Genomic DNA, 71,536 nt, shown 5'->3' on the forward strand with positions numbered 1-71,536 from the left:
ACCTTTATCGTTAACTCTCCCTTTTCAGATCCATCCTCTTCCTGGGACTGCTGTCTCCATCGTGTGTCCACCTCCTCCCCTGGTCAGGGTGCCCAGTGATGAAGAATCCATCTCGAATGAGGCCCTTCCTCCTTCCCTCTGACCTTGTTCTCCTTTCTCCTTTGCAGAACATCAGGAAATTAGGTATAAATTTTTGAAAATGATGTCGGGGAGGTGGTGTATCAAAATATACCCCAAAAGGTAAGCCCTTCCTCCTTCTTTTCTGGTTGTTTTTCCCCCCCTTCTAAATAGCTTCACAGGGTTCTGATACTAATGTTCGGCTGATTTCTCTCCTTCTCTAGTCCTCCAACGCAAGATCTGGAGGCCTCTTCCTCCGAGGCGATCACGGAAATGGAGACCTGGGTAAGGAGGGAAGGCAGGAGGATTGTACTTCTGTGAAGAGGAGGGGACCAGGATTTCAACTAAGTCTCTTCTCTTTCTTCCACAGCACCAATGGATGGCATCTGCTGGCCGGGATGCGAGGAGGAAGGGCCCCATTCCACCCGATGAGTCCTGGGTAAGGAGCGAAATGGAGATGAGCACTAACCCACAGATTCGGACATGACTAGACTTAATGTCAGGGGAAACCTTTATCGTTAACTCTCCTTTTCAGATCCATCCTCTTCCTGGGACTGCTGTCTCCATCATGTGTCCACCTCCTCCCCTGGTCAAGGTGCCCCGTGATGAAGAATCCATCTCGAATGAGGCCCTTCCTCCTTCCCTCTGACCTTGTTCTCCTTTCTCCTTTGAAGAACATCAGGAAATTAGGTATAAATTTTTGGAAATGATGTCGGGGAGGAGGTGTATCAAAATATACCCCATAAGGTAAGCCCTTCCTCCTTCTTTTCTGGTTGTTTTTTCCCCCTTCTAAATAGCTTCACAGGGTTCTGATACTAATGTTCGGCTGATTTCTCTCCTTCTTCTCTAGTCCTGCAACGCAAGATCTGGAGGCCTCCTCCTCCGAGGCGATCACAGAAATGGAGACCTGGGTAAGGAGGGAAGGCAGGATTGTACTTCTGTGAAGAGGAGGGGACCAGGATTTCAACTAAGTCTCTTCTCTTTCTTCCACAGCACCAATGGATGGCATCTGCTGGCCGGGATGCGAGGAGGAAGGGCCCCATTCCACCCGATGAGTCCTGGGTAAGGAGAGAAATGCAGGCGCCCTGTCTTCCTGCAAAGGGGAAGGGGAGGTCAGGATTTCACTTTGCTCTTCTCTTTCCTTGACAGAGCACTCTGGCCAGTGGAAGTGATGAGGACGCACTTTGGGGACAGCAGTCCCAGGAATCGAGGGAACTTCTTCTCACTTTTTGGGTGTGGGTTGGGCCTTTTTTTGGGCTAGGGGGGTCTTTGGGTGTTATGTACTAACATATTTTTTTTGTTTCTTTTAGTGAAGAACAAAGTCTAGTTATTGAAGATCTGGAAGACTAAGGTGAGTTGGGAAAATAGAGGGAGGGGTGCACCTGGTGGCACAGCGGATCAAACCACTGAGCTGCTGAACGTACCGACCAGAAGGTCAGTGGTTTGAATCCAGGCAGTGGGGTGAGCTCCCGCTGTTAGCCCCAGCTTCTGCCAACCTATCAATTCAAAAAATGCAAATGTGAGTAGATCAATATGTACCGCTCTGGCAGGAAGGTAACAGCGCTCCATGGAGTCATGCCGGCCACATGGCCTAGTAGGTATCTACGGACAATGCCAGCTCTGAGGCTTAGAAATGGAGATGAGCTCTAACCCACAGATTCGGACATGACTAGACTTAATGTCAGGGGAAACCTTTATCTTTAACTCTCCCTTTTCAGATCCATCCTCTTCCTGGGACTGCTGTCTCCATCGTGTGTCCACCTCCTCCCCTGATTAGGGTGCCCAGTGATGAAGAATCCATCTCGAATGAGGCCCTTCCTCCTTCCCTCTGACCTTGTTCTCCTTTCTCCTTTGCAGAACATCAGGAAATTAGGTATAAATTTTTGGAAATGTTGTCGGGGAGGAGGTGTATCAAAATATACCCCGTAAGGTAAGCCCTTCCTCCTTCTCTTCTGGATAGTTTTTCCCCTTCTAAATAGCTTCACAGGGTTCTGATACTAATGTTTGGCTTTTTTCTCTCCTTCTTCTCTAGTCCTCAAACGGAAGCTTTAGAAGCCTCCTCCTCCGATGAGATCACGGAAATGGAGACCTGGGTAAGGAGGGAAGGCAGGAGGATTGTACTTCTGTGAAGAGGAGGGGACCAGGATTTCAACTAAGTCTCTTCTCTTTCTTCCACAGCACCAATGGATGGCATCTGCTGGCCGGGATGCGAGGAGGAAGGGCCCAATTCCACCCGATGAGTCCTCGGTAAGGAGCGAAATGGAGATGAGCACTAACCCACAGATTCGGACATGACTAGACTTAATGTCAGGGGAAACCTTTATCTTTAACTCTCCCTTTTCAGATCCATCCTCTTCCTGGGACTGCAGTCTCCATCGTGTGTCCACCTCCTCCCCTGGTCAGGGTGCCCAGTGATGAAGAATCCATCTCGAATGAGGCCCTTCCTCCTTCCCACTGACCTTGTTCTCCTTTCTCCTTTGCAGAACATCAGGAAATTATGTATAAATTGTTGGAAATGTTGTCGGGGAGGAGGTGTATCAAAATATACCCCGTAAGGTAAGCCCTTCCTCCTTCTCTTCTGGATGGTTTTTCCCCCTTCTAAATAGCTGCACAGGGTTCTGATACTAATGTTTGGCTTTTTTCTCTCCTTCGTCTCTAGTCCTCAAACGGAAGCTCTAGAAGCCTCCTCCTCCGATGAGATCACAGAAATGGAGACCTGGGTAAGGAGGGAAGGCAGGAGGATTGTACTTCTGTGAAGAGGAGGGGACCAGGATTTCAACTAAGTCTCTTCTCTTTCTTCCACAGCACCAATGGATGGCATCTGCTCCACAGCCCGGCTGGGATGCGTGGAGGAAGGGCCCCATTCCACCCGATGAGTCCTGGGTAAGGAGAGAAATGCAGGCGCCCTGTCTTCCTGCAAAGGGGAAGGGGAGGTCAGGATTTCACTTTGCTCTTCTTTCCTTGACAGAGCACTCTGGCCAGTGGAAGTGATGAGGACGCACTTTGGGGACAGCAGTCCCAGGAATCGAGGGAACTTCTCACTTTTTGGGTGTGGGTTGGGCCTTTTTTTGGGCTAGGGGGGTCTTTGGGTGTTACGTACTAACATATTTTTTTTGTTTCTTTTAGTGAAGAACAAAGTCTAGTTATTGAAGATCTAGAAGACTAAAGTGAGTTGGGAAAATAGAGGGAGGGGTGCACCTGGTGGCACAGCAGATCAAACCACTGAGCTGCTGAACGTACCGACCAGAAGGTCAGTGGTTTGAATCCAGGCAGTGGGGTGAGCTCCCGCTGTTAGCCCCAGCTTCTGCCAACCTAACAATTCAAAAACATGCACATGTGAGTAGATCAATATGTACCGCTCTGGCAGGAAGGTAACAGCGCTCCATGGAGTCATCCCGGCCACATGGCTTAGTAGGTATCTACGGACAATGCCGGCTCTGAGGCTTAGAAATGGAGATGAGCTCTAACCCACAGATTCGGACATGACTAGACTTAATGTCAGGGGAAACCTTTATCGTTAACTCTCCCTTTTCAGATCCATCCTCTTCCTGGGACTGCTGTCTCCATGGTGTGTCCACCTCCTCCCCTGGTCAGGTGCCCAGTGATGAAGAATACATCTCGAATGAGGCCCTTCCTCCTTCCCTCTGACCTTGTTCTCCTTTCTCCTTTGCAGAACATCAGGAAATTAGGTATAAATTGTTGGAAATGATGTCGGGGAGGAGGTGTATCAAAAAAAACCCCGTAAGGTAAGCCCTTCCTCCTTCTTTTCTGGTTGTTTTTTTCCCCTTCTAAATAGCTTCACAGAGTTCTGATACTAATGTTCGGCTGATTTCTCTCCTTCTTCTCTAGTCCTCCAACGCAAGATCTGGAGGCCTCCTCCTCCGAGGCGATCACGGAAATGGAGACCTGGGTAAGGAGGGAAGGCAGGATTGTACTTCTGTGAAGAGGAGGGGACCAGGATTTCAACTAAGTCTCTTCTCTTTCTTCCACAGCACCAATGGATGGCATCTGCTGGCCGGGATGCGAGGAGGAAGGGCCCCATTCCACCTGAGGAGTCCTGGGTAAGGAGCGAAATGGAGATGAGCACTAACCCACAGATTCGGACATGACTAGACTTAATGTCAGGGGAAACATTTATCTTTAACTATCCCTTTTCAGATCCATCCTCTTCTTGGGACTGCTGTCTCCATCGTGCGTCCGCCTCCTCCCCTGGTCAGGGTGCTCAGTGATGAAGAATCCATATAAAATGAGGCCCTTCCTCCTTCCCTCTGACCTTGTTCTCCTTTCTCCTTTGCAGAACACCAGAAAATTATGTGTAAATTGTTTTACTTGCTGTCATGAGAGGAGTAGGTAGTAAAAGGGAAGTCATGTATTAGATCACCAGGAGGGGAAGTCAGGGATGCTGCTCTTCTCCCCTCTTAAAGAAGTACTGAGTGGGGAGGAAGGGCCCATGGAAATACAGATTTGGAGACTTTTGGGGTTGAATCTACCACAGGAAAGTAATGGCCCTAAAACAGCCCCTCTCTCAAGGCAACTCCTTCTTCCTCCCTCTCACCTTGTTCTCCTTTCTCCTTTGCAGAACATCAGGAAATTATGTATAAATTGTTGGAAATGTTGTCGGGGAGGAGGTGTATCAGAATATACCCCGTAAGGCAAGCCCTTCCTCCTTCTCTTCTGGATGGTTTTTTCCCCTTCTAAATAGCTGCACAGGGTTCTGATACTAATGTTTGGCTGTTTTCTCTCCTTCTTCTCTAGTCCTCCAACGGAAGATCTAGAAGCCTCCTCCTCCGATGAGATCACGGAAATGGAGACCTGGGTAAGGAGGGAAGGCAGGAGGATTGTACTTCTGTGAAGAGGAGGGGACCAGGATTTCAACTAAGTCTCTTTTCTTTCTTCCACAGCACCAATGGATGACATCTGCTCCGCAGCCCGGCTGGGATGCGTGGAGGAAGGGCCCCATTCCACCCGATGAGTCCTGGGTAAGGAGAGAAATGCAGGCGCCCTGTCTTCCTGCAAAGGGGAATTGGAGGTCAGGATTTCACTTTGCTCTTCTCTTTCCTTGACAGAGCACTCTGGCCAGTGGAAGTGATGGGGACGCACTTTGGGGACAGCAGTCCCAGGAATCGAGGGAACTTCTTCTCACTTTTTGGGTGTGGGTCGGGCCTTTTTTTGGGCTAGGGGGGTCTTTGGGTGTTATGTACTAACATATTTTTTTTGTTTCTTTTAGTGAAGAACAAAGTCTAGTTATTGAAGATCTAGAAGACTAAGGTGAGTTGGGAAAATAGAGGGAGGGGTGCACCTGGTGGCACAGCAGATCAAACCACTGAGCTGCTGAACGTACCGACCAGAAGGTCAGTGGTTTGAATCCAGGCAGTGGGGTGAGCTCCCGCTGTTAGCCCCAGCTTCTGCCAACCTATCAATTCAAAAACATGCAAATGTGAGTAGATCAATATGTACCGCTCTGGCTGGAAGGTAACAGCGCTCCAAGGAGTCATGCCGGCCACATGGCCTAGTAGGTATCTACGGACAATGCCAGCTCTGAGGCTTAGAAATGGAGATGAGCTTTAACCCACAGATTCGGACATGACTAGACTTAATGTCAGGGGAAACCTTTATCTTTAACTCTCCCATTTCAGATCCATCCTCTTCCTGGGACTGCTGTCTCCATCGTGTGTCCACCTCCTCCCCTGGTCAGGGTGCCCAGTGATGAAGAATCCATCTCGAATGAGGCCCTTCCTCCTTCCCTCTGACCTTGTTCTCCTTTCTCCTTTGCAGAACATCAGGAAATTAGGTATAAATTTTTGGAAATGATGTCGGGGAGGAGGTGTATCAAAATATACCCCATAAGGTAAGCCCTTCCTCCTTCTTTTCTGGTTGTTTTTTCCCCCTTCTAAATAGCTTCACAGGGTTCTGATACTAATGTTCGGCTGATTTCTCTCCTTCTTCTCTAGTCCTCCAACGCAAGATCTGGAGGCCTCCTCCTCCGAGGCGATCACAGAAATGGAGACCTGGGTAAGGAGGGAAGGCAGGATTGTACTTCTGTGAAGAGGAGGGGACCAGGATTTCAACTAAGTCTCTTCTCTTTCTTCCACAGCACCAATGGATGGCATCTGCTGGCCGGGATGCGAGGAGGAAGGGCCCCATTCCACCCGATGAGTCCTGGGTAAGGAGAGAAATGCAGGCGCCCTGTCTTCCTGCAAAGGGGAAGGGGAGGTCAGGATTTCACTTTGCTCTTCTCTTTCCTTGACAGAGCACTCTGGCCAGTGGAAGTGAGGAGGACGCACTTTGGGGACAGCAGTCCCAGGAATCGAGGGAACTTCTTCTCACTTTTTGAGTGTGGGTTGGGCCTTTTTTTGGGCTAGGGGGGTCTTTGGGTGTTATGTACTAACATATTTTTTTTGTTTCTTTTAGTGAAGAACAAAGTCTAGTTATTGAAGATCTAGAAGACTAAGGTGAGTTGGGAAAATAGAGGGAGGGGTGCACCTGGTGGCACAGCGGATCAAACCACTGAGCTGCTGAACGTACCGACCAGAAGGTCAGTGGTTTGAATCCAGGCAGTGGGGTGAGCTCCCGCTGTTAGCCCCAGCTTCTGCCAACCTAACAATTCAAAAACATGCAAATGTGAGTAGATCAATATGTACCGCTCTGGCAGGAAGGTAACAGCGCTCCATGGAGTCATGCCGGCCACATGGCCTAGTAGGTATCTACGGACAATACCAGCTCTGAGGCTTAGAAATGGAGATGAGCTCTAACCCACAGATTCGGACATGACTAGACTTAATGTCAGGGGAAACCTTTATCTTTAACTCTCCCTTTTCAGATCCATCCTCTTCCTGGGACTGCTGTCTCCATCGTGTGTCCACCTCCTCCCCTGGTCAGGGTGCCCAGTGATGAAGAATCCATCTCGAATGAGGCCCTTCCTCCTTCCCTCTGACCTTGTTCTCCTTTCTCCTTTGCAGAACATCAGGAAATTAGGTATAAATTTTTGGAAATGATGTCGGGGAGGAGGTGTATCAAAATATACCCCATAAGGTAAGCCCTTCCTCCTTCTTTTCTGGTTGTTTTTTCCCCCTTCTAAATAGCTTCACAGGGTTCTGATACTAATGTTCGGCTGATTTCTCTCCTTCTTCTCTAGTCCTGCAACGCAAGATCTGGAGGCCTCCTCCTCCGAGGCGATCACAGAAATGGAGACCTGGGTAAGGAGGGAAGGCAGGAGAATTGTACTTCTGTGAAGAGGAGGGGACCAGGATTTCAACTAAGTCTCTTCGCTTTCTTCCACAGCACCAATGGATGGCATCTGCTCCGCAGCCCGGCTGGGATGCGTGGAGGAAGGGCCCCATTCCACCCGATGAGTCCTGGGTAAGGAGAGAAATGCAGGCGCCCTGTCTTCCTGCAAAGGGGAAGGGGAGGTCAGGATTTCACTTTGCTCTTCTCTTTCCTTGACAGAGCACTCTGGCCAGTGGAAGTGATGAGGACGCACTTTGGGGACAGCAGTCCCAGGAATCGAGGGAACTTCTCACTTTTTGGGTGTGGGTTGGGCCTTTTTTTGGGCTAGGGGGGTCTTTGGGTGTTACGTACTAACATATTTTTTTTGTTTCTTTTAGTGAAGAACAAAGTCTAGTTATTGAAGATCTAGAAGACTAAGGTGAGTTGGGAAAATAGAGGGAGGGGTGCACCTGGTGGCACAGCAGATCAAACCACTGAGCTGCTGAACGTACCGACCAGAAGGTCAGTGGTTTGAATCCAGGCAGTGGGGTGAGCTCCCGCTGTTAGCCCCAGCTTCTGCCAACCTAACAATTCAAAAACATGCAAATGTGAGTAGATCAATATGTACCGCTCTGGCAGGAAAGTAACAGCGCTCCATGGAGTCATGCCGGCCACATGGCCTAGTAGGTATCTACGGACAATGCCAGCTCTGAGGCTTAGAAATGGAGATGAGCTCTAACCCACAGATTCGGACATGACTAGACTTAATGTCAGGGGAAACCTTTATCGTTAACTCTCCCTTTTCAGATCCATCCTCTTCCTGGGACTGCTGTCTCCATCGTGTGTCCACCTCCTCCCCTGGTCAGGGTGCCCAGTGATGAAGAATCCATCTCGAATGAGGCCCTCCCTCCTTCCCTCTGACCTTGTTCTCCTTTCTCCTTTGCAGAACATCAGGAAATTAGGTATAAATTTTTGAAAATGATGTCGGGGAGGTGGTGTATCAAAATATACCCCAAAAGGTAAGCCCTTCCTCCTTCTTTTCTGGTTGTTTTTCCCCCCCTTCTAAATAGCTTCACAGGGTTCTGATACTAATGTTCGGCTGATTTCTCTCCTTCTCTAGTCCTCCAACGCAAGATCTGGAGGCCTCTTCCTCCGAGGCGATCACGGAAATGGAGACCTGGGTAAGGAGGGAAGGCAGGAGGATTGTACTTCTGTGAAGAGGAGGGGACCAGGATTTCAACTAAGTCTCTTCTCTTTCTTCCACAGCACCAATGGATGGCATCTGCTGGCCGGGATGCGAGGAGGAAGGGCCCCATTCCACCCGATGAGTCCTGGGTAAGGAGCGAAATGGAGATGAGCACTAACCCACAGATTCGGACATGACTAGACTTAATGTCAGGGGAAACCTTTATCGTTAACTCTCCTTTTCAGATCCATCCTCTTCCTGGGACTGCTGTCTCCATCATGTGTCCACCTCCTCCCCTGGTCAAGGTGCCCCGTGATGAAGAATCCATCTCGAATGAGGCCCTTCCTCCTTCCCTCTGACCTTGTTCTCCTTTCTCCTTTGAAGAACATCAGGAAATTAGGTATAAATTTTTGGAAATGATGTCGGGGAGGAGGTGTATCAAAATATACCCCATAAGGTAAGCCCTTCCTCCTTCTTTTCTGGTTGTTTTTTCCCCCTTCTAAATAGCTTCACAGGGTTCTGATACTAATGTTCGGCTGATTTCTCTCCTTCTTCTCTAGTCCTGCAACGCAAGATCTGGAGGCCTCCTCCTCCGAGGCGATCACAGAAATGGAGACCTGGGTAAGGAGGGAAGGCAGGATTGTACTTCTGTGAAGAGGAGGGGACCAGGATTTCAACTAAGTCTCTTCTCTTTCTTCCACAGCACCAATGGATGGCATCTGCTGGCCGGGATGCGAGGAGGAAGGGCCCCATTCCACCCGATGAGTCCTGGGTAAGGAGAGAAATGCAGGCGCCCTGTCTTCCTGCAAAGGGGAAGGGGAGGTCAGGATTTCACTTTGCTCTTCTCTTTCCTTGACAGAGCACTCTGGCCAGTGGAAGTGAGGAGGACGCACTTTGGGGACAGCAGTCCCAGGAATCTAGGGAACTTCTTCTCACTTTTTGGGTGTGGGTTGGGCCTTTTTTTGGGCTAGGGGGGTCTTTGGGTGTTATGTACTAACATATTTTTTTTGTTTCTTTTAGTGAAGAACAAAGTCTAGTTATTGAAGATCTGGAAGACTAAGGTGAGTTGGGAAAATAGAGGGAGGGGTGCACCTGGTGGCACAGCGGATCAAACCACTGAGCTGCTGAACGTACCGACCAGAAGGTCAGTGGTTTGAATCCAGGCAGTGGGGTGAGCTCCCGCTGTTAGCCCCAGCTTCTGCCAACCTATCAATTCAAAAAATGCAAATGTGAGTAGATCAATATGTACCGCTCTGGCAGGAAGGTAACAGCGCTCCATGGAGTCATGCCGGCCACATGGCCTAGTAGGTATCTACGGACAATGCCAGCTCTGAGGCTTAGAAATGGAGATGAGCTCTAACCCACAGATTCGGACATGACTAGACTTAATGTCAGGGGAAACCTTTATCTTTAACTCTCCCTTTTCAGATCCATCCTCTTCCTGGGACTGCTGTCTCCATCGTGTGTCCACCTCCTCCCCTGATTAGGGTGCCCAGTGATGAAGAATCCATCTCGAATGAGGCCCTTCCTCCTTCCCTCTGACCTTGTTCTCCTTTCTCCTTTGCAGAACATCAGGAAATTAGGTATAAATTTTTGGAAATGTTGTCGGGGAGGAGGTGTATCAAAATATACCCCGTAAGGTAAGCCCTTCCTCCTTCTCTTCTGGATAGTTTTTCCCCTTCTAAATAGCTTCACAGGGTTCTGATACTAATGTTTGGCTTTTTTCTCTCCTTCTTCTCTAGTCCTCAAACGGAAGCTTTAGAAGCCTCCTCCTCCGATGAGATCACGGAAATGGAGACCTGGGTAAGGAGGGAAGGCAGGAGGATTGTACTTCTGTGAAGAGGAGGGGACCAGGATTTCAACTAAGTCTCTTCTCTTTCTTCCACAGCACCAATGGATGGCATCTGCTGGCCGGGATGCGAGGAGGAAGGGCCCAATTCCACCCGATGAGTCCTCGGTAAGGAGCGAAATGGAGATGAGCAATAACCCACAGATTCGGACATGACTAGACTTAATGTCAGGGGAAACCTTTATCTTTAACTCTCCCTTTTCAGATCCATCCTCTTCCTGGGACTGCAGTCTCCATCGTGTGTCCACCTCCTCCCCTGGTCAGGGTGCCCAGTGATGAAGAATCCATCTCGAATGAGGCCCTTCCTCCTTCCCACTGACCTTGTTCTCCTTTCTCCTTTGCAGAACATCAGGAAATTAGGTATAAATTTTTGGAAATGTTGTCGGGGAGGAGGTGTATCAAAATATACCCCGTAAGGTAAGCCCTTCCTCCTTCTCTTCTGGATAGTTTTTCCCCTTCTAAATAGCTTCACAGGGTTCTGATACTAATGTTTGGCTTTTTTCTCTCCTTCTTCTCTAGTCCTCAAACGGAAGCTTTAGAAGCCTCCTCCTCCGATGAGATCACGGAAATGGAGACCTGGGTAAGGAGGGAAGGCAGGAGGATTGTACTTCTGTGAAGAGGAGGGGACCAGGATTTCAACTAAGTCTCTTCTCTTTCTTCCACAGCACCAATGGATGGCATCTGCTCCGCAGCCCGGCTGGGATGCGTGGAGGAAGGGCCCCATTCTACCCGATGAGTCCTGGGTAAGGAGAGCAATGCAGGCGCCCTGTCTTCCTGCAAAGGGGAAGGGGAGGTCAGGATTTCACTTTGCTCTTCTCTTTCCTTGACAGAGCACTCTGGCCAGTGGAAGTGATGAGGACGCACTTTGGGGACAGCAGTCCCAGGAATCGAGGGAACTTCTTCTCACTTTTTGGGTGTGGGTTAGGCCTTTTTTTGGGCTAGGGGGGGTCTTTGGGTGTTATGTACTAACATATTTTTTTGTTTCTTTTAGTGAAGAACAAAGTCTAGTTATTGAAGATCTAGAAGACTAAAGTGAGTTGGGAAAATAGAGGGAGGGGTGCACCTGGTGGCACAGCAGATCAAACCACCGAGCTGCTGAACGTACCGACCAGAAGGTCAGTGGTTTGAATCCAGGCAGTGGGGTGAGCTCCCGCTGTTAGCCCCAGCTTCTGCCAACCTAACAATTCAAAAACATGCAAATGTGAGTAGATCAATATGTACCGCTCTGGCAGGAAGGTAACAGCGCTCCATGGAATCATCCCGGCCACATGGCTTAGTAGGTATCTACGGACACTGCCGGCTCTGAGGCTTAGAAATGGAGATGAGCTCTAACCCACAGTTTCGGACATGACTAGACTTAATGTCAGGGGAAACCTTTATCGTTAACTCTCCCTTTTCAGATCCATCCTCTTCCTGGGACTGCTGTCTCCATCGTGTGTCCACCTCCTCCCCTGGTCAAGGTGCCCAGTGATGAAGAATCCATCTCAAATGAGGCCCTTCCTCCTTCCCTCTGACCTTGTTCTCCTTTCTCCTTTGCAGAACATCAGGAAATTAGGTATAAATTTTTGGAAATGATGTCGGGGAGGAGGTGTATCAAAATATACCCCATAAGGTAAGCCCTTCCTCCTTCTTTTCTGGTTGTTTTTTCCCCCTTCTAAATAGCTTCACAGGGTTCTGATACTAATGTTCGGCTGATTTCTCTCCTTCTTCTCTAGTCCTCCAACGCAAGATCTGGAGGCCTCCTCCTCCGAGGCAATCACGGAAATGGAGACCTGGGTAAGGAGGGAAGGCAGGAGGATTGTACTTCTGTGAAGAGGAGGGGACCAGGATTTCAACTAAGTCTCTTCTCTTTCTTCCACAGCACCAATGGATGGCATCTGCTGGCCGGGATGCGAGGAGGAAGGGCCCCATTCCACCCGAGGAGTCCTGGGTAAGGAGCGAAATGGAGAGGAGCACTAACCCACAGATTCGGACATGACTAGACTTAATGTCAGGGGAAACCTTTATCTTTAACTCTCCCTTTTCAGATCCATCCTCTTCCTGGGACTGCTGTCTCCATCGTGCGTCCACCTCCTCCCCTGGTCAGGGTGCCCAGTGTTGAAGAATCCATCTCGAATGAGGCCCTTCCTCCTTCCCTCTGACCTTGTTCTCCTTTCTCCTTTGCAGAACATCAGGAAATTATGTATAAATTGTTGGAAATGTTGTCGGGGAGGAGGTGTATCAAAATATACCCCGTAAGGTAAGCCCTTCCTCCTTCTCTTCTGGATGGTTTTTTCCCCTTCTAAATAGCTGCACAGGGTTCTGATACTAATGTTTGGCTGTTTTCTCTCCTTCTTCTCTAGTCCTCCAACGGAAGATCTAGAAGCCTCCTCCTCCGATGAGATCACGGAAATGGAGACCTGGGTAAGGAGGGAAGGCAGGAGGATTGTACTTCTGTGAAGAGGAGGGGACCAGGATTTCAACTAAGTCTCTTCTCTTTCTTCCACAGCACCAATGGATGGCATCTGCTCCGCAGCCCAGCTCGGATGCGTGGAGGAAGGGCCCCATTCCACCCGATGAGTCCTGGGTAAGGAGAGCAATGCAGGCGCCCTGTCTTCCTGCAAAGGGGAAGGGGAGGTCAGGATTTCACTTTGCTCTTCTCTTTCCTTGACAGAGCACTCTGGCCAGTGGAAGTGATGAGGACGCACTTTGGGGACAGCAGTCCCAGGAATCGAGGGAACTTCGACTCACTTTTTGGGTGTGGGTTGGGCCTTTTTTTGGGCTAGGGGGGTCTTTGGGTGTTATGTACTAACATATTTTTTTGTTTCTTTTAGTGAAGAACAAAGTCTAGTTATTGATGATCTAGAAGACTAAGGTGAGTTGGGAAAATAGAGGGAGGGGTGCACCTGGTGGCACAGCAGATCAAACCACTGAGCTGCTGAACGTACCGACCAGAAGGTCAGTGGTTTGAATCCAGGCAGTGGGGTGAGCTCCCGCTGTTAGCCCCAGCTTCTGCCAACCTAACAATTCAAAAACATGCACATGTGAGTAGATCAATATGTACCGCTCTGGCAGGAAGGTAACAGCGCTCCATGGAGTCATGCCGGCCACATGGCCTAGTAGGTATCTACGGACAATGCCGGCTCTGAGGCTTAGAAATGGAGATGAGCTCTAACCCACAGATTCGGACATGACTAGACTTAATGTCAGGGGAAACCTTTATCGTTAACTCTCCTTTTTCAGATCCATCCTCTTCCTGGGACTGCTGTCTCCATGGTGTGTCCACCTCCTCCCCTGGTCAGGTGCCCAGTGATGAAGAATCCATCTCGAATGATTCCCTTCCTCCTTCCCTCTGACCTTGTTCTCCTTTCTCCTTTGCAGAACATCAGGAAATTAGGTATAAATTTTTGGAAATGATGTGGGGAGGAGGTGTATCAAAATATACCCCGTAAGGTAAGCCCTTCCTCCTTCTTTTCTGGTTGTTTTTTTCCCCTTCTAAATAGCTTCACAGAGTTCTGATACTAATGTTCAGCTGATTTCTCTCCTTCTTCTCTAGTCCTCCAACGCAAGATCTGGAGGCCTCCTCCTCCGAGGCGATCACGGAAATGGAGACCTGGGTAAGGAGGGAAGGCAGGAGGATTGTACTTCTGTGAAGAGGAGGGGACCAGGATTTCAACTAAGTCTCTTCTCTTTCTTCCACAGCACCAATGGATGGCATCTGCTCCGCAGCCCGGCTGGGATGCGTGGAGGAAGGGCCCCATTCCACCCGATGAGTCCTGGGTAAGGAGAGCAATGCAGGCGCCCTGTCTTCCTGCAAAGGGGAAGGGGAGGTCAGGATTTCACTTTGCTCTTCTCTTTCCTTGACAGAGCACTCTGGCCAGTGGAAGTGATGAGGACGCACTTTGGGGACAGCAGTCCCAGGAATCGAGGGAACTTCTTCTCACTTTTTGGGTGTGGGTTGGGCCTTTTTTTGGGCTAGGGGGGGTCTTTGGGTGTTATGTACTAACATATTTTTTTGTTTCTTTTAGTGAAGAACAAAGTCTAGTTATTGAAGATCTAGAAGACTAAAGTGAGTTGGGAAAATAGAGGGAGGGGTGCACCTGGTGGCACAGCAGATCAAACCACCGAGCTGCTGAACGTACCGACCAGAAGGTCAGTGGTTTGAATCCAGGCAGTGGGGTGAGCTCCCGCTGTTAGCCCCAGCTTCTGCCAACCTGACAATTCAAAAACATGCAAATGTGAGTAGATCAATATGTACCGCTCTGGCAGGAAGGTAACAGCGCTCCATGGAATCATCCCGGCCACATGGCTTAGTAGGTATCTACGGACACTGCCGGCTCTGAGGCTTAGAAATGGAGATGAGCTCTAACCCACAGATTCGGACATGACTAGACTTAATGTCAGGGGAAACCTTTATCGTTAACTCTCCCTTTTCAGATCCATCCTCTTCCTGGGACTGCTGTCTCCATCGTGTGTCCACCTCCTCCCCTGGTCAAGGTGCGCAGTGATGAAGAATCCATCTCAAATGAGGCCCTTCCTCCTTCCCTCTGACCTTGTTCTCCTTTCTCCTTTGCAGAACATCAGGAAATTAGGTATAAATTTTTGGAAATGATGTCGGGGAGGAGGTGTATCAAAATATACCCCATAAGGTAAGCCCTTCCTCCTTCTTTTCTGGTTGTTTTTTCCCCCTTCTAAATAGCTTCACAGGGTTCTGATACTAATGTTCGGCTGATTTCTCTCCTTCTTCTCTAGTCCTCCAACGCAAGATCTGGAGGCCTCCTCCTCCGAGGCAATCACGGAAATGGAGACCTGGGTAAGGAGGGAAGGCAGGAGGATTGTACTTCTGTGAAGAGGAGGGGACCAGGATTTCAACTAAGTCTCTTCTCTTTCTTCCACAGCACCAATGGATGGCATCTGCTGGCCGGGATGCGAGGAGGAAGGGCCCCATTCCACCCGAGGAGTCCTGGGTAAGGAGCGAAATGGAGAGGAGCACTAACCCACAGATTCGGACATGACTAGACTTAATGTCAGGGGAAACCTTTATCTTTAACTCTCCCTTTTCAGATCCATCCTCTTCCTGGGACTGCTGTCTCCATCGTGCGTCCACCTCCTCCCCTGGTCAGGGTGCCCAGTGTTGAAGAATCCATCTCGAATGAGGCCCTTCCTCCTTCCCTCTGACCTTGTTCTCCTTTCTCCTTTGCAGAACATCAGGAAATTATGTATAAATTGTTGGAAATGTTGTCGGGGAGGAGGTGTATCAAAATATACCCCGTAAGGTAAGCCCTTCCTCCTTCTCTTCTGGATGGTTTTTTCCCCTTCTAAATAGCTGCACAGGGTTCTGATACTAATGTTTGGCTGTTTTCTCTCCTTCTTCTCTAGTCCTCCAACGGAAGATCTAGAAGCCTCCTCCTCCGATGAGATCACGGAAATGGAGACCTGGGTAAGGAGGGAAGGCAGGAGGATTGTACTTCTGTGAAGAGGAGGGGACCAGGATTTCAACTAAGTCTCTTCTCTTTCTTCCACAGCACCAATGGATGGCATCTGCTGGCCGGGATGCGAGGAGGAAGGGCCCCATTCCACCCGATGAGTCCTGGGTAAGGAGAGAAATGCAGGCGCCCTGTCTTCCTGCAAAGGGGAAGGGGAGGTCAGGATTTCACTTTGCTCTTCTCTTTCCTTGACAGAGCACTCTGGCCAGTGGAAGTGATGAGGACGCACTTTGGGGACAGCAGTCCCAGGAATCGAGGGAACTTCTTCTCACTTTTTGGGTGTGGGTTGGGCCTTTTTTTGGGCTGGGGGGGTCTTTGGGTGTTATGTACTAACATTTTTTTTTGTTTCTTTTAGTGAAGAACAAAGTCTAGTTATTGAAGATCTAGAAGACTAAGGTGAGTTGGGAAAATAGAGGGAGGGGTGCACCTGGTGGCACAGCGGATCAAACAACTGAGCTGCTGAACGTACCGACCAGAAGGTCAGTGGTTTGAATCCAGGCAGTGGGGTGAGCTCCCGCTGTTAGCCCCAGCTTCTGCCAACCTAACAATTCAAAAACATGCAAATGTGAGTAGATCACTATGTACCGCTCTGGCAGGAAGGTAACAGCGCTCCATGGAGTCATGCCGGCCACATGGCCTAGTAGGTATCTACGGACAATGCCGGCTCTGAGGCTTAGAAATGGAGATGAGCTCTAACCCACAGATTCGGACATGACTAGTCTTAATGTCAGAGGAAACCTTTATCGTTAACTCTCCCTTTTCAGATCCATCCTCTTCCTGGGACTGCTGTCTCCATCGTGTGTCCACCTCCTCCCCTGGTCAGGGTGCCCAGTGATGAAGAATCCATCTCGAATGAGGCCCTTCCTCCTTCCCTCTGACCTTGTTCTCCTTTCTCCTTTGCAGAACATCAGGAAATTAGGTATAAATTTTTAGAAATGATGTTGGGGAGGAGGTGTATCAAAATATACCCCATAAGGTAAGCCCTTCCTCCTCCTTTTCTGGTTGTTTTTTTCCCCTTCTAAATAGCTTCACAGGGTTCTGATACTAATGTTCGGCTGATTTCTCTCCTTCTTCTCTAGTCCTCCAACACAAGATCTGGAGGCCTCCTCCTCTGAGGCGATCACGGAAATGGAGACCTGGGTAAGGAGGGAAGGCAGGAGGATTGTACTTCTATGAAGAGGAGGGGACCAGGATTTCAACTAAGTCTCTTCTCTTTCTTCCACAGCACCAATGGATGGCATCTGCTGGCCGGGATGCGAGGAGGAAGGGCCCCATTCCACATGATGAGTCCTGGGTAAGGAGCGAAATGGAGATGAGTACTAACCCACAGATTCGGACATGACTAGACTTAATGTCAGGGGAAACCTTTATCTTTAACTCTCCCTTTTCAGATCCATCCTCTTCCTGGGACTGCTGTCTCCATCGTGTGTCCACCTCCTCCCCTGGTCAGGGTGCCCAGTGATGAAGAATCCATCTCGAATGAGGCCCTTCCTCCTTCCCTCTGACCTTGTTCTCCTTTCTCCTTTGCAGAACATCAGGAAATTATGTATAAATTGTTGGAAATGTTGTCGGGGAGGAGGTGTATCAAAATATACCCCATAAGGTAAGCCCTTCCTCCTTCTCTTCTGGATGGTTTTTTCCCCTTCTAAATAGCTGCACAGGGTTCTGATACTCATGTTTGGCTGTTTTCTCTCCTTCTTCTCTAGTCCTCCAACGGAAGATCTAGAAGCCTCCTCCTCCAATGAGATCACGGAAATAGAGAACTGGGTAAGGAGGGAAGGCAGGAGGATTGTACTTCTGTGAAGAGGAGGGGACCAGGATTTCAACTAAGTCTCTTCTCTTTCTTCCACAGCACCAATGGATGGCATCTGCTGGCCGGGATGCGAGGAGGAAGGGGCCCATTTCACCCGATGAGTCCTGGGTAAGGAGAGAAATGCAGGCACCCTGTCTTCCTGCAAAGGGGAAAGGGAGGTCAGGATTTCACTTTGCTCTTCTCTTCCCTTGACAGAGCACTCTGGCCAGTGGAAGTGATGAGGACGCACTTTGGGGACAGCAGTCCCAGGAATCGAGGGAACTTCTTCTCACTTTTTGGGTGTGGGTTGGGCCTTTTTTTGGGCTAGGGGGGGTCTTTGGGTGTTATGTACTAACATATTTTTTTGTTTCTTTTAGTGAAGAACAAAGTCTAGTTATTGAAGATCTAGAAGACTAAGGTGAGTTGGGAAAATAGAGGGAGGGGTGCACCTGGTGGCACAGCGGATCAAACCACTGAGCTGCTGAACGTACCGACCAGAAGGTCAGTGGTTTGAATCCAGGCAGTGGGGTGAGCTCCCGCTGTTAGCCCCAGCTTCTGCCAACCTAACAATTCAAAAACATGCAAATGTGAGTAGATCACTATGTACCCCTCTGGCAGGAAGGTAACAGCGCTCCATGGAGTCATGCCGGCCACATGGCCTAGTAGGTATCTACGGACAATGCCGGCTCTGAGGCTTAGAAATGGAGATGAGCTCTAACCCACAGATTCGGACATGACTAGTCTTAATGTCAGGGGAAACCTTTATCTTTAACTCTCCCTTTTAAGATCCATCCTCTTCCTGGGACTGCTGTCTCCATCGTGTGTCCACCTCCTCCCCTGGGCAGGGTGCCCAGTGATGAAGAATCCATCTCGAATGAGGCCCTTCCTCCTTCCCTCTGACCTTGTTCTCCTTTCTCCTTTGCAGAACATCAGGAAATTAGGTATAAATTTTTAGAAATGATGTTGGGGAGGAGGTGTATCAAAATATACCCCATAAAGTAAGCCCTTCCTCCTTCTTTTCTGGTTGTTTTTTTCCCCTTTTAAATAGCTTCACAGGGTTCTGATACTAATGTTCGGCTGATTTCTCTCCTTCTTCTCTAGTCCTCCAACGCAAGATCTGGAGGCCTCCTCCTCTGAGGCGATCACGGAAATGGAGACCTGGGTAAGGAGGGAAGGCAGGAGGATTGTACTTCTGTCAAGAGGAGGGGACCCGGATTTCAACTAAGTCTCTTCTCTTTCTTCCACAGCACCAATGGATGGCATCTGCTGGCCGGGATGCGAGGAGGAAGGGCCCAATTCCACCCGATGAGTCCTGGGTAAGGAGCGAAATGGAGATGAGCACTAACCCACAGATTCGGACATGACTAGACTTAATGTCAGGGGAAACCCTTATCTTTAACTCTCCCTTTTCAGATCCATCCTCTTCCTGGGACTGCTGTCTCCATCGTGTGTCCACCTCCTCCCCTGGTCAGGGTGCCCAGTGATGAAGAATCCATCTCGAATGAGGCCCTTCCTCCTTCCCTCTGACCTTGTTCTCCTTTCTCCTTTGCAGAACATCAGGAAATTAGGTATAAATTTTTGGAAATGATGTCGGGGAGGAGGTGTATCAAAATATACCCCATAAGGTAAGCCCTTCCTCCTTCTTTTCTGGTTGTTTTTTCCCCTTCTAAATAGCTGCACAGGGTTCTGATACTAATGTTTGGCTGTTTTCTCTCCTTCTTCTCTAGTCCTCCAACGGAAGATCTAGAAGCCTCCTCCTCCAATGAGATCACGGAAATAGAGACCTGGGTAAGGAGGGAAGGCAGGAGGATTGTACTTCTGTGAATAGGAGGGGACCAGGATTTCAACTAAATCTCTTCTCTTTCTTCCACAGCACCAATGGATGGCATCTGCTCCACAGCCCGGCTGGGATGCGTGGAGGAAGGGCCCCATTCCACCCGATGAGTCCTGGGTAAGGAGAGAAATGCAGGCGCCCTGTCTTCCTGCAAAGGGGAAGGGGAGATCAGGATTTCACTTTGCTCTTCTCTTTCCTTGACAGAGCACTCTGGCCAGTGGAAGTGATGAGGACGCACTTTGGGGACAGCAGTCCCAGGAATCGAGGGAACTTCGTCTCACTTTTTGGGTGTGGGTTGGGCCTTTTTTTGGGCTAGGGGGGTCTTTGGGTGTTACGTACTAACATATTTTTTTTGTTTCTTTTAGTGAAGAACAAAGTCTAGTTATTGATGATCTAGAAGAATAAGGTGAGTTCGTATTGGAAAATAGAGGGAGGGATGCGCCCGATGGTGCAGCAGGTTAAAACACTGATCGGATGAATTACTGACCAAAAAGTCGACGGTTCAAATCCAGGCAGCGGGGTGAGCTCCCGCTGTTTGTCCAAGCTTATGCCAACCTAGCAGTTCAGAAACATGCAAATGTGAGTAGATCAATGGACCTCTGGCAGGAAGGTAACAGCGCTCCATGCAGTCATGCCAGCCACACGACCTAGCAGCTGTCTACGGACAACCCTGGCTCTTAGGCTTAGAAATGGAGATGAGCACCAGAGTCGGACACGACTAGACTTGATGTCAGAGGAAAACCTTTAACTTTACCCACAGGTACAGGCAGATTCGTCTTGGGCGCAGGAACGGGGACCTCCACTTAGGAGAGGAAAAGGCATTTAGTTCCTGAAAGGCTTTCTGGCTGGAGAGTGCCTCTATTTGCATAATTGTGTATTTTAAATTGCATGCAAATGCTTTTATGTTAAGCCACTCTGAGTCTCCTTTGGGAGAGATAAAACAGTGTATACATAAATATAATAACTCTCCCTCTTCAGCCGCTCACACAACGTCTCCATGACTTCTGCCTTGGACTGCTGTTTCCATTGTGCGTCCATACTCCTCCTTTTCCCCTAGTCAGGGTACCCTGTGAACCAAAGGACTCTGCTTGAATGAGGCCCTCACTCCTTCCATCCCGGTTTGGCTGCATGGCTGATACCATCCAGAAACACCTTTAGTCTGCCTTGTGAAATAATGATCAAGTGCTTCACAGCTATTGGCTCAAAGGTAGAAACAGGCAATTGACTTGCAAAAAGTTGTAGATTTTGGAAAATTCCAGGTTCAGGTGTAGGGTTGCTCCTTCTGTATTACCAAAATGTCTATCCATTATCAGATTTTCGTAAAGTACCTCAAGCAGAAAGCAGAACAAATAATTCAGAAGCAAATTTTCTGTTTCTTCCTCTTCATCTTCTAATGGCTCATAAAGGGAAGCAATGAACTTGGCCACAAAATTAATCACTTGTTCCACTCCAGGTTCCCGTTTGTAGATTATTAAGGCATATTTAAGATAATGAACAAACTCTTCATGAAAACCGCATTTTTTCCTGCAACCAGAAGAGTTACATCATACTCAATATGATTTCATTTTCACAACTGAACTCTAGAAGAACAGAAAGAGGCAGAGGCGGAAAACATATTATCCCCGTTCAGTCAACTTTCGTTCTCAACTTATAGTTTCTATCCACCAATTTGTTTCTAGAAGCATAATTTACTTGCAGTGCCATTAAAAACGTTTATGGTTTTTAAAGATACTGCAGTCTTTTATAAGTGTTTTGAACAATTCCGTTAATTTTAGAGCACTGATTCTTAAACAGTGGCTTCTGACCCCCTTAGATCAATGACACAGTCATGAAAAAAATGGCAACAACAAAGGGTTTCTTTTTTCTGAGCTTCACCCATTAACACAAATTTGCTAGCAACAACAAACAATGTTTGATTTTTACACCTACTTTACATACCTATATACCTGGAAATGGGTTACAAGTGGAAGAAGTTTAAGCCCTGCTCTAGAGCAAAAAGTATAACTGTCAAATTAAATGTGTAATATTTACCTGATCATAGGTCTGTTTTAAAGATGTCACCTGCTTTGCATGGTTTTGGTGGTTTTTGAGTTTCCTTTATATGTGTTTTTCCTCCTTTAACAGCTGCAAAATGATAAGATTATTTAAAAGATGAATGCTATTATACATTCATTGAACCCCACAACATGGTAGCATCATCTTTTTACCATCATGTTTTGTTACAGCATATTGTAACTGGATTTTAATCTTTGTGATTGTTTTGAATTGTATGTTCTTGTTTTATGTTTATTATTTTTACTATGTTTAATTTTTTGTATGCTTTCTTTTTGGCAATTGAATGTTTTGCTATGTTGAAAACCGCCCTGAGTCATCTTGAGGAGATAGGGAGGTATATACATAAAGTTTTATTTATTATTATTATTATTATTATTATTATTATTATTATTTCAGAGCGTTTTTTCTAGCTGTGCATCAAACAGGTCTTGTCTCTTTCCCACTATATTGCTAACTCTCATATAAGACTACTAATGAAAGCTAGTTCTAATTTAACTATTTGTTATACCTTGCTTTCTGCAACCCCATAGTGATTTACAAACAAAACTGTGAAACTATAACAATAACCTGCAGTCTTTAAAGCAGCCTCAGGTGGAAAAGCTGGCTGTTAAACACTCTCTTGGCTCCTTCATTTATTTATAAGCTGTCTTTTGGAGCAAAGCCTCCCATTTTTAAGACATTATTGAAAAACTCATTTATATTCTACAAATTGATGCAGTGTGTAAACAACAGACACTGCAACCTTATAGCAGATCAACCTACGAGGTATCTCTCCTCCTAACCTGTTATTGAATTGTCTAGCTAGTAGTATTTCTCTAGAGCTCAGGCAAGCTGTTCTCCATTATTTCTAAAATACACCTGATCTTTTTTCAAAAAACAGGATTCTACACACCTGTCCTCAGAGCTCGAGGCAGGGTACAGCATTAAAATATACAAATAAAACAATACGATTTAAATACATATCTTTAAAAACACAGAACAACATTAAAACACCAATACTAAATAATTGTAAAAGTTATGAGTAATAATACAATAGCAGTTAACATGGAATCAGAATGCCATCATTGCATATAATTATGAAAGGATGGCTCATCTCTATGCTATAACCTGTTTATAAAAACAAGCATACTATTTTCTCCAGTCAGATTGAGGTAGTTACAGCATTTAAATGTTGGCGGAAAAATTAACAAAACTGAGCTTCCGGAAATTATGTTACTTAGTTTGAAGGATACATAGTAAGACAATAAAGGATTAATGGTCCAGTGCTATTGAACCTGGGAGTTGTAGTTTGCAGAGGTCCCAGCACTCTGGAAGATTAAGTTAAAGACTTTGTAAAACTATAATTCCCATGATTCCATAGCATTGCATCGTAGCAGTTAAACTGCTGTCAAACTGCATTAAATTCTACAGTGTGGGTGCATCCCAGAAGCAGTTTCCTTTTGCCCGAGCCTCCTAGGAGGGAAAAGATGTTCCCTCTGCTGAGTTAATAGAAAGCAAACTTCTTTGGCATTTTGAACTGAGTTTGCACCAACTGGAGCAAGCTGAGGACAGAAATGAAAAGGGAAAGTAGGCAAAAACACCTGGGATGCTTTAAAAACAACTGACATATGTGAGTAAGTAGGATGGTTCCTTCCAAATCAGAACAGTTGGTCTCATGCCACGAGGAGGCAAAACATTACCTGCTGCCCTGCCTCTTTAAGATTCTAAAGGGGTGGAGTTTAGCCTTGGCTCTTGCCAGCCTGAAATGGCAGTTATTTTTTGTCAGTTAGATTTTGTCAGTTGGTGAGGCACTGGAAGGAAGTGTAGGAAGTAAAAGGATCACAGAAATTCACATCACGTTGGAACTGTATTCAAATTAGATTAAAAGCCATAGACTACGGCAATAAAGAAAGCCATGTCAACATTGCATTGAAGTCATCTCAAAGATACAAAGAATCTAGTCATAACAAGACTTTATACTCTGTGGCAATATCTATCCAGAACTGCATAGACTTAAATATTTATTTCCTCACAAGAGACTTCATAGTGGCAACAAGAGGAAAAGAGATCAATTTTGTCTATTAATAAAATATTTTGTTTCACCAAATACAGTCTCCAATCTGTCCTTTGTGCTATGGTTCCTTCCAGTTCATTTAGTTCAGCATGGAGGCAGAACAGTTGGATACCACCATGCTTCAAATTTGGGCTTTCCAGTAATAGTTTACTGAACCTGGTTGAAACACCATGCTGAAATTTATCAAAATAGAAAGTATCACTTCTGGTTTGTTCCCCACAACAATCAGGGGAAAGAGCAAAAGTCAACTGAACAACAAACACAGCTTGTTTCTTCCCTGAACAACAAAGCACCATGTGGATTTATTATACTGACAAAATGTGAGACTACAATGGAGATGGTTTTGTTTGTGTTTGCACAGAACCACGTTCTGCGTGGCTCTGCGATTTCCTTCTAGGACTGCAGCCATAGGAAAAACCAGAGTGCAACCATATATTTGTATAATACATTCGTGTGTGTGTGTATTATATATGTATTATATTTCTAATGTTTGATCCCAAACTGCAAAAATAAAACTGAGCTGATCACTGTGTAACACAAAGTTTGAGCATAGCAAAACCATTCCTACTATGGACAATGCTGGCTCTTTGTCTTAGAAATGGAGATGAGCACCATCCCCCAGAGTCGGATTTGACTAGACTTAATGTCATGGGGAAACCTTTACTCTATATATATATATATATATATATATATATATATATATATATAGTAAACAAGCAAATTATGGTCCATGACCAGCACAAAGTGGCGCACAATATGTGTTGTGACTGCGCCTTCGGGGATTATGGTTGATGGGGATGGAATTCGAAGAGGAAGAAAAAACCCTCGTGATGAGGGTTCACTGGAGGAGTTGCACAGGAAGCGACTTAGAGAGCTATATGGGGGATCTTCTGAGGAAGATTCAGATGGGGAGATGGATGCTGAGGAACAGGTGGTGGCTGGGGAAGCGGGCACTGAATGGGCACAGCCACTGGAGATGTCTGGGGATTTGGGGTCTATGGATACTTCTGAACCTGGGGTTTCTGCAGGAGCTGATCCCAATTGGGATGCTTGGAGAAGGGAGGATGGTTCTTTAAGTGTTCATGGGGCTAGGTGTGAGCAGGATGATTGGGACTCCGACGAATTGCTAGGTACTCCAGATCCACGAGCTCTAGCTGTGTGGAGCTCAGACTCTGAGTAGATTTGGGACACCTGGTGTTTGGGTGTGAGTGTTTGGTCACCCAGGAGGAAGGGGAATAAAATGGGAATGTTTGGCCACTGCACTTTGCGTGTGGCAAGGTGTTGCTGAGGCGCCATTGGGATCTCTGTGTTTCCATGAAGACTGGACTTGGACTACGATTTGAATCTGCTGTTATCACCTAGCTTGGCTCTCGCTGTGTCTTATCGTGGACCTGTTTTGGATGACTGCACCCTCTTCAGACCTTGGATCGGAATTTGACCTTGCTACTGCCTTCGCCCTGGGATTTATGACTACTACTGGCTTTTGACTCCTGGCTTGCTCTTTGGACACCGCTGTTATCTCCTGACCTGACCTTGGAATCCCGGACGACGTCTTTTCACCATCCTTTTGGAGCCTTCGGCTTTATCCACATTGTGGAAGCAGTCTACTGCATTCTTAGTTTGTTTGTTTGTTTCCTGACCAATTTGGTGTTTTCTTTTGGGAACTGTTCCTTTGAAAACTACAGAGCCGGCTGGCAGGGCTTGGACTCAGAAAGTGCAGTTTGTACTAAGTTTGTTTAGCTTTGTTTTTACCTGCTTGTGTTGCTGAATTATATTTTTGTTTGAACTGCTCTTGAAGCACTGATAGTGAAGTGTTTCAAGGTTTTTTCTGTGTTAACATTACTTTTTGGCTTATCTGCTGAATAAACTCTATTTTTGTTCACTAATTGGCATCTGACTCTTGACAATATGTATATATGAATACAAATACACAGACTAACTCAACCAGAGAAGTCAGCCATAGCAGAGCACTTGAGGAACTAACCTGGACTACTACTTCTTCATTCACACAGTCTTTGTGGCCTCATGGACCAGTCCATGCCAGAGCTCCCAGTCATCCATCGCAGCCCCCAGGTGCTTCAAGTTCATACCAGTCAATTCAAGGATACTGTCCATCCATCTTGCCCTTGGTCGGCCTCTCTTCCTTTTTCCTTCCATTTTCCCCAGCATCATGATCTTTTCCAAACTCTCCTGTCTTCTCATGATGTGGCCAAAATACTTCATCTTTGCCTCTAGTATCTTTCCCTCCTGTGAGCAGATGGGCATCATTTCCTGGAGGATGGACTGGTTGGATCTTCTTGGACCTGGACACAGTATATTATTTGAGAACACAGAAATGCTGGACCACTCTAACAACTATCATGTCAGACTACACAGAAAAACCATTAAAATCCACAAACATGGAAAATTTCAACAGAAAGGAGAAAACCATGAAAATGGAGAAAATCTGGCTACCAGAATTCAAAGACTCTATCATCTGAACACAAACAAAGGACAACACTCAGAAATCAGAGGAAATACAGATATGATTCAAACAGGGGCAGCAAACACCTCAGAACAAAGGATTCCCCCAGGCAGGAATGAAGCTTGCAAGACCATGAATGCTAATCTACACGATTAATTACAACATTCACACCTGCCTCCAACAGACAAGAGTCCTTTCTCCCACCTTGACCTTCCACAGATACATAAACCTCCCTTGCTTGGTTTTCCAACATTCTCACTTATCCAAGCTTCTGGATTATCCAAGCCATTTTTGTAGTCAATGTTTTCAATATATCGTGATATTTTGGTGCTAAATTCGTAAATACAGTAATTGCAACATAACAACACTGCCTATTGAACTACATTTTCTGTCAAATTTGTTGTAAAACATGATGTTTTGGTGCTTAATTTGTAAAATCATAACCTAATTTGATGTTTAATAGGCTTTTCCTTAATCCGCCCTTATTATCCAAGATATTCACTTATCCAAGCTTCTGCCGGTCCGTTTAGCTTGGATAAGTGAGATTCTACTGTACTTCCAAACCCCTGAGGATGCTTGCCATAGATATGCGCGAAACGTCAGGAGAGAATGCTTCTTCTGGAACATGGCCATACAGCCCGGAATATGCACAACAACCCAGTGATTTCGGCCAAGGAAGCCTTCGACAACACACTAAATAGACATACAGTAGAGTCTCACGTATCCAACATAAACGGGCCGGCAGAATGGTGGATAAGCGAATATGTTGGATAATGAGGCATTAAGGAAAAGCCTATTAAACATCAAATTAGGTTATTTTACAAATGAAGCACCAAAACATCATGTTAGACAACAAATTTGGCAGAAAAAGTAGTTCAATATGCAGTAATGCTATGTAGTAATTACTGTATTTATGAATTCAGCACCAAAATATCACGATATATTGAAAACATTGACTACAAAAATGCGTTGGATAATCCAGAACGTTGGATAAGCGAGTGTTGGATAAGTGAGACTCTACTGTATATTTATGAAAACCAGTTTACAGAATGCAATCCCGGCTACTTTGAGGTGTCCATCTGAATCAATCTTTCAACAGCACATTGAAAGAAAAGCAGTCCCTTTCCAGGCAACCAGCATCTCTTCAGCATTGAGGATGATGAAGGAAAACGGGAAAGAAACGGCAGGCTTTTCCCCGTTTCAGTGGCTCGGTGACAGGATTTCCCCCATTGGTTTAAGGTGCCTGCGAGGCGGGTGAATCCACCCCAAGGAAAGATCCCTCGACTGGATTCTCCTCACGGGTTTGTCGAGAGGAGGAAGCGAGACAGAGACACACTTCCGAGTTCCCTCGGGGAGGAAAGGGAGAGAGAGGAGGCCGAGAAGGAAGAGGGCGAGGCCACAGACTCAGGGGACTCTCAAGGCTCCCCAACAGGCCCCGCCTCACCTCAGCGCCACACAGACAGAGACAGACAGACAGAGCTTCTCCTTGGCGCCGCTTTCTTCAACGGTGTCCCGCCCAAAGATCCCGCCCTTCGTGGCAGGATCTCGCGAGATGTGAGGGCGAGAAGGCTTGAGGGGGGCGGGGAAGGAGGGGGGCCGTGGGGGGGCCTCGGGTGGGGCCCTTGTGGCTCCCTCCTCCCCTCCTCCCTCCCCTCAGCCTTTGGGAACCAGGAGGAAGAGCCCTGGGCAGTCACGCTCTCTCGGCCTCAGAGGAAGGCGAGGGCTGGCAACCCCGCTCCATAAGGAAACCTGGCCCGAAAGTGAGCCCCACGCAATAGCGACGATGTCTTCTCCAAGGCTTGGCCGGAGTCATTGGGTTGCCCTGAGTTGTCCGGGCTGTATGGCCATGTTCCAGAAGCATTCTCTCCTGACGTTTTGCCCACATTGAAATCCAGCAGCATGGGGACAATTTCAACAGAAAGGAGGAAACCATGAAAATGAACCAAACCTGGCTACCAGTGTTGAAAAACTCTTAAAACCTGGACAGTAAAAAAAAAAAAAACAACACTCAGAACACAGGGGCATTCCAGACAGGAAACAATCAGGGCCAGCTAACACCTCCCAACAAAAGATTTCCCCAGGCAGGAAGCAGCCAGGCTTTCAAGCTGAAAGGCCATTCAATGCTAAGCTGGCCAATTGCAACATTCACACTTGCCTCAGGCAGGAGAATTCTAGACAAGAAACAATCAGGGCCAGTTAATGCCTCCCAACAAAGGATTCCCCAGGCAGGACGCAGCCAGGCTTTGAAGCTGAAAGGCCATTCAATGCGCATCAAGGTGGCCAATTCCAACATTCACATTTGCCTCCAACAGACACGAGCTCTTTCTCCCACCCTGGACCTTCCAGATACATAAACTCCACTTGCCTAGTTTCCAACAGACCCCACAACCTCTGAGGATGCCTGCCATAGATGTGGGTGAAACGTCAGGAGAGAATGCTTCTGGAACACAGCCATACAGCATGGCCTTGCCAGAGAAAGAAGAAATGCCACGCAGGTGAACAATAGAGAACAAGTGGTTCAGGACCCATTGCCTTTGCTCAATGATGGTCATTTCAGGGCCTTGTTGAGGTCTCGTGCCAGATCAGAAGACACTGGCCTGAACATCATGGGGGGGGGGGGGGGGGGAGAGATTTCAAACCCTCCCCCCAAAAAATTCTTGTGGCTACAGGCCTGGATTGGAACCAAACCCCAGCGGATACTGAAAGCCCCTGTAATTCTCCATCTCCAACCTTAAGAAAGGAGATTAAAGGGCCCACTCTACTGTCACAATCAATATCTGTGTTTATATATACATATACATACAGATCTATATATATAAAAGGATAAAAAAAATTCGGCCTAGGACAAAACAACAAAACTACACATCCCAGAAACACTAAACTTGGCAATACAACCCCTCATCCATGCCTCTACGGTTATACAACAAAAAGAAAAGAAAAATAAAGTCCTAAGAGGGAAACGAATAATTGTTTTTTATCCAATTGCTGCCAACTCTGACCACTTGGTCTCCTAGCAACCTACTCTGCCCAGGGGACGGGCACAGTTAGGCCTCAGGCCTCTTCCCCACTGCCTATAAAATACAGATTATCTGATTTTCACTGGATTATATGGCAGTGTAGACTCAAGGCCCTTCCACACAGCTATATTACCCATTTATAATTTTATATTATCTGCTTTAAACTGGATTATCTTGAGTCCACACTGACAAATAATTCACTTCAGTGTTCATTTTATACAGCTGTGTAGAAGGGGCCTCATATAACCCAGTTCTAAGAAGATAATATAAGATTATAAATATACAGTAGAGTCTCACTTATCCAACATAAACAGGCCGGCAGAACGTTGGATAAGTGAAAATGTTGGATAATAAGAAGGGATTCAGGAAAAGCCGATTAAACATCAAATTAGGTAATGATTATACAAATTAAGCACCAAACATCATGTTATACAACAAATTTGACAGAAAATGTAGTTCAATACTCAGGAATGCTATGTTGTAATTACTGTATTTACAAATTTAGCACCAAAATATCACAATGAATTTAAAACACTGACTACAAAAACATTGATTACTAAAAGGCAGACTGCATTGGATAATCCAGAACACTGTATAAGCGAATGTTGGATAAGTGAGATTCTACTGTAATATGAAATAATTATTGTGGTAATCCAGTCCAACCCAATTCTGCCATGGAGGACACAATCCAAGCACACCCAACAGATGGCCACCCAGCCTCTCAATAATAATACAGTAGAGTCTCACTTATCCAACGTTCTGGATTATCCAACGCATTTTTGTAGTCAATGTTTTCAATATATCATGATATTTTGGTGCTAAATTTGTAAATACAGTAATTACTACATAGCATTAATGTGTAATGAACTACTTTTTCTGTCAAATTTGTTGTATAACATGATGTTTTGGTGCTTAATTTGTAAAATCATAACCTATTTTGATGTTTAATAGGCTTTTTCTTAATCTCTCCTTATTATCCAACATATTCACTTATCCAACATTCTGCCCGTGTATGTTGGATAAGTGAGACTCTACTTTAATAATAAGAAGAAGAAGAAGAAAAAGAAGAAGAACATCATACAATCATAAGGTTAGGAGTCACCCCTAAGGATCATCCAGTTCAACTTCCTTATAATCATACAGGAGGACACAATCCAACCACTCCTGATAGATGGCCATCCAATATCTGCACAATAATAATACACATCGAATCATAGCATCAGACAGTTAGGAGACACCCCTAAAGGCCATCCAGTCCAACCCAATTCTGCCATGCAGGACACAATCCAAGCACTCCCAACAGATGGCCACCCAGCCTCTCAATACTAATACTACTACTACTAATAATAATAACAACAACAACAACAACATCATACAATCCTATGGTTTGGAGTGACCCCTAAGGACCATCCAGCTCAACTTCCTTCTACCATGCAGGAGGACACAATCCAAGCACTCCTGACAGATGGCCATCCAGCCTCTACATAATAATGATGATGATGAAGATGATAATAATAATAATAATAGAAGCATAGAATCCAAGAGTTTGGAGAGACCCCTAAGGGCCATCCAGCCCAACCCTTTCTACTGTGCAGCATGACACAATCCAAGCATTCACAACACATGGACAACGTATAAATACTATACAATACTACACAGGGACATAGACCCCCTCTACCCTCACCACTTTCACAATACACAAACAACCAAATGCATACTAAACATAAAGACAACCATACAACAGACACTCAATACCACCACTACCTCAACAAGTTCTCACCAACACCACCAGACAACGCCACAGCAACGCGTGGCCGGGCACAGCTAGTATAGTTATATAGATATATAGAGATATATATTTATGGGTCAAAAGCATAGCATATATAAATAAGTATAAAACTGATAATTAAAAAAAAGGTTTCACAAGCAGCTAAATAATTTTAGACCAAAAACAGACAACAGTGACTGCATTGTCTGTAGCTTTAAACAGTTCTCCCTCTGTGCATGAGGCAGGGCATTGTGGGCAAGCATACAGGTGCTGAGTTGTTCTGCTCCACAGTCACACAAGGTGGAGGATTCTTCTCGGTAGTGCCATTTTGCCAGACTGCCTTTTGATCTGGGGTTGGGTATTATGTGCAGTCCTGGGAGTCATCGTTTTCCAAGGTCCATACCCTTCACTGGATGTATCTGCACCGGACAATAAATGCAGTCAGGACTCATTTTAAATGTTGTTGTTCTTGTTGTTATTATTGTGCCATGTCTCCATGTTGTGCAGTCCTGGGAGTTATAGTTTCCCAACGTTCACACCCTTTTCAGGATGCATCTGCACTGGAGAATAAATGCAGTCGGGACCCATTTTAAATGCCATTACAGTAGAGTCACGCTTATCCAACATAAACGGGCCAGCAGAATGTTGGATAAGCCAAAATGTTGGATGATAAGGAGGGATTAAGGAAAAGCCTATTAAACATCGAATTACGTTATGGTTTTACAAATTAAGAACGAAAACATCCCGTTTTACAACAAATTGACAGGAAAAGCTCTTCAATGCACAAGAACATTATGTAGCAATTAGCACCAAGGAGAAGGAGGCGGCTGTATCATCTTGGCCAAAGAGAGAGAGAGCATCGCCGCTTTCCCTTCCCTAACCCTCCTTGCGTCCGGAGTTGAAAACATGGAAGAGCTGAGAGGTTTTTCCCCACAAAAAGCAGGAAGGGGAGGGATGGTGGGCGGTGCCTAGAGATTCAAGTGTGAGGGCAAATGTCCTGAAAGAAGGCTGAGTGCCACTGACACCTTTTGCAGTGTGATGCAGGTAGGAAAACCATCCGTTTCGTTCCAACACTGAGTCAGACTGAGCCCTGCACTTCCCTGCTTCAATGTGATGAAGTTATTTGCAAGGATATGGAGTCTACTCACCTGTAGTAAAGACACAAGAACTATTATTTATACCCATGAAGAGGAGTCTATTCATCTTCTGAGAAAAGAACAAGTTATCTTTTTTTCAGTGTGAATGTAACAATCTTACCTTTGACTGGCCTCATTTGTGTTTCTATGCATTGAACTTTTTTGTTTTAAAATACTTTTAGAATCATAAAGTTCGAAGAGACCTCAAGGGCCATCCAGTCCAACCCCCTGCCAGGAAGCAGGAAAAGCACACTCAAAGCACCCCCGACAGATGGCCATCCAGCCTCTGCTTATGTCACGACCCAGGCTGCAGAGCACCAATAACCATACACAGAGGCCAGAATCTATCTAATATCTTTATTGTAGGAATATATAAAGTTAATAAAAACAAGTGTAGAAAATAGTCCAGAATTAGACCTTCCAGGAAAGGTCAGAATTAGTCCAAAAAAGCAATGTCCAATAAGAAATATTAAGGTCCAAAGTTGTAATCCAATAACCGAAACACTCACTTTGCCAAGCAAAGTGAGGGGAGATGACAAGGTCCTTTAGTCCATGAAACTTGAGCGAGGCTAGGAAATAACTTGATACTTGAAACAAGGCTTGAACGTGGAACAAGGTAACTAAGAACAAGAACAAGGTCCGTGGAATAACTTGATAAATCCGTGGAACAAGGCAAGGATTGATCCTGGGAAACAAGGCAAAGTCCGTAGATAAACAAAGGCTGGGAAGCAAGGCGAAGGCTGGATAGCAAGGCAAGGCTTGAGCAGGAGCGAGGCTTGAACCGGAGCGCGCTGTCCAGACACAACTCGCTCCGTAGGCTGACGAATTGACTCCGCGAAGTTACTACGCGGGTAAAACACCTAAATAGAGTCTAGCTTTCCCGCCGAAGCAGTTCTCTGGGAATCAGAACCGAAAGCTAACTCTGAGACCAGATGTGAGACTCCCCAAAGATTCTCACGAGAAGCAGTCTTAATTGGCCACATTCTTAGCTGCAATCCTCGCACTCCTGCGCGAAGCTGAATCCAAACTTCTCTGTTGTTTACAAAACTCCCGGCGCAAGAATACGGGAGAAGTAGGCTCTGGGCTTGTTTGACATACTTCTGGGAGACAACTTTCTTGCAGGTGCAAGGTTCCCAGATCTGCCTGGGAAAGATCTGGCTGAGAGGAATCCAGTTCAGACTGGGAAGGTAAAAAACCCAAGTTTTCATCTTCATCAGGAATTACAATGTCCTGAGCAGGACTACAAGGCCCATGGGTCATCACACTATCCCCCTCCTCAAGGCCCCTCCCAAACTGGGGCCCTCTCCCCGAGGCGCGAGGTCGCGGTTTGGTGGGATAGGTCTGATGAAAGCGACGGGTTAGATCAGGAGCATGGACTGTGGAGGCGTCTTCCCAAGAGCGTTCCTCAGGGCCAAAACCCACCCAGTCAATGAGATATTGTAGGCGGCGGCGGTGAAAGCGAGAATCCAAAATGTCCTCAACCTCGAACTCCTCCTCCCCATTCATCAAAACAGGAGGGGGGGCCGGTTGGTCTGTATCAGGTCGCACACCATCCGCCGGAAGGAGCAGGGAACGGTGAAACACTGGGTGAATGCGCATTGAACGCGGAAGTTGGAGTTTGAAAGTCACGGGGTTTAATTGCGCCACCACTGGATAGGGACCAATGAAACGGGCATCTAACTTCCGGCAAGGGCGGTGGGAGGGCAGAAAGCGAGTGGACAGGAAAACCCGATCTCCTACCTTGATTTCAGGGCCCGGCTGGCGATGTTTGTCAGCGTGGCGTTTATAGTCCTCCTTGGCTTGGTCCAGTTGCTGGAGCAAAAGTTGTTGCACCGCTGTGAGTTCCTGCAGCCAATCCTCTGCTGCGGGAACCTCTGAAGTTTCAATGACAGGGGGAAAGAAACGTGGATGGAAGCCGTAGTTTGCAAAGAACGGCGTTTCTTTTGTAGAAGCTTGAACTCCATTGTTGTAGGCAAACTCAGACAGTGGTAACAGAGAAGCCCAATTGTCCTGTTGATAGTTTACATAACAGCGAAGATACTGCTCCAAAGTGGCATTGGTGCGCTCCGTTTGCCCATCTGTTTGGGGATGATGAGCTGAAGATAAGCGAGAGTCTATGCCCAATAGTTTTTGTAGTGCCTTCCAAAAACGAGAGGTGAATTGAGATCCACGGTCTGTGACTAAACTCTTGGGCAATCCATGTAGTCTGAAAACATGTTGAAGAAATAGATCCGCAGTTTCCTTGGCCGTGGGGAGGCCTTCGCAGGGAATGAAATGGGCTAACTTGGTGAATAGGTCCACCACCACTAAGATCGTGGTGAATCCACAGGAAGGTGGTAGGTCAGTGATGAAATCCGCGGAAATTATTTCCCATGGGCGAGATGGGGTAGGAAGGGGGTGTAAAAGCCCTGAGGGCTTCTCCCTTCGTATCTTGGAGCGCTGGCATACTGGGCAGGTGTTGACATATTTTTCCACATCCTTGCGGATCTTGGGCCACCAAAAATCCCTTAGGATCAAATGCATAGTTTTAAATAGTCCGAAGTGTCCTGCTGGTTTGCAGTCATGACACAGACGAAGCGCTTTTTCCCTGCCCGGTCCGGGTGGGATATAAACATGATTTCTATAGCAGAGCAGCCCATCTTTAAGCGAAAAGGGGAAATGCAGACCTTGGCGAAGTTGGTCCTGCGCCCAGGCATCTGCTTGCTGACTAGCCCTGATTTCTTGAGCACAGATGGGTCCTGGAGTAGGGGAAGTTGAACCAATGGGAATGGATTTGGTGTTCCCCACCGTGAGCGTGGCAAAGTTCTCAGGTTGTAGCAGTTGGGATTCAAAGGTCTCCTTGCGTCCTGCAGCGTATTCCGGTTTACGTGACAGGGCGTCTGCTTGCTTGGTTTGGGCTGGGGTCACATAATGGATCTGGAAGTTGAAACGTTCAAAGAATAAAGCCCAACGTTGCTGCCTCTGATTTAGTTTGCGGGCAGTTCTTAGATGTTCTAGATTACGATGATCAGTGTGGACTTCAATGGGAAATTTGGCCCCTTCTAGCCAATGTCTCCAAGTTTCAAAGGCTGCCTTTATGGCCAGTAGTTCTTTTTCCCAAATGGTGTAATTCCTCTCTGGTGTGGTTAGTTGACGAGAATAAAAGGCACAGGGGTGGAGGTGATCTCCCACCGGTTGTAAGAGTACAGCCCCAATTGCCACATCAGAGGCGTCCGCTTGCACCACAAAAGGGGTTCCAGGATTTGGGTGCTGTAGAATTGGCTGGGAGGTGAATAGTTTCTTTAGTTGCTGGAACCCTTTCTCTGCTTGATCAGTCCAGCGGAAAGGCTGCTTTCCACGGATGCAGCTAGTGATGGGGTCGGACCAGCGGGCAAAATCTGGAATGAACTTGCGGTAGTAGTTCGCGAACCCCAAGAAACGCTGCACCTCTTTCTTGTTAGTTGGCGCCCGCCATTCCAATACTGCTGAAACTTTGGCTGGATCCATGGAAAGCCCTAGAGGCGAGATGCGGTAACCAAGGAAATCTACCTCTTGTAGATCAAAAGCGCATTTTTCCAGCTTGGCATAAAGTCCATGATCCCGCAATCGTTGTAACACCATTTTGACGTGGTTCTCATGTTCTGATTGTGATCTGGAAAACACCAAAAAATCGTCCAGGTAGATTATCAAGAACCTGTCTAGATAGTCCTGAAAAATGTCATTGACAAAATGCTGGAACGTTGCGGGGGCTCCGCATAAACCGAAATTCATAACTCGGGACTCAAATAATCCGAATTTGGTCTGGAAGGCGGTCTTCCACTCGTCCCCTTCCCTGATGCGAACTAAGTTGTAAGCCCCCCGAAGATCCAGCTTGGTGTAAACCTTGGCTCCTCGAAGCCGATCCAGTAGATCCGAGATTAAGGGCAGGGGATAGCTGTTCCGCTTGGTGATATTGTTCAATGCTCTGTAGTCCACCACCAAGCGTAGTTCCCCTGACTTCTTCTTCACAAACATCACTGGGGAGGCGGCTGGGGATTGAGAGGGTCTGATGAATCCCTTGCGAAGGTTTGTCTCTAGGAATTCCCTGAGAGCTTCTTGCTCTGGTTCAGTCAGGGAGTAGAGATGCCCTCGCGGGATCGGGGCCCCCTCCACCAAGTCAATGGCACAGTCATAAGGTCTATGTGGGGGTAATTTTTCGGCTTCTTTCTCATTGAATACATCCCAATACTCGGAGTACTTCTTTGGCAAGGTGATGATGGGCTCGGTGTCTGTGGCATGGCATACCTTGGCTACGAGGCAATGGTTTTGGCAGTACGGTGAAGCAAACTGCAGTTCTCTGTTGGACCAGGAGATGTTAGGGTCGTGGAGAGTCAGCCATGGAATTCCCAAAATCACAGGGAAATGGGGGACCTCGGTAACAAAGAAGGAAATCTCTTCCATATGTTCCCTTATCCACATCCTGGTGGGTTCCGACCACTGACTTACGGGGCCCGTCTTGAGGGGACGGCCGTCTATGGCTTGCACCACACGGGCATTCTTGAAATCATGATATTGTAATCCCAGAGAGTCGGCATACTCTCTATCGATGAAATTGTTGGTAGCTCCAGAGTCTATCATGGCGTGGATCATGACGGGTCCCCTTTTTGCTGACCATAATGTGACCACGAGAAGGAACAGGACCCCGGTTGGCGGCTCTTGGATGGATTTTTTGACCGGGTTGGCGAGCCTCTCTACACCCGGTCGTTGGCTTCCCCCGCCGGCTGTGTGCCAGTCGGCTCAGACGCCTTCGTCTCCGTGGAGGACGCCGCCGCAAGACGGGCGGCAGGCTTCCCTTTGGCTGGGCACTCTCTGGCGAAGTGGCCCCCGTTCCCGCAGTACCAGCAGAGGTTTAAGCGTTGACGACGGGCCTTCTCGGCGGCATCTAGTCTGGGACGCACATTGCCCAACTGCATCGGCACCTCCTCGCCTCCTCTGGGGTATGGGGTTGGCGGTGGGGGTCTCCACACCGGACGTGGCTGAACGCTGGCGGGAGCGGGGGGTTTTGCCCCGGCTCTACTGCCCTGGCCTCGAACCCACTGTTTCCTGTTGGCAATCATGACTTCAGCCCGTAAACATTGATCAATGAGTGCCTCGAGGGTCTGGGGAGGATCCACCTTGGAGATTTCTTCCAGCATTTCAATGTTGAGACCCTCCCGGAATTGTCCCCTGAGGGCTACATCGTTCCAGCCGGTGTTGTGGGCCAGCACTCGGAACTCGGCTATATACTGAGACATAGGTCTGTCTCCTTGGAAAAGGCGACGGAGTTTGTGACCGGCTGCCTCCAAATTGTCCTCGATTCCCCAAGTCTCCTTGAGGTGGTCCAAGAAGTGTTGCGCTGATCTTAGGTGTGGAGAGGCTTGGTCGAACAGTGCCGTCGCCCAGCTGGCCGCTGGCCCGTCTAGAAGACTGTAAACCCATGCCACTTTGATGTCTTCTTGGGGAAACTCGGCAGCACGGGCCTCCAGATAAGCTTGACATTGGCGACGGAAGACATGAACCTTAGAAGCTTCTCCAGTAAACTTGGTTGGCAACGCCATGGCCGGAAGACGAACTCCGCGTTCCTTCAAACCCCTTATTTCTCCATCCTGTGCATTGAGCTTATCACGGATTCGGTCCACCTCTTCCTTGTCGATGGTGTAGGTAATCGGCTGGCCGCTCGGCCCAGGTACGACTCCGGTAGACATTCTGGCCGAGGTTAATTGGTGCTTAGGGTGGCGGAGTCAAACTGTCACGACCCAGGCTGCAGAGCACCAATAACCATACACAGAGGCCAGAATCTATCTAATATCTTTATTGTAGGAATATATAAAGTTAATAAAAACAAGTGTAGAAAATAGTCCAGAATTAGACCTTCCAGGAAAGGTCAGAATTAGTCCAAAAAAGCAATGTCCAATAAGAAATATTAAGGTCCAAAGTTGTAATCCAATAACCGAAACACTCACTTTGCCAAGCAAAGTGAGGGGAGATGACAAGGTCCTTTAGTCCATGAAACTTGAGCGAGGCTAGGAAATAACTTGATACTTGAAACAAGGCTTGAACGTGGAACAAGGTAACTAAGAACAAGAACAAGGTCCGTGGAATAACTTGATAAATCCGTGGAACAAGGCAAGGATTGATCCTGGGAAACAAGGCAAAGTCCGTAGATAAACAAAGGCTGGGAAGCAAGGCGAAGGCTGGATAGCAAGGCAAGGCTTGAGCAGGAGCGAGGCTTGAACCGGAGCGCGCTGTCCAGACACAACTCGCTCCGTAGGCTGACGAATTGACTCCGCGAAGTTACTACGCGGGTAAAACACCTAAATAGAGTCTAGCTTTCCCGCCGAAGCAGTTCTCTGGGAATCAGAACCGAAAGCTAACTCTGAGACCAGATGTGAGACTCCCCAAAGATTCTCACGAGAAGCAGTCTTAATTGGCCACATTCTTAGCTGCAATCCTCGCACTCCTGCGCGAAGCTGAATCCAAACTTCTCTGTTGTTTACAAAACTCCCGGCGCAAGAATACGGGAGAAGTAGGCTCTGGGCTTGTTTGACATACTTCTGGGAGACAACTTTCTTGCAGGTGCAAGGTTCCCAGATCTGCCTGGGAAAGATCTGGCTGAGAGGAATCCAGTTCAGACTGGGAAGGTAAAAAACCCAAGTTTTCATCTTCATCAGGAATTACAATGTCCTGAGCAGGACTACAAGGCCCATGGGTCATCACAGCTTAAAAGCTTCCTTTTGCATCACTGCAATTGCTGGATACTGGTCTTTCCAGTTTTAAGGGAACCTGTTTTGTTTTTCAGGATTGCTCAAGCCTTTCCTGAAGGCATCTCTCTGGGCATGAAAGACATCTATATATATAAAAGAGTGATGGAATCACGGCACCGAGCAAAACAACTAAACTACGGGCCCCCCAACCTTGAAATTGGACAACACAACCCATCATCCACGCCTCTAGGTTGATACAATTAAAAATCCCGTCAAAAACCTCGACGGGGCCTTAAAACCCCAGCCGTCAGCCTGGCTGGAAGGCCCCATGGTGGTTGGAGGAGGAGGGGCCTCCACGCAGCGGGGCCTGTGACGCCTGCCGAAGAGGAGGGCCGCGAGGCCCCAAGGTTTCTTTTTTCTTTTCTTTTTTGGATGTTGAGGCCTGCAGAGGCGAAGGCCGGGGGGGCTTCCAGAAAGGCCCCCCCGCCCACGAAGAGCAACGCAGCCTCCTCCGTGCCCCGCAGGCCTCAGGGCGGCTCCAGCTAGGAGAAAGCCGGAGCCGGAACCTCCCCCCCCCCCCCCCGCCGAAGAGCCAGGCTGGAGGGAGGCCGCAAGGACCAAGGTTTATTTTCTTTTAACCATTTATTTTCTTTTGGAGATAGAGGCCTGAAGGGGTGGCCTCAAGGCCGGGAACAGACCCCGCCCCCGCCGTGTCTTAAAGGGTCCTAATAATCTATAATCTCTAAAATCAGGACATTACATAAAGAAAACAATCTGAAAATGGGAATTCCAGAAAGGAAACCAACAGGGCCAGCTAACACCTCCCGACAAAGGATTCCCCCAGGCAGGAAGCAACAATATAATCTCTAAAATCAGGACATTACATAAAGAAAACACTCTGAAAATGGGAATTTCAGACAGGAAACCAACAGGGCCAGCTAACACCTCCCAACAAAGGATTCCCCCAGGCAGGAAGCAACAATATAATCTCTAAAATTAGGACATTACATAAAGAAAACACTCTGAAAATGGTAATTCCAGACAGGAAACCAACCGGGCACAGAGTCTGTGCAGTGAGGGAGGTGGGGGGAAGGGTCTGGGCATACGCTGCCATCGAGGCAAGGCGGGAAGTTTCCCGTGTTATGTTTAGAGTAATGGGGGGGAAGTCAGGTGGTGACGCTTCCCTCTGGGAGATGGGGCAGAGGTACGTCAGGCAATGTGGGCCATGGAGTGACTGGTTCTCCAGGCCCTCCACAGGGACCCACAAATATGCCATGATGCGTGGCAAATCCCGACATCAGTGTGATAAATTTGCATGTCTCTCAATATCCAAAAGATTGCCATCATCCATGACCCTCACAAGAGTCAAACCCGGAGTCAAAAGGGTGGAAACACCCAACGTTTGCATAATCTCTGCTGCAGCAGGCAGAAGCATAACTCGGGGAAAGGGTGAAAGCTGGACACTGTGAAGCTTGCCAAGTGGCAGCAAAGGCTGAGGGAAATGAGGCACAGCTATGGAAGAAACAGGAGCAGGGTCCCACACAGTCAGGGTGGCAAGGATGGGGATGCCATGATCAATGGCTTAGGATCACAGAAATAGGAATGAGGAGGCACTCCAAGACTTCAGGAAATGTTGCTTCAGGGTGGACAGAAGCCCAACGGTTCTCCCACAGGCAGGCAGTTCCTCCCACAGATCCAAGTATTCCATTGTTTTGAACACTTTTTCTGAATCTTCCAATGGTCTCCAAGGTCAAACAAGCTCCAGTTGGGCCAGATTTTAATTCTTTTTCCAGCAGCTGTGTAACTAGGCCACTTCTTGTCATATATTTCTACAAAGCATCACAACTGCATGCCAGTCTAGGAGAGCAGCTGACCTCCCTCCCACTACTGGTACCTCCATCCCATGGACCTGTTCTGGCGGTGTTCCCTATGCACTCTCCCACTTTTCATAATCTGTAAGGCTAAGTAACCTCCCCTAAACACCACTTCCATGAAGATGGCCAGAAGACTCACCCCAATCATGGCATACCCAGTATGCACCAATAAGCATTCAAGGGAAGAAGGTTTGAGCTAATCCGTCTGCTTATGTTTGTTGTATCCCAGACAAGACCCAACTGTTGGGCCCAACTGAATATATTAGACCTGCTGCATATCATCCTGTGGACAAACAGATTGCAAACAACAACAACAACCATAATCATCATCTTTTATTTATTGCTTACCTCTCTATGTGGCCTGAGGGAAGACACAACCTAATTAAATACATCTATGAAATCATGTAAGAAAGCTAAGTTAAATGCAACCAGAAGTGCATATTTTAAAACATGCACATATTAAAATACAAAAACACAGAATATGATGTAAAAGCCATAGTTAAAACAGACTGGGTAGGCTTTCCAAAACCAGTGGAATCACTCCTAGATGTTCCTATAACTAGTTTCCCTGCCTTGTTTTGAACTAATCGGAATTTCCAAACTTGGTACAGAGGCAGCCCAATGTAAAGAGCATTGCAGGAATCCAGCCTTCTTAAGGTCCTGCAATTCTTGGAAGGGGCACAACTGGCGTATCAGCTGAAGCTGGTACTAAGCACTCCTGACCATCACATCTTCCTGTTCTTACATTTCAAGAGAGGGATCGAGGGGCGCACCCCCCACAAGCTGAGACCAAAGACTTTAATGGGGAGTGTAACCCTATCCAGAACTGGTTGATCCACCCATAGTGCTCTCGATGTCTTGTCTGGATTCAGTTTCAATTTGTTTCTCCTCATCCTGCCCATTACTTCCTCCAGGCATTCATTCCAAGGAGACCCGCTATCCTGAGATAACAGTGTTTTTCATGGCATGGAGAAACATCTTTGGGTGTCATCAGCATACTGATAGCCCCCTGCCCCATGCCTCCAGATGATCTCTCCTAGCGGTAAATGTAGATGCTATAAACCAACTTTGAAAAATAATTAAACTTTGACCAGGACACCCACTTCAAGAACAAGCAATTTGTGAGCTGCTTGATAAAGACGAAAGGAACAGCTTATTGAAGATCAGGAAGTCTCCCCAAGTCACTTTGGGGAGAGGGGGTGGGGTATAAATAAAATGTATTATATTATTATTATAAGGGGGGTTTAAAAGTGCAGAGTACCACAATGCAATATTTGATGCAGCATGTTTGAGTAACATCTCTCTTTTTGGCTTTATGAATTAAATCTTTTGGACCAATTCACAGTTATTGTAATATTGTTTAAATTGAAAGGAGTTCAATCTCCTGATGATGTGGGACTATACTTTGTACTATTTATTAACCTTAAAGATACAGTAGTCTCACTTATCCAACACTCGCTTATCTAACTGGAATGGCCAGAAACGAGAAAACATATATAGGTGAAAGGTGGCCTTGGACAACAGAGACAACTGTAGATTGGGTAGTTTCATTCACTTTTGCATGATATAACTAAATATGTGTTTGTAACTGGTGGGACCAGCGTCTGTTCTCAGACAGACAGGGGATGTGGCAACCCTTGAATGTTTTTTTACAAATGAGTGGATTTCCGAGAGGTCTTCTGGTCATGATTTTGGAGGCCATGTATAATGCGTTGGACACTTTTTTCTTCTAATTGTTTTTTAATTTGTTAACACTGTTTTCTAATTTGGTAGTGCAACTACCCAATGTATATGGGTTCAGAAAGGGGCCATCACTTCCCTGGAGTCTGGGGCCCCTTGGTTTACACCATTGTCATGAGAATGCAGTTCCGAAGCAGACCGGTTCCGTCTGTGACAGGAAGACAAAACGGAACGTTGCCATCTCTATTGTCTTCTGGTCTTGTACAGAGACAAACATGTCTGCCCGGAGACTGCTAAAAGTAAGTTCTTGGTTTTTATTATTATTATTATTATTATTGTATGACATAGCAAACAAGATAGATATGCTGGATTTTGTTTCACAAAATCACAAGTAGAACACTTCCCAAGTGTCTAGGACTGTGTGATGTATTTTCGGATGATGCGCACAGATCCCAGTAGGGTGGCCTTTTGCAGTTGGCAGATCGTAATTTTGTCAATGTCTGTTGTTTCCAAATGCCTGCTGAGATCTTTTGGCACGGCACCCAGTGTGCCGATCACCACCGGGACCACCTGCACTGGTTTCTGCCAGAGTCTTTGAAGTTCAATCTTGAGGTCCTGATAGCGGCTTAGTTTTTCCTGTTGTTTTTCGTCAATGCAACTGTCACCTGGGATGGCAACATCAATGATCCAAACCTTTTTCTTTTGCACAACTGTGATGTCTGTAGTGTTGTGTTCCAGAACTTTGTCAGTCTGGATTCGGAAGTCCCACAGTATCTTTGCATGCTCATTCTCCAATACTTTTGCAAGTTTGTGACCCCACCAGTTCTTTGCTGCTGGCAGGTGGTACTTGAGGCATAAGTTCCAATGAATCATTTGGGCCACATAGTTGTGCCTCTGTTTGTAGTCTGTCTGTGTGATTTTTGAACCTTTGAGTCCTCTCTTCCAGAGGCTCTTAACACAAGCACTATTCACCCGTAGAGGCTCGCTACAATTCATAGCCCTAGTTTAACTTTTCCCTCAAAGAGCTTTCTCACTAACAGTTCCTAAAACCTTCCTTCCTTCCTTTTCAAAACTCCAAACCCGGATTCTTCTCACTCCAATCCCTAACTCACTCGCTTTCTGGTCTCCGCTACAGAGACCTAGATTATCTGTAAGAACAGTTGGAAGAGACCACATGTGCCATCTAGTCCAACCCTCTGCCATGCAGGAGAAGCACAAAGTACCCCTGACAGAAAGCCATGCAGGCTTTGTTTAAAAGCCTCCAAAGCAGGAGCTTCCACCACACTCTGAGGCAGTGAATTCCAATGTTGAACAGCTCTTATAGTCAGAAAGTTCTTCCTAATGATCAAGTGGAATATCCTTTCCTGTAATTTTTAACCCACTGCTCCGAGTTCTAATCTCCAGGGCAACAGAAAACAAGCCTGCTCCCTCTACCTTATCCTTTCAAATATTTATACATGACTATTGTGTCCCCTCTCAACCTTCTCTTCCCCAGATAAGATTAGTCTGGCGTGACCTGTTTTGAGAATCACTGGGGAATTTTAGTGATCATAGCATTCTTTTCTAAGTGGTTGCAAACTGCCTCCTCAATGATCTGCTCCAGAATCCTTCCTGGTATTGACGTCAGGCTGCCTGCACAGTAATAGTTAGCGTCCTTTTTTTCTCTTCTTGAAGATAGGGACAACATTGGCCTTCCTCCAATCTGCTGGGACTTCTCCTGTTCTCTAAGAATTCTCAAAGATTATTTCCAGTGGTTCTGAAATGACTTCTGCCAGTTCCCTCAATATTCATGGACATCGTTCATCTGGCTCTGGAGACTTGAATTTGTTGAGAGTAGCCAAACTCTATTTTGGGTTGCATATCCCCTATTGTCTCATCTGTCCCATATTACTCTGTTTCTCTATGATGTTAATGAAATGTTTGGTGTCCTTGATATATGACATAGTTTGTTTGACAAAGGGCTGTAAAAAAGAGTCAACCAATCTGGATAGTGGTTCGAGGACTGAGCCAGACCCAGATACAATGGGCCGGCCCAAAGGTGGCCTGATGTCTTTGTGTATTTTAGGTAGTGTCTATAAGACCGGAATGCATGGATGTGAGGTCATAAGGAAATCTTTTTTCTTTTTCTGTGATATAATCTAAACCAAGTCCTTCCAGAATTATGGTTCTTATGATGAATTGAATATGTTTGGTCGGGACTTTATCTACAAGAGAATAATGCTCTTTGACTGACAGTTGTCTATATACCTCCTGCATATAATTCGTTGTGTTCATTGCAACGATGGCACCCCCCTTGTCAGCAGGTTTCCATATGATGTTTTTGTCATTGGCTAGTTCTTTAAGAGTTTACCAATCAGTCCTGGAGAAGCTTGTTTTAAATCTGTCATTATTGGGAATGCTTTTCAAATAAATTTCATCACAGACTCTTTTTTTCAAAAGCCCTGATGTCAACATGATCAGTAAATGGAACAAATGGGTCTGCCCCCTCCATACATAACTATATCCATGGGGGTGTCCATCCTCCCCCTTTTCAGCATCCTGCCTCTATTTTCGTGGTAAATTTGTTTACTGGACTGCTGTCTGAATCCTGGAAGCAGAGAGAATGCATAACCTTTTTGAATCTAACAACTCACAAAATCTATTAAACCCTTTAATGAAATACCCGCTCTGTGGCAGTGCCAGTGAAAAGATGCAGAGTCAGAAATTGAATTTTAAATTAAAATGTTGTTTTTGTAGTCTCTGTGACTTAGGTGGAATGGAAATTAAAGGGGCCGCCTGCCGATACCTGGTTGTTTGGTCATCTACACTTTGAAGCATTGCAGGAAACATGGATAACATATTGTTTTATTTGCTAGGTTGGGATTCCTCATGGAAAATGAGGCATATTTTAGATTATTCCAATCAGTTTAATGTCTGGGAAGCAGCATTTGTGTTGGAAAATAGGACCATCTGTAAGGGGAATGTCCCCTACAGTCTATTTGTCACAGTAAGCCTGTGGGGTATATATCTGGACTATTTTATTGCATTTGGGGCTCATAGAAAGGAATGATGGCCCATACCAAAAAGAATCTCCACAAGGAGAATCAGAAGATAATTACAATTTCATTAGTCATTTGGTTTATCGCAAGAAACGGTGCTCCAAACAGGTTTACGAACCAGTTTGAGAATACCTGAGCAGTTCACTTTGGGTTGGATCTGGACTTCTTGCAGAGAGGGATCCCAACTCTCCATTCCTCTGTCCTTTTACAGAAATTGGTGGCTTCTGAGAACGGAAGTATTTGCAAACTTATTTTCTGCTGTTAAAACCCATAAGATTATGTTACATTAATAGCATTTGGATCTATTCTCCAGTTTAAAATGTAATCAATCTTTCATACTATTTTTATGGATATTAAATAATACTTTTGAATTATACCCGCATTGGCCTGTGACTCCACAACAAACTGTGATATCGGAAATAACATATGTTTTATATTATTGTATTTTTTTCTAATGATATTTGTATTTAAGATGATTTCTTTATTTTGTTCTAATAAATATTAATGTGTTGCCTCATGGTCTGTTAATTACCCAAAAGACTTCTTCCTCTTTTTCCTCCTCCTCTCATTTCTTCAAGTACTATTAGAACAATTTTACAAAAAAGAGGGACCAAAACTAGGTTGCAAAATAAGAAAAACCAAAAAAATAGCTTCTCTAAAGGGTTGTTGTGTGTTTTCCGGGCTGTATGGCCATGTTCCAGAAGTATTGTCTCCTGACATTGCGCCCACATCTATGGCAGGCATCCTCAGAGGTTGTGAGGTATGGAGAAACTAAGCAAGGAAGGTTTATATATCTGTGGAAGTTCCTAGGTGGGGGGAAGAACTCTTGTCTGTTGGAGGCCAGTGTGAATGTTGTAATTAATAACCTTTGTTAGCATTAAATGGCCCTCCCAGCCTCACATCCTGGCCTGGGGGAATCCTTTGTTCAGAGTCATTAGCTGTCCCTGATTGATTTCTGTCTGGAATTCTTCTGTTTTCAGAGTGCTGCTTCTTATTTACTGTTCTGATTTTGGAGGGTTTTTTTTAAACAATGGTAGCCAGATTTTGTTCATTTTCATGGTTTCCTCCTTTGTGTTGAAGTTGTCCACATGCTTATGGATTTCAATGGCTTCTCTGTGTAGTCTGACATGATAGTTGTTGGAGTGGTCGAGCATTTCTGTGTTCTCAAATAATATACTGTGTCCAGGTTGGTTCATCAAGTACTCTGCTATGGCTGATTCCTCTGGTTGAGTTAGTCTGCAGTGCCTTTCATGTTCTTTGACTCGTCTCTGGGCAATGCTGCGTTTGGTGGTCCCTATGTAGACTTGTCCACAGCTGCATGGTATACGGTAGACTCCTGCAGAGGTGAGAGGATCCCTCTTCTCCTTTGCTGAATGGAGCATTTGTTGGATTTTCTTAGTGGGTCTGTAGATAGTTTCTAGGTTGTGTTTCTTCGTTAGCATTGCAGAAGTCCAACCTTGACCGCATAGGCAAACTGATGAAGAAACACAACCTACAAACCTTGTTCTCCTTTCTCTTTTGCAGAACATCCAGAAATTATGTTTAAATTGTTGCAAATGCTGTCGGGGGAGGAGGAGTATTAAAATATACCCCGTAAGGTAAGCCCTTCCCCCTTCTCTTCTGGTTGTTTTTTTCCCTTCTAAATTGCTTCACAGGGTTCTGTGACTAATGTTTTGCTGTTTTCTCTTCCTCTTCTCTAGTCCTCCAAAGGAAGATCTGGAGGCCTCCTCCTCCGATGAGATCACAGAAATGGAGACCTGGGTAAGAAGGGAAGGCAAGAGGATTGTACTTCTGCGAAGAGGAGGGGACCAGAATTTCAACTAAGTCTCTTCTCTTCCTTCCACAGCACCAATGGATGGCATCTGTTTCGCAGCCCGGCCAGGATGCGAGGAGGAAGGGCCCCAGTCTATCCGAGGAGTCCTGGGTAAGGAGCGAAATGCAGGCACCCTGTCTTCCTGCAAAGGGGAAGGGGAGGACGGGATTTCACTTTGCTCTTCTCTTTCCTTGACAGAGCACCCTGGCCAGTGGAAGTGATGAGGACGCACGGTGGAGTCAGCAGTCCCAGGAATCGAGGTAACTTCTTCTCACTTTTTGGGTGTGGGTTGGGCCTTTTTTTGGGCTGGGGGAGTCTTTGGGTGTTATGTACTAACAATTTTTTTTGTTTCTTTTAGTGAAAAAGAACCAAGTCTAATTATTGAAGATCTAGAAGATTAAGGTGAGTTGGGAAAATAGAGGGAGGGATGCACCCGGTGGTGCAGTGGATCAAACCACTGAGCTGCTGAACCTACTGACCAGAAGGTCAGTGGTTCGAATCCAGCCAGTGGGGTGAGCTCCCACTGTTAGCCCCAGATTCTGCCAACCTAGCAGTTCAAAAACATGCAAATGTGAGTAGATCAATATATACTAGTCTGGCAGGAAGGTAACAACGCTCCATGGAGTCATGCCGGCCACATGGCCTAGCAGGTATCTACGGACAATGCCGGCTCTGAGGCTTAGAAATAGAGATGAGCACTAACCCACAGATTCGAACATGACTAGACTTAATGTCAGGGGAAGCCTTTACCTTTAACTTTCTCTTTTCAGATCCATCCTCTTCCTGGGACTGCTGTCTCCATCGTGCGTCCACCTCCTTCCCTGGTCAGGGTGCCCAGTGATCCATCTGGAATGAGGCCCTTCCTCCTCCCATCCCGGCCTGGCTGCGGAGCAGATGCCATCCAGAAAGGCGGTAAGAGACTGTGAAAATGAAAGTTTTAACTGTTACCCTACAAACATTTGTCAAAAGGGAATTGCAAGCATTTGAGAGAGTTATCTGATACTGAGCTGGGATATAAAGTTCTTGGAAGGGATGCTATAGAAGCTGGGGTATCATTGTGGTCCTACCAAACTGTAACTTTTGCTATGGTAATCAATAGCTACAGCATCTCAAAGACTTAAAACTATCAGAAGTTACCTAAGCAAGGAGTATAATAAAGGAGTGGACCCTTCCCTTCCATAGCATGTCTCTCTTGCATCAGTTCACCATCGTTTTATTCCTTCCATCCAGGAGACGCCACAGACACAGAGAGGACTATGTGGAAAGAAGTGCTGAGTTTGCCGATGGTTTGCTCTCAACAGCAATGAAAGACATTCAGTCCGGAACACTGGACGTTAATGAAGAAGGCATACTTTATGGCATACCTCAAAAAACTTTACTTCTCAACTTAGAAGCCTTACCAGCAGCAAAGCCTGCATCCTTTAAAAACAAAACTCGGGATTTCGATGAAAGTGATTCTTACAAAGACAGTAAAGAAACATGTGCAGTGCTGCAAAAAGTAGACTTGGGAGCAAAAGCTTGAGTGGAGCGCACAGAAAAAAGGAAACTCACTCTGTTTGAAACCTCAGAATTAAGATTCCCAACAGCTTCCAGTTACCTCCACCAGTTAACTCTACAAAGAATGGTCACTCAGATTAAAGAAAAAAATGAAACTGTACAATGTGGAAGAACAGGTCTAACTGTACAGCTAAAAATTCCTCAGCTGAGAATGAGTGTTTGTTTCCCAAACAACAGCCTGATAGTGGCAGATTTTCGATGTTATGTACCATGTTTCTAAAACCTCAACAGTCTTAGAAGGATCAGCTCTTCAAAAACTGAAAAGTATACTCCCGAAACAGAACAAAATTGAATGTTCTGCATCTGTAACTCAGTCAAGTGTCAACTCCTACTTTCTGCATGGGGACCTCTCTCCTTTGTGTCTCAATACTAAGAACAGAACTATAGATGGCACCTCTGAATCCACGGAAGGCGGTTTGGATCGCAAGGATAATAAATAGCCAAGAAAAAACGTGGCAGCTTAACATCTGATATAGAGAAAACATTTCAGTTTTCAAAGCATGTGCTAGATACACAACTGAGGTCTTTTCATTTTATTGTTGGTTTAGCAAGAAAGTTGGTGTTTACAACATATATACTTGTGAAAACTGACAAATTTAGTGTAGCTATAGAATGATTAGTACATAAGATGGAATACTAAAGGCATAAAAATGTCACCGTTTTCCTTTAGTGCGGAAAATAAGCTAACTTGTAAGGGTTTAAGATGAAGGTTGGAATGCAGATTAGAGGATGTTCAGAATGTGCACAGAATGAGCTTGAGAATGGTTATTTTGGTTTAAGTGTGCGGATTAGTTTATTTAAAGTTTATTTATTTATTTAAATACATTTATTTAAGGATTGTGTTTCATTCCTGTTGAAAAACCTCAATATAACAGTAATGTAATTGCTGCTGTGACATTTCAAAACTTTCAATTTATCAAAATGAATATGAGGTTTTCATTTTGGTGGGCCAAAGCATCATCACTTTGCTAATAACCAAATTTGACAGTTCAGTGTCTTGATAGATTGACAGATACAAACAGGGAAACTGTTTTGAACTTTTAGTACTAGAATTTTCAGTACTAGATAGAGAAAAAGAAAAAAGAATTAAAAAAATAAAATAAAAAGTTTAAAAAATAATGAAATAAAAAATAAAAAAATAATTAAAAAATAAAAATATTTTATTTCAGTGGCCCTTTTTATTGAAAACTAGTTTCTTTTTTTTAAAAAAATGGAAAGTTTTTTTGTATATTTACTATTTGGAAACTGGACAGTTCATTTTAGATCTATAACTTTTCAAAGAATCTCAGAGGACCAGTTATCTTTAGATGACAGTCTTTAAATAACTTTAATGTTCACATGATCTTATCTTCTAGAGATACTCAAAGGGTTATGTTGCTCTATTCCATTCTATCATCGGTATGCAGACAGTGCACCTGGGCAATCTGAAGCCGTAGGAAATCTGTATGAAATCCAAATCCTATCCTCTGCTTAGCCAGGTTGTGCAAACTCCATAGTTCATATACCTCTGGAAGGGAAGCAGGCCTAGATCCCAAAAAATTGCTTATTCGATAAGTTCATTTGCATGCTTTTTCAGCCATGGGATGAAGAAATGCAAGGGAGTTTTCAACCCCAGTGAGGATACGTTTGTATGTGGACACTAAGGGAAAGATCATACCCATTACATTTGGTTTAATACTGAACTTGGGTATACAATCATATTAAACACACAGTGGAATTAAGACATCAATGGTCCTTTTTATTTTTTAAATAGATTTTTATTAAGGTTTTAGTTAAAATAAGAAAAAAGAATTTAAAAAGTAAAAAAATAAAAAGTAAAAAAATTAATAAAAATAAAAATTAATAAAAATTAAAAATTAAAAGAATTAAAAAAATTAATAAAAATTTTAAAAAAATATTTCAGTGGCCTTTTTTATTGAAAACTAGTTTCTTTTTCTTTTTTTAAAAATGGGAAAGTTACATTATTAAAAACTTTATCTGTTTTACCCTATATGGTTGTTACCCAACCCAATTAGCATACATTTGCTAAAGGATTGCATAATTTAGTATCTGTGACGTATAATTTGCATATAGTGTTTTTAAAGTACTACGTTTAACTAATTTGTTAGCATTTCATAATGAACTCGATAAACACCCAGTCCTTACTGATTGTTACAAATAGAAGGCACTTACAAAATAAAGGTTAACACAACAGCGGTCAACATATCTACTGTTTGCCTTGTTACATATGGATTCAATTTTTTGGCTTATTCACATATTGGGAAGCAAATCATTATAAACCAAGATTTTCATTAGATAGTTGAGACTATCATTAGATAGTTGAGACTGTCAAATATTCAATGTCAAGATCATCTTTAAATTTTTTTTTAAAAAACACAAAGCCATATTTTTGTCAGGATTCAAAAGATTAATTTGTTGCATCTTTCCCCAATAGCCAAGACGATTACAAATTTCAAGACTTTTTCAGTAACACTTTACTCCTGTTTTTAATTTATGGCTTAAAAGCATGGACAGGGATCCAAAGGGACGCTTCTGATATTGTGCAAACGTACCGTCTTTTGCCTTCCTCTTCTTACCTTGTGTCCTCAGTTACGTTGAGCGAGGGATGGAAGTGTGTGGCTTTGCCACTCACACTGGCGGGAGGCTGGAATCCCAGCTTTTAAAATGTTTGTCAGACAACATTGTATTTTAGCCAGAAATGTATCTCAAAGACAAGTTACAGGACACATTTGATATCATTGAAAAGATGAAAAAATAACAAATTCATAAAATTAGGGATCATTTTGCTATTGACTTTAGCAGTGGCAGTTTTGTATGTAATGTTATAATTTTCAGCATTTTAGTATTTGTATTTATTTTTTGCCAGAAAAAGTATATCAAACTTTTTTGATAGTTTGTAGATAATGCACAACCTATACGTTTTTAAAAAATGTAATTATTTTTAACAAATAGGTGGAATCTTTGATTATACAACTGAGGAAAGGCAGGGAAACACATAGACTCCCCTTATTTGACCCTAATGTATTTGTTTTAAAAGTTGTTTACATTATAATTTTGAAGTTCTTTTAAAATTCAGTTACTAGTTGCTACTTAGAAATGGATAAGTTTCTGAAAATTCATATTTCAGCAGACTTTTAAATGAAGGAGAAAGCAAACCCTACATGCTTTCTACTTATTTGAATGTTTCTCAATTATTTTATGTTAAAAACAGTGCTTCTGTTTTTAGATCTACTGCTCAGTAAAGTTGTTTAAACCATTTCTGGTAGCTAATGACTATTTTATATTAAATTAAAGTGTATATTAACTTTAGTGAGACTGATGTTTTGTTACAATACAAATAACTGTATTTTGTGTTTTTTTATTGCATTATTTCCATTGTTGCAGTAATTTAGTAAAACTCTGTGGCTGCCTTGATTTTTCACAAATTTTTATTAATAACAGATTTCTAGGTAATCAGTTCTATTTATGCACAAATCAATTGCACTATAATCCATGAATTATTTATTACAATATTTTCTAATTAATTCCATGTATTTTGTCTTGTGTTGTAAATGTACTGGAATTCTCTTTCCTCTGTGTTGTTATATTTCTAAATCTGATTGTATGAATTTGTTAATGTGTTTCTATGTTGTAATTTTTAGTAAAGCACTTCAATGCTTTTGCACAGAAATTTACAACACTGATGCGTGATTGATTTGCTCCTTCAGTAAAAAGAAAAAAATACTTTATGTTGGCTGATTTGATTTATTCTATAAATATAACCATATCGGCTTAACAAGCCTATAGAAAACTTGTCCTCAAAGCTCTAATACACACAGATAGAACACAATGCAGTTTAAATACATATCTATAGAAAACATGACAGCATTTTTATGTACAGAACAATAAAGAAGGGGAGAATTTTAAAGTGGATTGTGTCCATGATTAATTAGGGTTTTGGAAATGTTAGCAATGTAAATGTGATGTTCCATTCATTTCCTCAAAACAAAATGCTGGCATTCCATAAAACCTGCAATCATTGTGCTCAGTTGCACCAACTCACAGAATGTCCCTTTATGAGAGATTTAAAATAGTCTTTCCTTTGTCTGCATGCAGTCATGCTGGCCACATGTCCTTGGAGGTGTCTAAGGACAACACAGGCTCTTTGGCTTAGAAATAGAGATGAGCACTAATCCTCAGAGTCAGACACAACTAGACTTAATGTCAGGGGAAAACCTTTACCTTTACTTTTCTTTGTCCATGTGGCTAAATTCCTTCCAGCAGCTCATGAAGCAAGAACACGCTTCAAACTTTCTCTCTCTCTCTCTCTCTCTCTCTCTCTCTTTCTCTCTCTCTCTCTCTCTGCTTTTTTCTTCCAACTGTCTCTGCACCTGGTTTGCAAAAGCCTGAACAAAATTGCAACTGTACCAAAAACTTACAGGCTTAACAGCTCTCCTAACAAGGCTCAACCAATCAGCTTCATGCATCTTATTTTGCAGATGACGTACACATATAAACTGATTACTCACATATTGAACAATCTCCATGCCAAATAGATGAGAAGCAACAATTAGAATCCCTCCAAAACTACAAGCACTATCTCAACCCAATTTTGATTATTCTATCATGACCCCAGAGTCAGACATGACTGGACTTAACGTCAGGGGAAACCTTTACCTTTACCTTATCATTATCATTACCTACCTTCAGGGTCGTGGCCAGAAACAAATTTCGGGGGGGGGGGGGGGGGTGGGTTGAAAATTTCGGGAGGGGGGGGTTTAACCCCTAGCACACACCCCTCTCCGCTACAAACCTGTCAATATCTGCTTGAGATAGTGCCTGGAGGGGCTCTTAATGTTTTGTGTCTCATAGACTTAGCATGGGGATTTGGTTAACCAGTTAAAATTCATGAGTAAACCAGGTTTTTTTTATAACCTGAAAAATTTCGGGGGGGGGGGGGTTTGAACCCCTAAAACCGCCCCCTCGCTACAGGCCTGCCTACCTTACTCTTTTGCCAAGATATTTATTTCCTGTGGATAAGAAGAGACACCTAAGATTTCAACCCAAATGGTTCAGCAGATTTCCCTGGTTAGCCTACTCCTTTCACGTACAAGGTGCACTCTGTAAGTAGTACTACTGTGTAGTGTTTGGAGGAGACGTTGGGGTAAAGGTGGTCATCAGAAGCTTGGCACATTGGTTGCTAAACCATTTGTGCGATGGGGAAATGCAATAGAAGTCTTCAAAAGACACAAGAAACAGAGTACCATCAGAATACAGCACCTGCTTATCTACTTCTGTAACTTTAAAATGACTGAGAAACTTAGGTAATACTACCGTGTTTCCCCGAAAATAAGACAGTGTCTTATATTAATTTTTGCTCCCAAAGATGCTCTAGGTCTTATTTTCAGGGGATGTCTTATTTTTCCATGAAGAAAAATTCACATTTATTGTTGGACAAAAAACCGAACATTTATTATATACTGTACTGTAGTTGTCATCATAAACCAGCATAACCAGACAAACTGTGAATCCTATCAAGAATTTCTTGTAACTACTAATATTTCCATATACTACAATCTATGGTACATACATTTACTGATCTGGTGTTCTGTTTGGCGGGCATGCTTCCAAACAAAAACTTTGCTAGGTCTTACTTTCAGGGGAGGCCTTATGTTTAGCCATTCAGTAAAGCCTCTACTAGGTCTTATTTTTTGGACATGTCTTATTTTAGGGGAAACAGGGTATCTAACCAGTTATGTCCTGATGTTCTGTTATCCTTGAAAAGTAAATCTCTTTCTGCAGCAACTTTTTCCAAACATCAGCGGTTTCTCTCAAACATAGGCCTCATATAGGCCTTTTGCAAATTAGGTCAAATAGCAGTAAACCAGGACATATGGGACATAGTCACTGGATGTATCTCTGAAAATTCCCCCTTTTAAACCCACGTCTCTCTCAGTTGAGATCTCGTGACAGATCAGAGGACACTGACTTGAAAATCATCTCAGGAGGGAAAAAAGTTTCAACCCCTCCCAAAAAACTTTTTCTGGTTACAGGCCTGGATAATAGAAAGCATTTGGTGACGTCATTATGTTTCATGGTGTTGTCGACCGCGTTTCTGGGGGATCGGGCCCCTTAAGGAGAGAGCCGATCCGGTCCTGAGAGAACGGACCTTGGCGGAGCCAATAGGAGAATATGAGCCGCAATACAACCTGAAGCCGAAATGAAGAAGGTCTGCCAAAGTTGAAGGAAAATCCGCCAAGGAGTCTTTATTGAGCGATTCAGCTGAAAAGGACACTAGTAGCGATCATTCAGTCTACTAGCGTACCATATATCCAAAATAAAGCCATATTTATACAATGTTTCAGTCTGACAGCCCCTTGAATTTCCCGCCCCGCTCCCCCGCCCATCTGATCGCGGATAGGCTAGAGTGTTGAACGAGGCGGGCTTTCGTTTCCCGCCTTGCTCCGCATGGCCCAATAGGAAGCTGTTTTTTGTCTCTACCCGGGCCAATCAGGGAGGAGAAGGCGGGAGTTATTGAAACAATGAAGTGACTGAGCAGGAAGGATCAGATTAATTCCTGTCCGGCCGATTTCTAAAGGGATTAATGACATCAATCAAGGGTTCCTGTCACAGATTTTAGATATGCCTTGGGGTGTCAGGGGGGGGGGAAGTGGTGATGGGTGTTGATGAGCCAAAATTGACAGGCTCCACAGGGCGCCTTCCTGAGGTGTCCTGGAATTTCCTTAGGATGAGATATGACAATGTTTGCCTTGGGGGCGAATCACCTTTTGTTTTTGGGAAGGGGAAGCCTGGGTCATAGGAGCTGGGGTTCATGTTGGGGTCAAAATATTTCCCATTTGATTTCATGATTTGACAATTATATGAAATAAAATGAAAAATAAAATAAAGTTGGAATATAAACCCTGCTGGGAAAAATACATATTTTCCGGGGATCCTAAAGAGTACAAATACATATAGGCAGATAGATAGATTTCATGGAAATAAGGGAGAATCCATAAAAGTGAGTTACATTGCATAAAGGGGAATCATGAATGATATAAACAATTGAAAATATCTGATAAGAACGAAGTTCATAACATCTGGGGAACCCAATATGGAAATTCATAAAAGTGAAGTTTTAGCAGCATGATTTTACACTTCATGAAGTTGTTATCTCTTGCCTCAGAGTGCAGGGATAATCCACAGTAAACTCCAGTAAAAAAGTCTCAATCACCTTCTACTATAAATATATGGAATATAGAACATAAAGTCTTGACTTTTGAACTATCTTTTACAAAGTCCTGGAGGGGAGGGTGGTCACCTCGATCACATTTTCCCCCCTTCGGGGCTTGGAAATGGCTATGAACATTTCCCAAAGCCCCGACATTTCACTGCATGCAGGGCCTCTGCCTTGGTAGATCAGATTGTGACTTTTGTTGGAGGGCAGGAGCTTGAAGAGGTGAAAGCTGAGGTTCAGTCAGTGGTGGGTGATCCCATGGTGTTGAAGCAGATGTCCCTTGGTCTGGAGTCATGGGAAATGGAGCATGAAGGTGGAGGTGGTGAGGGCTGGGGATGATGGAGGCTGTGATGCAGTACTCCCATTTGGCTGCCTTTTCTTGGCTGCAGCTTGGGCCCCCCTTTGTAGTTGGCAGCTGGGGGCAACTGGGCACAGCTTCTGCGCCTCACAGCACGGCGCCTCCTGGTGACTGCAGGCAGGTCCAGCACTCCAACAGAGGAGACGGAAAGGAGAGAGTGCCTAGGGAAACTAAGGACAGATTATAAGCCCCCCTCCCTCCCATGGTGGGGTTAGTCAGGGAAGTCACTCATACCTTGTGAGGGCTCCAGCAGTCCTGGGGTCCTTCTTTGGCACAGCTCTGGTGAGGGCGGGACATCCTTCCCTCATGGTGGTCACTGGCAGAGTCCTGTTCACTTCTTCTGGGACATCTTCTGCCATGGCGGCCAATTCTGTCCCCTGGTGATGTCATGAGGGCCTCCTTGGCAGCGTCAAAGGCAGACCTGCACTCAGTAGCCCTTTGCCAGGGCAGAACCAGGCCAGCTGGAGGGCACCATACGGTGGTCTGGCCATAAAAGCCTGCCATGTGCAAGAATCCTTTCAGCAGTGTCTTAGTCTCTGGCCCCTGAGCCAGGCCGATGGTGTTGCTTCCCCCGTAGGGGTCTCAGATCAGCCACAGGTGGGGCTGTCTCTTCTGGGTGACTGGGGGTCCGGGCTTACCCTCACAGGACCATCTCCAATGGCCTCTGGGTTCTAGCTGCTGCATGAAATCCACAGCGCACTCCGAGAGCCCCTACCCAGGTCTTAGAACTGTTCATGGTGGCAGGTATGGATTATGGGTCTTGCAGTCTGGTCTGATGTCCTCAGTCAGGTGGTTGGGTCCGGTCCTCTGGATCTCTTCAGCTGTGCCTGGAAGGTCCCCTGGACTCTAATGCCCTCCTCATATTTTAAAGGCAGTTAGAGGGATTTTTAAAACATTCACACGCATGCACTCAGGGAAAGGGAGGGAGAAGGACCTGAAAGGAAGAAAGGAGATTGTTGGGGAACTGTGGAGAGTGAAAGAGTGCCTTTACTATAAAAGTAAACCAGGATTTTGACTGTATGTTTATAAGGAGAAATGGGGATGCTGGGAGTCCCTTCACAGGGGAAGGAAGGGGGGGGGGGGAAAGCTTTGAAAAAGGAGAATGTTGAAGTGCATTTTGGCCTAGGAAAACATGAAGTGGAAGAGAGAGAGAGAGAAAAAAAAACTCACATATAGAAAAATAAATCCATTCTTCCATCCCCCACCCGTTTGTCCCTAAGATAAGGGAGGTTTGAGGAGAGAGAGACAAGAAAAAGTTAAAACCACAGAAGCAGCAGGATTTCTCTGGGGGGGGGGGGTCACAAAATATCACGGCTTGAACCTTTGAAAATAGGGAGGTGAGATGGCACAGAAGAAAAGGGGAGAGAGAGAGCATAGCACTAAGCTAGTCCATTCCAGCCCTCCTTCCCAGAAAACTATATATCACTGGTGGCTTTTAAGGCAAAGGGGTGAGTAGAGGAGAGTTTACAGCCCACACATTACATAAACACACAAAATTTAATCAACACTTTTCTGGGAGTCCCCCTCCCCCACCCAAATCCTTTGCCATGCTTCCCAGATGGGAGAGAAAGAAAAGGGGAAATTAAGAAACAGAAGCGGCTAAAGGAATGCCCCCCCCCCCCCATTTGTAAGGACCAAAAGAAAATATAAGACAACACTGAGGTAAAACGTTAGGGATAGTGTCTAGAAAATGGGAACAAAGGGAAATAAGGGATTTTTAAAAGGTGAGAAGAGAGGAAGGAGAGGAGAAATGGATTTGAGATTTGAGAGAGAGAGATTTTCACTCAGGCCGGGGAAGAGAGAGAGAGAGGAAAAGAAAAAAAGGGTACAATTTGAGGGTAGGCAAGGCAGAATATCAAGTTGGAGAAGGTTTGATTTGCTTGGTGGGAGGCTTCAGGACTGAATCTTCTCCCCCCTTTGCCCCTCCAAAAACAGGAAGAGAAAAAAAAAGTGTCCTCTTTGCACAATCTCCCCGCGGCCCCTCCTTCTCCTCTCTCTCCAAGAGAGGAATGGGCGCAGAGAGAGAGAGAGAGAGAGAGAGAGAGAGAGAGAGAGAGCCTGGTGGGGGCAAGAGAAGGAGGGGGGATAGTGGGGTGATTCTTCCCATCTGAGGAAAACTCTGAATGTGGCAGGAGTTGAGTGGCAGGGGCAGATACAATTTTGGGGGGGGGGCATCAGGCTTCAAAGGAACGGCTGGGATGGGGGCTGAGAGAGAGAGAGAGAGAGGAACAGAAAAGATAGATCAAGGACGAAAACCATGAAAAGGAACCAAACTTGGCTCCCAACATTTAAAAGACAGGCAAATTCCAAAATCAGGACAACAAACAAAGAATATTACTCAGAGAACAGGGGAGCCCCCGGCAGGACTCAGCTGTCCCTGAAGATGGAAGGTTTTCCATAAATACACAATAACCCCCAGAGAGAGATGAGGCTGAGAGAGTAGAAGGATGGGGAGTGGAGGGGGGGTGAGGCAGAGAGAGAGCGTTCAAAAAGGGGAGGGGTTTTGCAGGGTTGCCCAAAGGGATTAGGTGAAAAAAAAGAGAAAAAGGGAAAGGAGTCTTTGGGGACACAGGACCCTTTAGTTTGAGCTAACTTCAAGATGTGACCTGACGATTTTGAAAGAATGCCAGATCAAAGATCCCACTTGCAAATTGTAACCAACAAAAATGCAAATTGACAGTCTAAAGATTTATGTTCCTCTGGGATCTTTGGGGAGTTTCTGGAGTTATGGGTAAAACAAACAGAAAAGAAGAGGGGGAAAAAGGGGATTGAACTGTGACTCAAAAAAATTCAAAAATAGATAGCTTTTTTTTTTAAAGGAGGGAGAGAGGGGAAAATGATTCTTTGGAAAACCATTGAATGGCTGAGAGAGTGTGACTTGAGAAGAGGAACAGTGTTTTGGATCAGGTGTGTTTCGGGGTGAGAGGGGAGGGGGCTGGGAGCCCTCCTCCACGTTAGACTGGGCTGAACTCTCTGGAGGGGAATTTCTTGGGGGGGGGGGGTCCCTGAAGTAAGGGTTCCCTCGGAAGGCCAATTTGGGAGTCCTAGATCAGTGTAGGACTCAGGGTGAGGAGAAAAGGTAGGGATAGGGATTGGAGGAGGGGGCTGATGGGGTGGGGGAGAAGGCAAGCAAATGTGTCCAGAAAATCCTCTGGAGGAGGGGGTAAGGGGAAAGGGTCTAGAGAGGAATCTTTGGGGGGGGGGTTGTTTTTGGAGCCCAAATCTCTGCATGGGAAGACGTGGACCCCCCCCCCCTCCAATTCTCTCCCTGGCTTTAGGGCCATGAACATCGCGGCATAAGCAAGCCGGAACCACCTGCCCTCCCCATGGTGAGTCACCTTTAGGTCAACACTCCGAATTCGGCGACTCAAGGGGGGGGGGCAAGCTGTTCCCCTTCAAGAGCCACAAGGGGCCACTTATGCTCGCTGAGTTGGCCCAACCTGGCCTGCACCATGTTTTTCGGTGCAAGCCCACCCCAATTGGCCAGGATCTTGCCCAATGGAGAATCCCTGGGGATGTCTGCTGGGGTGGGACACCCTAGACGTGCTGAACAAACACCCATCCTTAGCTCAGCCCCTGCCCACACCGACAGTTAATGGAGTAACGACTCACCCAACCGGTCAGGATGCAGCTCGTCCTTTCAAGAGTTCCCTCCACTAAGGCTGAATGGCTAGCGTTCGTGGAATCCGCAGGTGACCCGGGAGCACAACCGTTCCCCTACCCTACGATCCTTGAACCTGCAACTGCAAGCTAGACTGCTCTCACATGCTTTCAGGTGCCAGATGTTCCCTCGTTTCACCAGGAATTTGTTACCGAGCCCTGATCTGAAGTGCAATACCTCCAGAGCTCCGCCCACCTGGGTCTTAACAACGGAACCGGTTCCTTTTCAGGGCGTCCCCTGTTTCACGTTGGCGCCTTTCCTTCGAGGAGCTAAAAATCTGCTTCCTCCTATCTGGCTCCTTTGTTCAGTACCCTGAATCAGATCTAGAGAGAGAAAGGGACTGCCAGAGAAATTTGGATGTGAAATGAGGTCAAATTGTTGGTCGGAGGGCCCTCCTTGCAGCCGTTTCTCTCCCCAACCTGTTCCAGAACATCTGGACCAAGGTCGCCGCTTGGAATTTTAGCCTAAAAATTGATTTTTGGAACTTCCAAGCAAGTCCCTTCGTGGTAAAGCCAAATTATGTTGTCGACCGCGTTTTTAGGGGATCGGGCCCCTTAAGGAGAGACCCGATCCGGTCCTGAGAGAACGGACCTTGGCGGAGCCAATAGGAGAATATGAGCCGCAATACAACCTGAAGCCGAAATGAAGAAGGTCCGCCAAAGTTGAAGGAAAATCCGCCAAGGAGTCTTTATTGAGCGATTCAGCTGAAAAGGACTCTAGTAGTGATCATTCAGTCTACTAGGGTACCATATAACCAAAATAAAGCCATATTTATACAATGTTTCAGTCTGACAGCCCCTTGAATTTCCCGCCCCGCTCCCCCGCCCATCTGATCGCGGATAGGCTAGAGTGTTGAACGAGGCGGGCTTTCATTTCCCGCCTTGCTCTGCTGGGTCAATAGGGAGCTGCTTTTTGTCCCCACTCGGGCCAATCAGAGAGGAGAAGGCGGGAGTTATTGAAACAATGAAGTGACTGAGCAGGAAGGATCGGATTAATTCCTGCCCAGCCGAATTCTAAAGGGATTAATGACAGCAATCAAGGGTTCCTGTCACGTACACAGATTTCAGATATGCCTTGGGGTGTCAGAGGTGGGAGTAAGGATGGGTGGTGATGGGCTCAGCAGGGCGCCTTCCTGAGGTGTCCTGGATTTCCTTAGTGGAGGAGATATGACAATGTTTGCCTTGAGGGCGAATCACCTTTAGGTCAAAATACTCCGAATTCGGCGACTCAAGCCCTATATTGTCCATGCAATCTGAATCTGATTAGGTTAAGCGGCAGCGGATTAACCTTTTGTTTTCGGGAAGGCAAGCCTGGGTCATAGGAAATGGGGCAGGTCCTGGGGTTCAAGTTGAGTTCGAAATATTCCCTATCTGATTTCATGACTTGGCAATTATATGAAATAAAATGAAAAATAAAATAAAGTTGGAATATAAACCCAGCTGGGAAAAATACATATTTTCCGGGGATCCCAAAGAGTACAAATACATATAGGCAGATAGATAGATTTCAAGGAAGTAAGGGAGAATCCATAGAGGTGGGTTACATTGCATGAAGGGGAATCATGAATGATATAAACAATTTGAAAACATTTGATAAGAACGAAGTTCACAACATCTGGGGAACCCAATATGGAAATTCATAAAAGTGGAGTTTTAGCAGCATGATCTCACAATTCATGAAGTTAGCCCAACGATTAGAAATTCATACAACAGTGATTCATGAGGGTGTCCAGGTACATAGAATATGAAAATTCACGGATACATGAGGAAAAGAGTTCATCTGTGGTGGAAGGAATTCATAGAGATGGCATGGGGAAGGGGCACATGTGGGTTGCAGTCTTTGGAAGTATAAGATTTCATAAGTCCAGGGATAGGTCTGGGGAAGAGTGTTCTTCTCCTTCATAAAATTATGAAGGTATGAATGAAACGTGGAGGGCGCCCGTCCAGGCATCCTCCAGGCAGGCTGTAGAGAGGGTGAAGGTCCTTGGAGAACTATGTCTCCCCAGCGGGAGAGCGATCCCCCCATCCCCAGTTCACAGAAAGGGACCAGGGATCTCTTAAAACCATCCCGCGGGTCGCGGGGAGAGGAAAGTCCGGGATAAGGCTGGAAGAGAGCAGTCTGGCTTGAAAGGAGCAGCCGGCTCCGTTTGACAGTCAGCTGATGAGGTGCCGAGAACTGGACCGATTGTGGTTCCGTTGGTGGTCCTTGAGTCAGGAGCCTTAGAAAGGGTTAGGACTAAAAGAGGAGCGTGCTAGGGGTAATTTTGATAAAGATATGAGCCAATTTGTATCGTCCGCTGTATTAACCTATGGCGGGGAAGCCTCCGCCAGGGTTTAAAGATCAGACGGGTTAGTGAGTGAGAGAGAGAGAGAGAAATTGCATGCAAAGGAAAGAGTCAGAGAAAGACACAAAATAACCAGATGGAGAGTGTTACTGTTAAAATAAATGCTACTTTTATTGGGGGGTTTGTTACATAGTTCAGGGAAGGGGAAAGTGAGAAAAAAAATCTTTTAATAATAGTCTGCTGCGGTCCCGCTCCGTTCCTTTTGGTGATGGATCTGCGGAACTCTCCGCTGCGGGTTCAAATCAATTTGGAAGCCGGGGTGACGGTCATCACAGTTAGGTGGATCTGTAAATGGCTAAGTGAACGAACCCAAAGGGTGCTCACCAATGCTTCCTCTTCATCTCGTAAAGAAGTCACGAGTGGAGTGCTGCAGGGGTTCCGTCCTGGGCCCGGTTCTGTTCGACATATTTATTAATGACTTAGACGAAGAGTTTGAAGGCATGATCATCAAGTTTGCAGATGACACCAAATTGGAATAGTTCACACTCCAAAAGACAGGAGCAGAATTCAAAACAATCTGAACAAATTAGAGAGATGGTCCAAAACTAAGGACTTCATCAGATTACGCTGGGAAGTGGTTGGAAGTGCTCAGAAGAATCATGACACAGACAAATCATGGAAGGAAGGAATAAAGGTACCCTAAAAGGCTATTTTATATTTTGGCAAAGTATGAGGTATGAGGTAGCTTATAACCAAACCTTCCTGCTTAGGGAGCAAAAGGAAATGATGGAAATTGCCCAAAAAAAGTTTATTTTGACTCCTCCCCCAAGTTGGGTGCTCCTAACCTGAGAGCAACAAAGGCCACTTCATTAGAAATTTGGCAAAACATCAAGTTTTGAGAAAAGAACAAGTTACTCTATTTTTATTCAGTGTTAGTGTAACAGTCTTACGTTTCATTGACCTCATTTGTGTTTGTATGTATGCATTGAACTTTTTTGTGTTTAAATACTTTTAGACTCATCGAGTTCGAAGAGACCTCACAGGCCATCCAGTCCAACACCCTGCCAAAAACAGAAAAATCGCATTTAAAACAGCCCTGACAGATGGCCATCCAGCCTCTGCTTAAAAGCCTCCTTTTGCATCACTGCAATTAGTGGAATCTGGTCTTTCAGTTCTAAGGGAACCCGTTTTCTTTTTTAGGATTGCTCAAGCCTTTCCTGAAACCTCCCACCATGGCATCTCTCTGGGCACAAAAGGCATGTCTACATATTAGGAAATATGTCCTACTGAAGGGGGAGAAACCTTTAAGTGTGTATTTTTCTCTATCTCCTTTTGGATAATGTATGTATTTTTCTGAAACTTAATAAAACATTTGAGAAAGGCAAAAAAGGGAAGATGTTTGACCATCTTTCAGGAGTGCTTTAATTGTGTATCTCTACACATGGCTGGAGAAGAGGTTTGGAATGGATGACCAAATCTATGAATCCATGATTCTGTTTTCCTCTGTCAAATGGAAGACATCTCTTTCTCACACAGAAAACCACAAGAAAAAAAACCCAAACCCCCAATATCAAAGAAAAAAAGAGAACAAAAATAAAATGGAATAAAATAAAAAGGTCTCTACTTGAAAAAGGCACACACCCCGAGGGTCAGAGGCAGACAGAGAAATGAAGACAGAGAAATGAAGATACTCATCTTTCTTTCAAAGTAAGAAGACAGATGTAGTTCAGGAGTCTCCCAAGTCGATCTGAGTCAGCAGCTCCACTGTGCATGCCTACGTACGACAAGACAGCTTTCCTCACACTCTCATTTCTGATGAATGGGAACACACACACTCACACTCTTTTAGGGAACCCGTTCCTTTGTTTCTCAGAGGTTTTTCGTAGTGGTGTTTTTACCTTAACAGCATTTTCCTTCTTGTCTCACTCAAATTCATTCTAGAGCCTCAACCTTGAGTTATAGGATCTTAATGTCCCTTTCCTTCCTTGACCCCAAAAGCCCAGTTCCAAAGTAAGAGGCTCACTCAATGAGGATGAGTTCTGGTAGGGAGACTGCATCACCAGGGAGGCCATCAACCTCATTGGATGGGGCAATTTGCCCATCATACGCTGTTTACAGGGCCCTCTTTCCACGGAGCCCATTACACAACACACAATTACTTCTTCCGGGCCCATAGCAAAAGGGGACAGTAAGCCTGGGCAGCGAGGGAGGTGGGGGGAGGGAAGGGCCTAGAGATACGCTGCCAATGGGGGGGGGGGGAGTCAGGTGGCGACGCTTCCCCCCCCCCCCCGAAATGGCTCAGAGGTATGTTGGGCAATGTGGGGCGTGGAATGACTGGTTCTCCAGGCCGACTCCCATCCAACACTTAAAATTAATATCACATTGCAACATTTGACAACACGTTCTACTGATAATGTTGTTTACCTAATACAATGCCCTTGTTTACTGTTATATATTGGAATAACCACCAGACCCCTTAAAACTAGGATAAACAAACATCGTTCACGCATAAGGAATGGATCCACTGACTCTTCACTGTATTTACATTTTAATGAAAAAGCCCATGCGTATCATAGCTTTAAATTTTGTGCTTTAGAAAAAGTACTGCCCAGACCAAATGCAGATGTGAAAAAACTTCTTCTACAAAGAGAATCCTTTTGGATTTTCAAACTACAAACATTAATTCCTCAGGGGCTAAACGATAGAATTGAATACACCTGTTTTCTGTAACATGTAACTTTACTTAAGAGGCATCCTGGAAATCTTTCATTTGCTCGTTATAGAACTCCACTTAAAACAGAGCCAGAGCTACTAATAGGAATGTAAGTAGAGAAGCGTGTTTTTTACCATTTTCTTTTAAAAAACATTTTCCTTAGTAATGTTAATATGGGAGTTTCATATATCTATTGTGTATGTTATTTTTACTCCTTTATCTAGTGTACTAAGCACAATAAGATTAAAACAGACACAACACCCAAGGAAGTGATAACGAAACAAGGGGAACAACCCGGGAGACCTTGTTGTGTACTAGTTCTTGGCGTTGCGAAGCAAACGAAGAATTCCTTTGAATATAGAAACTTATCTTGGACACTGAATATCTTTACTACAATTTAAATTGACCCAAGATTCTACGCGACTCCAGGAATAATATGGACTTGGTTGTCTCGTTATGTCTGTTATTTACTCCTGATATAGTATATTTTGTGAGATTATGACATGGATATTGTATCTTTGTTTAAGATACCCTGAAAACAATTTTGTTATATGCAATATAGTTTGAAGAGAATTACTTTAATATAGAGTTGTAGAAACCTAATTTGTATTACATTTATTGGGATTTTTACAAGAGTGTATATACACATACATTTTGGTTCTCCAGACCCCCCGCAGGGACCCCACAAATATGCCATGATACGTGGCAAATCCTAACATCAGTGTCATAAGATTGCATGTCTCTTTCATTCGGTGCAATATCAAAAAGTTTGACATCATCCATGGCGCTCACAACAGTCAAACCGTGTGTCAAAAGGGTGGAAACATCTAATGTTTGGATAATCTCTGCTGCAGCAGGCAGAAGCATAACTTCAGGAAAGGGTGAAAGTTGGACCCTGTGAAGCTTGCCAAGTGGCAGCGAAGGCTGAGGGAAAGGAGGCACAGCTATAGAAGTAGCAGGAGGAGGGTCCCACAGAGTCAGGGTGACAAGGATGAGGAAACAATGATCAATGGCTTAGGATCACAGAAATAGGAATGGGACTTCAGGAAAGGTGGCTTCAGGGTGGACTCCCAGGGAAGAAATGTCCCTCAAGAACAGAGGCTAAATTGCTTTCCTACAAGTAGGCAATGTTTTCCCACAGACCCAAGTCTTCTATTGTTTTGAATGCTTTTTCCATGCGTCGACTCTGAATCTTCCAATGGCCTCCAGGGTCAGAGATCCAGTTGAGGCAGATTTTAATTCCTTTTCCAGCAGCTGTGTAACTAGGCCACTTCTTGTCAGATATTTCCACAAAGCAACATTGCTGCATGCCAGTCTAGGTGAGCAGCTGACCTTCCTCCCACAACTGGTACATCCATCCCATGGACCTGTTTTGGCAGTGTTTCCTATGCACTCTCCCACCTTTCTTAATCTGGAGCCCACAATTTAATGCTTAGTACACTCAGGAAATCCCCCCAAACACCACTTCCATGAAGATGGCCAGAAGAAACACCCAAATCATGGCATACCCAATTTTGAAGACATGAGTATGCCATGGCATCGAAATTTGAAGACTTGGATGTTCCAACCTGCTTTTGAATATTAAGTCAGTTCTTATCACCACCCAGTCTTAATTGTTTACTACCCTAATCTCCTTTATTATCACTTTATTCCTATTCTTAATTTTATTACCCTGCGTTTTTGCACATGCCTGCCTTCCCTGGCAATCTTTAATAGTTCCACCATTTTCGTTCTGATATCTACTGGTGTACCTTATGAATGTTTATTTTATTGTTCATTGATTTAATTATATAATTATATATGTTGTTATTGTAGCTTTTATCTGTTTGATTTTTGGACTTTATCCCCATGTCATAGAATCATAGAGTTGGAAGAGATCTCACAGGCCATCTAGTCCAACCCCCTGCCAAGTAGCAGGAAAATGACATTCAAAGCACCCCCGACAGATGGCCATCCAGCCTATGCTTAAAAGCCTCCAAAGAAGGAGCCTCAACCACACTCCGGGGCAGAGAGTTCCAGTGCCGAACAGCTCTCACAGCGAAGAAGTTCTTCCTGATGTTCAGGTGGAATCTCCTTTCCTGCAGTTTGAAGCCATTGTTCCGCATCCTAGTCTCCAGGGCAGCAGAAAACAAGCTTGCTCCCTCCTCCCTATGACTTCCCTTCACGTATTTGTACATGGCAACATGTTTCCTCTCAGCCTTTTCTTCTGCAGGCTAAACATGACCAGCTTTTTAAGCCGCTCCTCATAGGGCTTATTCTCCAGACCCTTGGTCATTTTAATCACCCTCCTCTGGACACTTTCCAGCTTGTCAACATCTCCCTTCAATTGCAGTGCCCAGAACTGGACACAGTATTCAAAGGTGTGGTCTGACCAAAGCAGAATAGAGGGGAAGCATGACTTCCTTGGATCTAGACACTATATTCCTATTGGGTATTTTTGCTGCCGCATCACATTGTAGGCTCATATTTAACTTGTTGTCCACAAGGACCCAAGATCTTTTCACACGTACTACTGTCGAGCCAGGCAGCCCCCATTCTGTATCTTTGCATTTCATTTTTTCTGCCTAAGTGGAGTATCTTGCATTTGTCCCTGTTGAACCACTCCAAGTCCCCTGGGAGAGATGGAGACAGGTTATAAATAAAATAATTGTTGTTGTTGTTGTTGTTATTCCCAGTATGCACAAGTAAACATTCGAAGAAAGCAGGTTTGGGCTGATCTGTCTGCCTGCGTTTGTTATATCTGTTGCACCTCAGGCTAAGTTCACCTTGCTATAGATACCCAGTCAGACACACAGGTAGTCTTTTGAGGTTTTTATTAAGAAAGCAGAATATAAATCAAGCAAGCAACCAAAAGGTAATTCAAAGTTGTAGTGAAAGAGTCAATAGGTCCAAGAGATTCACAAAGTACATAAATGTCTAATAATCCAAAAGGGCTAGGTCCATAGGTTCAAAGAGCATGGCAAGAACAATAATCCATAAGGCAAAGAATTAGTCCATAGAGTCCAAAGAACAAGGGCCAAGGATCCAAGAACGCTGGCAAGGTAAAACATCCACACAGATGAAGCGATGAATTGCACTGACAAAGAATAGTCTGTGAAAGCATACTTTAATAACAACTCAGGAATGCATTTCTCTTCCCACAGCTAGACTCCCGTTTGCGCGCTAAACGCTCACTTCTACGGACCTGGGAACCCATCCAAGACAAACGGTCCTCTCTGGATAACTCATTGCTTGTGCTACCGTTATCTTGCACCTGGTCAGGAGCTAAACTGTCACCCTCATTATTTTCCAAGGCTGAAGTCTCTCCCTCATTATTTCTCAAGGGAAGAAGAATGTCAGCCTAACCGTTAGCTGTTTCTCCTGGAATCAGCAGTTCATCCTGCTCAAACCGAAACTGCATGTCTGAGCTGACTTCAGCCTCAGACTGCTGATCTTGAATCCCAAACCCAGAATCCCCTTCATCTTCATCTAGAATCTGGCCAGCCTGCGGCTGGGGTACACCACTATCCCAGACAAGCCCCCGACTGAAAAATTAGACCTGCTGCAAATCATCCTGTGGACACACAGATTCCGAATAACAACAACAAAAACAATCATAATCATAATCTTTATTGATTGCCCGCCTCTCCATTTGGCCCAAGGCAAAACAAAGTCTAGTTAAATACACGTATAAAACCACATAAGAAAACTTAGTTAAATGCAACCAGAAAAGCATATTTTAAAACACGTACATATTACAATACAAAACACAGAATATGATGTAAAAGCCATAGTTAAAAGACAGTGGGTAGGCTTTCCAAAAGACGTAGGCAAGCAGCAGAATCGCTCCTAGATGTTCCTATAACTAGTCTTGCTGCCTTGTTTTGAACTAATTAGAATTTCCAAACTAAGTACATTATTTAGAAGACAGGGGATTGAAATGAGACTTGTACAAAATTCGAGAAACATTCTGGTTGCAAAGTTTTTCTGATACATAAAACATTTGAACATCTCTGGATGGCTTCATTTTCTCTTGTGCTTTTTTAAAACATCAGCTAAGCATATATTTGGAGCAGCATGTTTGAATAAGATCTCTTTTCTGGCTTTATGAATTACATCTTTTGGACCAATTCAGTCGCCTCCGAGGCGATCACGGAAATGGAGATGCGTGGGAGGAAGGGCCCCATTCCACCCGATGAGTCCTGGGTAAGGAGAGAAATGCAGGCGCCCTGTCTTCCTGCAAAGGGGAAGGGGAGGTCAGGATTTCACTTTGCTCTTCTCTTTCCTTGACAGAGCACTCTGGCCAGTGGAAGTGATGAGGACGCACTTTGGGGACAGCAGTCCCAGGAATCGAGGGAACTTCTTCTCACTTTTTGGGTGTGGGTTGGGCCTTTTTTTGGGCTAGGGGGGTCTTTGGGTGTTATGTACTAACATATTTTTTTTGTTTCTTTTAGTGAAGAACAAAGTCTAGTTATTGAAGATCTAGAAGACTAAGGTGAATTGGGAAAATAGAGGGAGGGGTGCACCTGGTGGCACAGCAGATCAAACCACTGAGCTGCTGAACGTACCGACCAGAAGGTCAGTGGTTTGAATCCAGGCAGTGGGGTGAGCTCCCGCTGTTAGCCCCAGCTTCTGCCAACCTAACAATTCAAAAACATGCAAATGTGAGTAGATCAATATGTACCGCTCTGGCAGGAAGGTAACAGCGCTCCATGGAGTCATGCCGGCCACATGGCCTAGTAGGTATCTACGGACAATGCCAGCTCTGAGCCTTAGAAATGGAGATGAGCTTTAACCCACAGATTCGGACATGACTAGACTTAATGTCAGGGGAAACCTTTATCTTTAACTCTCCCATTTCAGATCCATCCTCTTCCTGGGACTGCTGTCTCCATCGTGTGTCCACCTCCTCCCCTGGTCAGGGTGCCCAGTGATGAAGAATCCATCTCGAATGAGGCCCTTCCTCCTTCCCTCTGACCTTGTTCTCCTTTCTCCTTTGCAGAACATCAGGAAATTAGGTATAAATTTTTGGAAATGATGTCGGGGAGGTGGTGTATCAAAATATACCCCATAAGGTAAGCCCTTCCTCCTTCTTTTCTGGTTGTTTTTTCCCCCTTCTAAATAGCTTCACAGGGTTCTGATACTAATGTTCGGCTGATTTCTCTCCTTCTTCTCTAGTCCTCCAACGCAAGATCTGGAGGCCTCCTCCTCCGAGGCGATCATGGAAATGGAGACCTGGGTAAGGAGGGAAGGCAGGAGGATTGTATTTCTGTGAAGAGGAGGGGACCAGGATTTCAACTAAGTCTCTTCTCTTTCTTCCACAGCACCAATGGATGGCATCTGCTGGCCGGGATGCGAGGAGGAAGGGCCCAATTCCACCCGATGAGTCCTCGGTAAGGAGCGAAATGGAGATGAGCACTAACCCACAGATTCGGACATGACTAGACTTAATGTCAGGGGAAACCTTTATCGTTAACTCTCCCTTTTCAGATCCATCCTCTTCCTGGGACTGCAGTCTCCATCGTGCGTCCACCTCCTCCCCTGGTCAGGGTGCCCCGTGATGAAGAATCCATCTCGAATGAGGCCCTTCCTCCTTCCCTCTGACCTTGTTCTCCTTTCTCCTTTGCAGAACATCAGGAAATTAGGTATAAATTTTTGGAAATGATGTCGGGGAGGAGGTGTATCAAAATATACCCCATAAGGTAAGCCCTTCCTCCTTCTTTTCTGGTTGTTTTTTCCCCCTTCTAAATAGCTTCACAGGGTTCTGATACTAATGTTCGGCTGATTTCTCTCCTTCTTCTCTAGTCCTGCAACGCAAGATCTGGAGGCCTCCTCCTCCGAGGCGATCACAGAAATGGAGACCTGGGTAAGGAGGGAAGGCAGGATTGTACTTCTGTGAAGAGGAGGGGACCAGGATTTCAACTAAGTCTCTTCTCTTTCTTCCACAGCACCAATGGATGGCATCTGCTGGCCGGGATGCGAGGAGGAAGGGCCCCATTCCACCCGATGAGTCCTGGGTAAGGAGAGAAATGCAGGCGCCCTGTCTTCCTGCAAAGGGGAAGGGGAGGTCAGGATTTCACTTTGCTCTTCTCTTTCCTTGACAGAGCACTCTGGCCAGTGGAAGTGATGAGGACGCACTTTGGGGACAGCAGTCCCAGGAATCGAGGGAACTTCTTCTCACTTTTTGGGTGTGGGTTGGGCCTTTTTTTGGGCTAGGGGGGTCTTTGGGTGTTATGTACTAACATATTTTTTTTGTTTCTTTTAGTGAAGAACAAAGTCTAGTTATTGAAGATCTAGAAGACTAAGGTGAGTTGGGAAAATAGAGGGAGGGGTGCACCTGGTGGCACAGCGGATCAAACCACTGAGCTGCTGAACGTACCGACCAGAAGGTCAGTGGTTTGAATCCAGGCAGTGGGGTGAGCTCCTGCTGTTAGCCCCAGCTTCTGCCAACCTATCAATTCAAAAACATGCAAATGTGAGTAGATCAATATGTACCGCTCTGGCAGGAAGGTAACAGCGCTCCATGGAGTCATGCCGGCCACATGGCCTAGTAGGTATCTACGGACAATACCAGCTCTGAGGCTTAGAAATGGAGATGAGCTCTAAACCACAGATTCGGACATGACTAGACTTAATGTCAGGGGAAACCTTTATCTTTAACTCTCCCTTTTCAGATCCATCCTCTTCCTGGGACTGCTGTCTCCATCGTGTGTCCACCTC

General features: G+C 45.3%; 4 long non-coding RNA genes across 7 annotated transcripts; 1 reads left to right on the forward strand and 3 right to left on the reverse strand.

Annotated features, from left to right (window-relative positions):
* Positions 1–20,735: 20,735 nt before the first annotated feature.
* LOC103280297 (uncharacterized) lies at positions 20,736–28,568 on the reverse strand. Of its 3 annotated transcripts, none has more exons than XR_010001679.1 (4): positions 27,466–28,568; positions 25,542–25,860; positions 21,481–21,573; positions 20,736–20,973 (listed from the first exon to the last, which is right to left on the reverse strand). It is a non-coding gene; the product is annotated as an uncharacterized LOC103280297 (long non-coding RNA). The 3 variants fall into 3 exon arrangements; XR_010001680.1 differs by lacking the exon at positions 27,466–28,568 and adding an exon at positions 27,286–27,458; XR_001730771.2 differs by lacking the exon at positions 27,466–28,568 and having other exon boundaries at positions 25,542–26,284.
* Positions 28,569–40,835: 12,267 nt separating this feature from the next.
* On the reverse strand, positions 40,836–47,918 carry LOC134295125 (uncharacterized). The gene is made up of 2 exons (XR_010001681.1): positions 47,799–47,918; positions 40,836–46,992 (listed from the first exon to the last, which is right to left on the reverse strand). It is a non-coding gene; the product is annotated as an uncharacterized LOC134295125 (long non-coding RNA).
* On the forward strand, positions 46,875–52,331 carry LOC100564669 (uncharacterized). Of its 2 annotated transcripts, XR_010001678.1 has the most exons (6): positions 46,875–46,996; positions 47,082–47,159; positions 47,247–47,308; positions 47,407–47,450; positions 47,819–47,960; positions 48,279–52,331. It is a non-coding gene; the product is annotated as an uncharacterized LOC100564669 (long non-coding RNA). The 2 variants fall into 2 exon arrangements; XR_010001677.1 differs by lacking the exons at positions 47,407–47,450; positions 47,819–47,960; positions 48,279–52,331 and having other exon boundaries at positions 47,247–47,375.
* Positions 52,332–54,824: 2,493 nt separating this feature from the next.
* On the reverse strand, positions 54,825–65,776 carry LOC134295126 (uncharacterized). Its single transcript, XR_010001682.1, has 2 exons — positions 56,818–65,776; positions 54,825–56,676 (listed from the first exon to the last, which is right to left on the reverse strand). It is a non-coding gene; the product is annotated as an uncharacterized LOC134295126 (long non-coding RNA).
* Positions 65,777–71,536: the final 5,760 nt, after the last annotated feature.

Source organism: Anolis carolinensis, unplaced genomic scaffold (genome assembly GCF_035594765.1).
Source record: "Anolis carolinensis isolate JA03-04 unplaced genomic scaffold, rAnoCar3.1.pri scaffold_80, whole genome shotgun sequence".
In the NCBI taxonomy this organism is placed as follows: Eukaryota; Metazoa; Chordata; class Lepidosauria; order Squamata; family Dactyloidae; genus Anolis; species Anolis carolinensis.